At 33.8% G+C, this 61,244-nt stretch overlaps 4 protein-coding genes across 6 annotated transcripts; all 4 read right to left on the bottom strand.

Moving 5' to 3' along the window:
• Window positions 1-11,607: 11,607 nt before the first annotated feature.
• LOC142627364 (pentatricopeptide repeat-containing protein At5g13770, chloroplastic) lies at window positions 11,608-13,581 on the bottom strand. Its single transcript, XM_075801207.1, has one exon. The coding sequence runs from the start codon at window positions 13,572-13,574 to the stop codon at window positions 11,718-11,720; it is 1,857 nt and encodes a 618-aa protein (XP_075657322.1). The 5' UTR covers window positions 13,575-13,581; the 3' UTR covers window positions 11,608-11,717.
• A 7,358-nt stretch (window positions 13,582-20,939) lies between these two features.
• LOC142627487 (F-box/LRR-repeat protein At5g63520-like) lies at window positions 20,940-30,531 on the bottom strand. Of its 3 annotated transcripts, XR_012842856.1 has the most exons (8): window positions 30,178-30,529; window positions 29,944-30,057; window positions 29,572-29,664; window positions 29,258-29,410; window positions 27,863-27,964; window positions 27,717-27,756; window positions 27,350-27,625; window positions 20,940-21,884 (listed from the first exon to the last, which is right to left on the bottom strand). XR_012842856.1 is itself a non-coding variant. In XM_075801363.1 (7 exons), the coding sequence occupies exons 1-7, from the start codon at window positions 30,457-30,459 to the stop codon at window positions 27,537-27,539; spliced, it is 873 nt and encodes a 290-aa protein (XP_075657478.1). In that variant the 5' UTR covers window positions 30,460-30,461; the 3' UTR covers window positions 27,084-27,536. The 3 variants fall into 3 exon arrangements, 2 of the variants coding, with proteins under 2 accessions (XP_075657478.1, XP_075657479.1); XM_075801363.1 differs by lacking the exon at window positions 20,940-21,884 and having other exon boundaries at window positions 27,084-27,625; window positions 30,178-30,461; XM_075801364.1 differs by lacking the exons at window positions 20,940-21,884; window positions 27,863-27,964 and having other exon boundaries at window positions 27,313-27,625; window positions 30,178-30,531.
• Window positions 30,532-35,573: 5,042 nt separating this feature from the next.
• Window positions 35,574-37,836, bottom strand: LOC142628771 (polygalacturonase-like). The gene is made up of 3 exons (XM_075802811.1): window positions 37,755-37,836; window positions 35,777-36,162; window positions 35,574-35,648 (listed from the first exon to the last, which is right to left on the bottom strand). Exons 1-3 carry the CDS (start codon window positions 37,834-37,836, stop codon window positions 35,574-35,576), a joined length of 543 nt encoding a protein of 180 aa, XP_075658926.1.
• Window positions 37,837-50,405: 12,569 nt separating this feature from the next.
• On the bottom strand, window positions 50,406-52,555 carry LOC142628773 (exopolygalacturonase-like). The gene is made up of 4 exons (XM_075802812.1): window positions 52,436-52,555; window positions 51,916-52,224; window positions 50,778-51,293; window positions 50,406-50,642 (listed from the first exon to the last, which is right to left on the bottom strand). The coding sequence occupies exons 1-4, from the start codon at window positions 52,553-52,555 to the stop codon at window positions 50,406-50,408; spliced, it is 1,182 nt and encodes a 393-aa protein (XP_075658927.1).
• Between the last annotated feature and the right edge of the window lie 8,689 nt (window positions 52,556-61,244).

The following is a 61,244-nucleotide window of genomic DNA, read 5'->3' on the forward strand; positions in this document are numbered from 1 at the left end:
AATTGTAACAAAAAATGATAGAGGGATTTAAATCCTTGTTCTACTAATAAAGAAGATTTATCAATGCCATCAAGTTAGGAGACCTTTAAAAACATTCATTTACAAGGATATTTAAAAACATTCATTTTCAAGGTTATTGAAATCTGCCAAATCACTTTTAAAATTGTTTCTTTACAAAGATGAATATATAACATAACATTGTTGTAATACAGGTTCACACACACTAGGGCAAGCTCAATGTTCCTCATTTCGTGATCGGATATACAACGGGAGTGACATCGATGTTGGATTTGCTAGCACACGAAAGCGTCGTTGTCCGGCTACCAGCGGGCAACCTGGGTATTTAAACTGGGCACCACTTGACTTGGTGACACCAAATTCTTTTAACAACAATTACTTCTAGAATTTACTGCAAAAGAAGGGTCTCCTTCAATCAGATCAAGTCCTTTCAGTGGAGGGGGCACAGACAGTATTGTCTCAGGATATAGTAGAAGCTCTACCACTTTTAAGTCTGATTTTGCATCTGCCATGATTTAAATGGGACATATTGGCCCTCTCAGTGGTTGCTCTGGGCAAATAAGAAGGATCCGCAGTGCTGTTAACTGATTTAGGCGTTTGTCCCATTCCTCTAGATTGTCATTTTTTGGTATTATTCCTTATTCTAGTGAATAAAATCCTTTGGATTACAGCAATTGTAAAAAATATTTTACTGTATGTTAATTGTAATGTGATTCATTGTGTAATTCCAGCTTTAAATATAGAAAGAGCATGTTACATCAAATTCTGAGAGATAAAAAAAAAAAAAAGCATTTGATGTAACTAAAACAGAAAGTCAAATAAATTTACCCGCCATAAACAGATACAAGCAAATTTTTTTACACGTGGAATTGATCAAACATTTGATGTAATACCCTTTCTTAAATGTGCTTGGCATTAGCTTTAAACAGAATAAAAATTTCCTAGTAAATTTCTATTGGCTAAATGGGGCTAGACCACCTGCTATAACTAAAACCTGTAGAAGATTGAGTCTGAGAGGGAACAACAAATAATTGTATGTTGTTGGAGTTCAAAAATGTGATGATTTTCAGTAGAAACCATGAAACAGGTGGTTGGTTGATATAATACGAAAGGATAAGATTTGAGTGGTATTGTACTCCAAAAAAGGAAGGGGTATTGTAGAATGACCTTTTAAACTTTTATATCTCACAATTACATTATAATTGCACCATATAATTGTTTTCATGGATCTATGATTCATAATTTTAAAAAATAAAATAAAAATCAATAATATTCCTGATCCTGAATTAATTGAAGAAGATAACCAACAAAAGAAAAGGTTGAAGTAGAAAGAGAGCAAAACAAAGAGTTTGCAAACTGAGCAATTTCTTTTTATATTGAAGTTTTAGCCACCACATAAAAATATGGTTTATATGATTTTTCACGTATAAACCATATAAATAAATAAATAAAAACACGAAAAAAACATATGGGTTTCAATCCTGCATTCCCTAGGCCTATTAACCAATTATAAAGGGTCCCAACACTTAATGATAACTAATTGGTCTTAAAAAACACACAACCTGGGTTGTATATTCTTTTTCATATATACCTCTAAAAGGTTCCAATATATTTGGCCCTAACTCAATTGAAACTCAAAACTGTTCCAAGTTCCAATAGAAACATAATCCATCTAATATTAATTAACCATCTAATATTCTACATGACCACACACCAAACAATTTCTCTCTCAATAGCAACACAAAAATCAAAATTGAAAAATTAGAAGTAAACTTTACTTAACCATGGTTATGTGTGTTCCAGCTAACTAAACTAGTAAAGTAATAAATTCAGCAAAAAGAATTGAAAGTAATGATGCAATTTCCATGAACATTTAGGAGTGCAATGGTCATTTTGTAAAGGTTTAAGGGTGGAATACTAATTTTGGTAAGTTTGAGGGTGAAATGGTAATGACGTTTAGGGGTAAATGATAATTTTTGAAGCTTAAGGGTCGAATGGTAATTTTGTGCAATGTTCAAGATAAAATGGTAATTTAGAAAGTACTAGAGGAGGGGTAAAATGATAATTTTTTTGAGTTTAGTTGTAAAAGTCTATTTGTTTTGGATGGATAGGGGAGAAATTTTACAAAATTTGGGGGTGCTACGAGAATTTCATGAAATTTTGGGGGTGAATGATGAATTTGTCAAATTTAGTTGTAAGAAGTTGATTTGATAATGTTCGGGGGTATGACACTAATTTTATGAAGTTTTGGGGAAAAGCATAAATTTAACACAAATGGTAATTGACTGAAGATCATAAGATGATTTTACCTAAAATTAATCTACGGTTTCTTTTCTTTCTTTCTTTTTTCCTAGTAAAAGTTAGTGTCATAATTTTCCTTTAAAAAAAAAAAACTTTTGGATAAGTTTGTTTTGAAGAGATGGATTAGTAGGAAAATGTCTTAGTTTATAAGCATTTTAAGTGAAGTTGGGATATATTTTTATCAAGTTGTCCTCAAATTTTTTTCTTGTTAAACGTGAGATTTAGGGGTAATTCTGAATCACATAAAAGTTCAGTTTAAAGAATGAAATCCTCTTATAAATAGTATAGATAAAGGAAAAATACCAAATTCAAGGTTACGAATCCTTAGTAGTCATAGACTAAAGTTTAACTTTGTTCAGAAAGGGAGAAAAATAAAAAGACTAAACCTTAGAAGCTATAAAGGCTTGGTCAGTTTTAGGGCCACAAGTTTCTAGACTTTTTTTTTCTCACGAGATTCTTCATTCTCTTGCTTCTTGCAGGGCTTTTCCATAAAAAAACCAAGTTGTTACATTTTTTAGTTTCTGAAACAGAGCCTTTCTTCTTTTGCTTTTTGTAGGGGTTTTCACTTTTTCTGGCAAAAACAAATCCTTGATTCTTCCAGTCGTAAGAACAGACAAATCAAGAAAGGATCTCAATTGACCCGCACAATATTTTGAAAGAACCCTCCTACTGATTTGGGAAAAATAAAAATTGATCAAAGTTTTTTTATAATTTAATCTTATCAAAGACTGTCTACATTATGAACTCTTTTACACACAGTGCGTTTGTCCCTAGAGAGAAAATATTGGTTAATATGTTATATTTTAGTAAGGTGTCGTTTTGCCTTTCTTGTGTAGGCTGTTGGGTTTGTGTTAATGCTACGTTTGGTTGAACAAAGGAAAAGGAAAGGAAGATTTATTTATTTTGGGTTAAAAAATTTAAATAAAAGAGAAGAGAGAATGAAAATATAAAAAGAAAGGATTTTGTGGGTATCAATAGTTTTTCACTTATTTTCCCTCTAATTTTAACTAACCCACAACATTTTTTTTTAGAAGAACTAATCCACAACATTACTACTATATCCTTGGAAAGGTTTCATTTTTCCAGTGAAATTACTTTTATGTACTCATATTAATTATTAATTTATAATTTTCAAGGATTAAAGAGTAAAAGAATTTAATTTTTTTTCCTATTTCTCTTCACCTTTACACCTATATACATATGTGAAATTCGATAAAAATAAATAAATAAAACTCAGGTGTAAAAGGCCATAAGTCTTATAGCATAGGGGCATTTATTGTTCTCATTTGTAAAGAGAACCAAATTTTGAATCTCCTCTTTTCCACTTGTTGTAATAATTTATCCAAAAAAAAAAAAAAACATGTGAAAAATATTTTCTTTTTCCTAACCTGTGACTTTTTTTCCCCTCTTCTTGCTTTGCTTTTGTGGAATTAAACAATGGACAAAGGTTAGCTACAAAATTGGTTGTAACCTAAGGTTACAATTTTACTCAATATCTTTTTATTAGACACTATAAGAAAAACCATTGTTATTAATACCGTTTCGGACCCTGTTTCGGTTTGTCCAGTGGAATGGAATATTTCGGTACCGGCCGATTTCGGCGTACCGTTTTAAGGTGTTTCGGGTTCCTAAAAATTAAATTATATATATTCTTGTAAAACATAAAATTGTCAATTCTAATAAATAAATAACTAAATTTCAAATAATACAAATCATTTAGTCTTAACTCTTAAGTCTTAAACATCAATATAACATCTATTTAACATCACACAATAAGAAGATTTACAAGATAATAACTAAACATCAAATAATACAAAATATTTAGTCTTAACTCTTATGTCTTAAACCTCAATACAACATCAAACAATAAGAAGATTTATAACAAGTCATTACTCATTACATAAGCCTATAATAATTAATAACTAATAAGCCAACAAAATTTATAACATAATATTAGCCATCAAATTTTTTTTTTTTTTTTTTTTTCCATAGGCCAAATCATGTACCGGCCGGAATTCACATCTCGGCCGAAATTGGCCGAAATTTTCCGGAATGGACCGAAATTTGGCCCGAGGTGGAACATTAGGTATCGTGGTACCGGTTTGCATATCGGAACGAAAAATTCCGGCCGGAACGGAACAGAATCAATAACAATGAGAAAAACGACCTATTGCGGCGGGTGTGAAAACTGCCGCTTTATGTCGCCCATTGCAGTCCGTTTTTGGCCCGCTACTGTACATGGGATCTATTGCGGCATTCCACTAGCCCGTTGCTAAAGGTACCCACATATAGCGGCGTTTCCACTCGCCGCTAAAAGTGCAATTAGTTTGTTTTAATTGATTGCATATAGCTGCGCCTTGTGCCCGCTGCTAAAGGTGGACAACAATCGCGGCATACATAACCCGCAACTAAAAATCAATTGACACGAATTCGAACTTCGTATGGCGGTGGTTTTATGCCTGCCGCAATAAACCAAAACTGCTGTTAAAAGGTGTATCTACAGCGTCACTTTTTGTTACTGCTGCAATAGATCTATAATGGCACTGCAACGGTGGCAGGAATAACCACTGCAATAGCACTTGCCACTAAAGATCAAATATACCTTTAGCGGCGGTTTTTGGGCCTTCGGCGGCGTTTTTGGCCCACTGCAATTGGTCTTTTTTTTGGTAGTGAGATGTGAATTTTGACAAATTCACTATTGGATTTCATTCTCTTCTTATATTTTCTATACTTGCAAAATTTATAGAAAATTAAAGATCAATGGGTATATCATTAATACATTGTTTAAATTGCAAGTTTTTGTAGATTACAATTGTGCATAAAATATAAACTTATAGATCATCTAGTAAATAATATTGATTGGCAAAAAATTTGACTTGTACTAAGAATGTAAAGAACATGCAATTTAACGGTTAGATGTTTGAAATAAGTAGTAATTTTAATGATATTGAGTAAGGTTGTAGCCTTAGACTACAACGATATTTGTGGCTAAACTTTTTCTAAAATGTAATGTAAAAAGAATAATTATATATCAATCAAATGCCAAATATGATTGATTCAGATTTAAATCTCAAGATGTATTGTATTTATCTTCTTCATGAATAAAAGTTACAATCTTCTCATAATAAAAAAAATTATAGAAAATTTTCTTCTTATATTCTCTATGTTTGCAAAATTTATAGAAAATTAAAGATTAATATCTATATCATTAATAAATTTTTTAAATTGCAAGTTTTTGTAAATTAAAATTATGCATAAAATATAAACTTATAGATCATATAGTAAATAATATTCGATTGGTACAAAATTGGACTTGCATTAAGAGTGTAAATAATATTAAATCCAACGGTTAGATTTTTGAAATAAGTAGTAATGTTAATGATATTGAGTAAGGTTGTAGCCTTAGACTACAACAAAATTTGTGGCTAAACTTTGTTTTAAATGTAATGTAAAAAGAATAATCATATATCAATCAAATGCCAACTATGATTGAGTCAAATTTAAATCTCAAGATGTATTGTATTTATCTTCTTCATGAATAAAAGTTACAATCTTCTCATAATAATAATAAAAAATGACAGTACAGGACACTTATGAACTAACTAGCGAGGATATTGTTCAATTAGGGATTCCTCAATAGCCATGTCTTCTTCTCCCTAACCATTTTTGTTTGTCTTTCTTTTTTATGTTACTAAAACCACATTACAGAGGTAATTGTTAAGTTAAAATGAATTGACCCATGCAAATTAATGAACTACCCAAGTTAATTAATTAGATCAAATTACATGCAATAATGTGGCAGTAGAAACAAATTACCAATTATACTAAATGCAGCAGAAAATAAATTTGACATGGGTAATTTGTTTACGAATGGGGAAAACTACCGAGGCAAAACTCCACCGAATAATTTTAAGGTCACCACTCTCAAGAATCCACTATTATCGTACAGAGTTGTTTGTAAGACAAAAACAGTCCTACTAGAGGAGGCAATATGAGAAGAGTTAGAGAGTTCATAGCCCAAGCTGGTTCTGTCAGAAGTTGATTTCTAGAGGTTCAGCATTTCATCTAGTTTTGTACTAGAAGTCCTCTCCAATTGAGCTCGAACTTGGAACAATTCTGCTTCAAGCTTCTTGGTTCTTTCAGCTAAAAAGTTGTTCTCAAACTTTAGTGCTCCAATGGTTTGACAAACTTTATGGATAGCTCCTCTCATTCCAACTCCACTTCACTAAGCTTCTTAGTAGACAGTGTATACAACTTCTCATGCTTTTCAGATACCTTATATAAATTTGCATAGGCTATATGGATGTCGTCCTATTCATCCATCTTTTCAAACTATGATTCTACCAAGTCCTCTTTTTCATCCACCGCTTCTACGATCCCCTCAGTAGGATCCACTGTGGCAATGAAAGCACTCAGGATTCCCTCATTATCACTGTCATCTGACTTAGTCTCAGTCTCGATATTACTCAAGGTAGCAACAAGAGCCTTGCTTTTCCCAATCTACTTGTCCTTGTCAAAACCTTTCACATTGACATTCTTCATGAACTTCTTGAACTGCCTAGTGATGTAGGACTTCATCTTGGAATCTTCATCATCTGAAGACTCATTAGTCTCATTACTTTTGGCCTTCGAAGAATTGGATTACTTATGGTCCTTGTCAAAACCTTTCACATTTGCATTCTTCATGAACTTCTTGAACTGACTAGTGATGTAGGACTTCATCTTGGAATCTTCATCATCTGAAGACTAATTAGTCTCATTACTTTTGGCCTTCAGTGCCATATTCTTACTTTTGGTTCCTTTCCCAAGTCTAGTCAAACCCAATTCATAAGTTTGCAAGTTGCCAATTAGCTCCGTCAAAGGAATGATGTCAATGTCTTTGATTCTTCAATCGCCGTTATCTTGGAATAAAATCTCTTAAGGAGAGATCTAAGCATCTTTCTCACAATCTTGGGCTCGGGAATATGATCCCCAAGATTGAATGCTGAGTTCACTATATCCTTCAGCTTGGCATAGAACTCATCGAATGTCTCATCCTCTTCCATCTTTATCTCCTCCTTTGGAGCTTTGAATCCTTGACAGCCTTAGTCCCTTCATATGTTGTCTGGAGGATGGTCCATGTGTCCTTTGCAGTTTCAATTGAGGATATTTTTTTGAACTCCTCATTGGTCACCGCACTGAATAGAGCATTCAATGCTCTGCTGTTGAAGTTTGCCGCTTTAATCTTGGCCTCATCCCAATCAGCCAATACTTTCTTTGGCTTCACCCAGCCAATTTCCACAGCTTGCCAGACCTTCTCATCAAAAGACTGCAAGAAAGCTCTCATGCGTACTTTCTAGTATGCATAGTTACTGCCATCAAATGAAGGAGGTATAATAAGAGACTATCCTCTATTCATAACAAACAAGGGTCAATAGATCACACAGTAAAGATTAAAACCTAATCAGAGTGTGCCTATTCTGATATCACTTGTTGGGTTAAAATGAATTGACCTCTTGCAAATTAATTAATTACCCAAGTTAATTAATTAGATCAAATTACATGCAATAGTGTGACAACACAAACAAATCAACAATTATACTAAATGCAGCAAAAAATAAATTTGACACAAGTGATTTGTTTACGAATGTGGTAAACCACCGAGGCAAAACTCCACTAGGTGATTTTAAGGTCATCACTCTCAGGAATCTATTATTATCAATCACAAACGGTTACAAGTATAAGAAATCTTACCAAACCCTTTAGTCTATCTCGAAATACCAACCTACAGTTGTACATTTACCACAATACCCAATTGGACTTGTGTTGTAACGACAATCTTTCCATTCAATGCACGAATCCTAGTACAATGATGCACGGATCCCAGTACGTGACTAACTCTAGCAACTTCAAGAAGTTGTTGGCTGCAAAGTTTTTCAGCTCATCAACAGTGAAGATCAGAAAGCTCCTTGGTCACAAAACCCTTAGCATAAAGACGCAATAGCTTCTTCAGAGAGAATGATGAACTAGGGCACTACCTGCATGCACGACAGCCTTTAAAATAATCCTTATATATTTCTAGGGTTGTGAGAAAAAAAAACTTATACAAATATACAAACATGGGCAGAAAATTAGATCTGGAATTTCTAATTTCATAAGTCTTGACAGAAACAGCTTGTATCGAGCTTCGACTTTAAATTTCGATAGAAGTCTTTTTGTCAAGATTGTTGTCGAACTTTAATGAACAACTCTTGTTTACTTGTTTCTTAGTTAGATCTTCATGGTTTGAACACTTGACTTGAACAACATATTTCTTGAAGTCCTAAACCCATCCTAAATCTACCCAATTACAAGTAAAGTGCATTTTGTCAACAGATTAGTTAATTACATAAAATATGTCCCTAACAGTAATATACACATATATAGTGGAAGATCAAGTGAGATTCATTGATATATGGACTTTACAAAAATAAAATTCCTAAGACGTTTCATCACTCTTTGAAGATTGGTAAAAGACAGAGAACATTTTCATGATTTTGTATGACATGCAAGTGTGAGATTCTTTTGTCAGCCATATCCATTTTTTGCCTTACATGATTTACTTAGTAGGGTTGCCCTGTTAGACAAGCTGACTTAACCACATTAGATAATCAACCGTGACCTTGTAAATATTTGGGGATTTCCAAAGGTGGTGTTTGAGTGTTCTTTTGACACTAAATAGTATATATAATTAAAGCAAAATTTCAATTTGAGGTGATGCTTCCATCTCATCACTTTCCTGTAAGATTTATAAATAAATCCAATAAGAGTCCAGAATTAAAAATGATAATCGACAAAAGAAAAAATAGGTAGAAAAAGGACCAAAACAAAGATTTTGAACAAAAAATAACACAAAAGCTACATATTGGTTTCAATTTTGCCTCTTTCCAAGTGCTAGGACTCATTTCAAAAGGCCTAAAAATTTAATATTTTATGATTTAAATCGGTAAGAAGAAAAAGGCTAAAATTATATTTTGATCTCTATATTTTAGAGTCATTATCAGTTCAATCCTACATTTAAGTAGCATTTGATCATGTAAAGTTGTGATTTACAACTATGTTTTATGTTGACTTTATTCCATGATAAAAAGTATTGTAATTGCATAAATTTGTTTTCTTGTATTTTTGTGAGATTTTATTGTATTGGGTTTAGTATTAAGTTGGTAAAGAATTGAGCATAAAATGAAGAATTAGTAGATTTCGTGATTGTCTCACTAGTAGCCAACCCATGAAAGAGCCACGTGAAAAGCACATGCTGGAAGCTGAAGAGTTGTGCCAACCTGGAGGATTTCACGAGTGTCTCACGGGTAAGACCTTCTTGCGAGATAACCGCGAAACTCTCTGCTTGGAGAATTTTTAAGTGTGAGTTTCTTACCCTTCACCCACACTATATATACCCTCATTACCCATAAAAGTATGAGAGGCCATTCAGAGAAAAAAAAACCTAGATAGGTTTTCTACAATACACACACCCATCTTTTAGAGAGAGAGCTACCCATCCTTAGTGAGAAATCATTGTAGCCTCTTCTCCTTCCCTCTCCCATTGTCATACCTTAAGAGGAGATTTGTACCCAAACACAACCCACACCCTTTCAGAGTGTAGAGAGTATTTTGGAGTTTGGGAAACTTTGGGGATTTGCCAAAAGAAGCCGGTGAGGCTTGGCGGATGCAATCGGGCGTATTGCGAGATCCGGAAAGGTAGAGAAGATATGACTCCGAGAAGTCCGTTGGTAGCAGGAGCTTGTAGGGCTCAAGTACATTGGGTAGACTAGGCTTGGAGGGTCTTTTGTTATTCATGTACTCCAACTTTATTCTCTAGTGGATCGATTTACCGCTTGGAGGGCGGCGGAGAGGTTTTTCGTCGAAATATTCGGTTTCCTCTTCGATAACACATCGTCGTGTTATCTTGTGTTTGCATCTCTCTTCCCTTACTCTTGTGCTTTATTTTTATTGTTTGTTGTTCATATTTATACATTAGAGTAGTATCGGTTGATTAAACTTCATTTACTTTTGTTTCCACACTTAGATAAGTTAGATTAAAATCAACCGAGCCATAGTTTTTTTTTAATTTGGGGTCTAAATAATTTTTGTGTTTTTAACACAAATCTGAGTTTTCAGATCTATATTACTTTTAATTTGCAGTCAATTAGCAGTTAATTAGTTGAAATTAAGGATCAAATTAACTACAAGTTGAATAAAATTATCTAAATTAACTGCTATCAAGATTTATGAACCAAATTAATAATGACCCCAAATTTGTTGGACTAGTATAAGCTGTATTGTTGTACCTACATTGCTACATTCAACTCAGTCTCTCTGCCAAAAGCATAAAAGCCTCTTATTTTATTTGCTTTTCCCAAAGCGACATGACTCTCTTTGGTTCTTATCTCTTGCATATTTTGCTCTTTTAATTACTATTTATTTTTTATTTAGTCAATTGCTTGGATGGGCAAGTGTCAACTTTTAGTGGCATGGAGTTTAATTTACTCTATTTAACTGGTTACATGGGTCATAAATAGAAATTTAGCTATTCTTTAAATGCATTAACAAATTCTTTAAGTCCTAAAGAACATAGAAGGCATAGGCTCTAAGAGAATTATTATTATTATTATTATTATTATTATTATTATTAAATAGAGGTAATCTCGAAACGGTACACCGGTACAAACTGGTATCGAAATATTTCGTTCCCATAATCAAACCGAAATAGCCTTCAGTACGAAATTGCCTCCCTTGATTAGAACTCAAAATTATTTCATTAAAAAAATGTTGTAAATGTGGTAAATCATTGTTGACAATTAATTTCTCATAATAGCTTGAAATTTTCATTTTTGTAAACCAATCTTCTATCTGATAAATATTGACCACCTACTCTTTATATGACCACACACCAAAACCCCAATTTCATCGTTATATTTGAAGATCCTAATGTTTTTCTGCCGTAAGTCGGGTTTTTGCTTATCGTTTGATCTCCAAATGCAAAACCTGAGTTGTTATTATTACCATTCAAGGAAAGGGTAAAAAATCATATTTCAGCTATTTTTTACATTATCTCTTTAATACGTGTATATCAACCTTTTGAGAAATATGTGGGTATTAAGATTTTATAAAATCTTTGCTATAAACTGATGTATCACCTTATGTGCTCTCACGTGCTTTTCAGTTTTTCCACATGCCAATTGCCAAATACAAAGAAATTGGGGCAGTATGATCGTATTGTAGAACAAATCATCAATTACCGCAAAACTAAGAAAAATAATGTTTTGTAGCAATTCATCTGGTTCCAATGGTAAAAATTGCAATATCATATACCAAAAATTTTAATATACACTATCTATATATAAGAGAAGCATTCAATATTTTAAAAAAAGAAATGTGCTTCAATCTAAGTACATTTTGGCAAAATACTCTTGCAACCATTTGGCTTCGACTTGCATCCCAGAATCCCTCAATGCATTCATCGATGATCGATAAAGCCTCCCATCTAACCGTGTTCCTTCAGATTTCATATCCCGTAAAAGCTTCACCAACTCATCGATCCGACTACTCCTTGAAAAAACTCCAACCATAATTCCAGCCATGACCTTGTCAATCTCACCCCCATTGATCCTAAACTCATTGTAATATCTCAGGCACGTCTCAAACTCCTTGGCTTTACTATAAGCACTAATAACACTAGTGTAACTAACCTTATCTGGTGCAACCTTTCTTCGCTTCATCTCCTTCCATAGCTTCTCAACCTGCCTTAAATTATTGGCCTTTCCATGCATTTCCATCAAAGAATTGTAAATCCAAACATTTGGTCCACACCCTCTTTCTTTCATCTTGGCCAAAAGCCTCATTGCATCTTTAGGCCTCCCCGTTTTGCCATACATTACAATCATGCTAGAATAAGCCACAACACACTTATCAAACCCCTTTTGTTCCATCTCTGAAAATAACATTTCTGCTTTCGAATAAAGCCCAAGATGACAATATACATTTATAACCGAGGAGTATGTAACTTGTCCTGGTTCACATCCCTGAGAAATTAGATCTTCGTATACCTTAACTGCAGCTAGAAATCCTCTTTTCTTTGAGAAGCCATTGACAATTGCACAGAATATACAATCAGAAATTCTTAACTTTGAACTTTTCATTGCTTTAACAATTTCAAGTGTCTTCTCCATTAGTCCTTCTTCCACATACATCAACACTAGTTTTAAGTACAGCCCCGGATCTCTTAACATTTGTTTGCTTTTCCCTTCTTCAAAAAGATCTTCGGCCGCCTTTACTTCTCGCAAGCTTGCCAAAGAACAAATCAAAGAAGAGTAAACCGAAGAATTCTTGGAAATTCCTTTCCTTGTCATTTCTTTGAAGTATTCAAGAGCTTCAAAAGCTCTTCCTGATTTGCCTAGGGACTCAATTAGAGTCCCATATATACGAGTGCAAAATGGCGATGAATAAAAATCTAGTCGACTACTTTCTAATTCACAAAACAATTCAACCACTTTCTCAGAATCACCAAGCCTCATATAAGCTTCCATGATATGGCAAGAACATTCAGAATCTGGAACAACTCCTTCAGATCTCATTTTCCCAAATGCTACAATGGTGCTTCTATACATATGAAGCTTGTTATAGCCTTTTATTGCAGAACCAAAGGCCAATACACTGACTTTAACATTAGATTTGAAAACTTCAAGCAAAGTCTCAACAATTTTGAATTTTCTTTCTCTAATGCAACTACTAACCAATTTTGAACAAGTGGAACTATCAGGCAACACATTGTAGTTCTTGAAATCATCACAAACTACTAAAATCATACGCCATTTCTTTGAACGTAACAAATACCTGATTACATGCTTTAAAGTTGATTTCTCCGGTTTAAATTCTGGGCTTCCTTTGATTTTTTCATAGTACTCGAAAGCAAGATCCTCGGTTTGAGGACTTCTAAATAACCCACGTAAGAAATCATTTAATTTTTCAGAATCTGGTACTGGGTTTTGCTTAGAATCTTGAAACGGTACATTCAACTCGATCACTGGCAAGTTGCTAGAGGCCTCTTGGCCCTCTTCTAATATTGGAGAAGAGCAACCTGTGGTGTTGACCTGAAAATTTTGGACTTTTGAGCATGAAATTGCAGGGAAAAAGGGAAGGGTTTTGCATGTTGGGATCAAAGTTAATATGTGGGAATTTCTGTGACTGCGAGAGTGAATGCAAGCTAAAGACCAGTCTGAATATGAGGAAATGGCCATCTTGCAGATAAGGTTTCAAGCTGTGGGGGAGAGATTGTGAGGTTATATATATACCTTATCCTTACAAGATTTTTGCTATGAATGTGAATTTTATGAGCCACTAAACAAGCGACACGTGGAAAAAATTATGGACCAAAGCATTCCACGTCCTCCAAAGTAATGTATGGAGAGAAGGAATCTTCCATTTCCAATAATTATTTTATGGGCATCACATTCTTATGTAACCTCTCTTTCTCTCCCAATATGTAGCCCCCACTATTACTTGAGGATAACATGTTGTGCAATAGAGAATACATATGCATATATGTACGTATGACGTAAAAGATATGTTTTCATTTATTTCCATTGAAATAAAATCCTATTCCAACGTACCATATGCAAACTAGTTAGCAAAAATCAATATGTGAACCATCTCAGCTACAGCTATCCTCTCTATATGCCTTCAAATGGCGATTCATAAAATTTAAATCAGGGTTCATATTTAAATTTTTATGAATCTTAGGTTACATAGGATGCCATATTATAAAATATAAATTCTATCTGAAAGTGAATTTGAACCCCAATTGATTGGTCTTAATTGAATTAGTTAATTTGATTATTTAATTACCAATTATGCTAGTAGAGTTCCAATTAATATAGTTAAACATGCATACAACCATATTGCAAAGATTCTAAGCAGTGAAAAATTAAAGGACGCATGTAATATGTTTACGAAGGAAAAACCGTGATAGGAAAAATCCTCCTTCAATAATAACCCAATGAAAGAATTCGCTATAGTAAAATGGTAGTACACAATACAAGAATATACCTAATTATAATATTACTACCTGCAATAGAACTTATTAACGTCACCATACACATCTTCATCAGAAAAAAAAAAAAAATGTCACCATACATATCTTCAACTCCAGTTAAACTCTTCTACTATCGTGGATCAATTCAACCCATGAATATATGATCCATGACAAACAGCACCCAACAACTTGAATCACTTGATTGTTGTAGTCTTATATAGTAGCTTCCACTTGGAACACCACAAGATCTTCAATAACGGTGTTGGACAGTTCGCTTGGTACCTATTGAAAACAGAAAAGGAAATCCAAGATTGAATAATGCTTCGGTGAATATTATCGATTGGGGATAATCGTATTTATACATAATTGAGATTAGGGAAAGAAGAAAAAGCTACCTAACAGAATAACTGACTCTATTAACTGCATAACTAACTCTACTAAGCACCACTAACAGACTCACATGTGGAGCACGTGTAAACTTAAACACTTATTACATATTGCTAAGCTGCAGGTAGTTTAGACTGCTTTAATGCTAAGCTACTTGTCGTTTTCATTCAGCTTGCACTCTTCAATCTTTGCAACACTCCCCCTCAAGATGGAGCATATATAAATGTTGTTTATGCCCATCTTGAGAAGAAGGTTATTGAACTATTGATGTTCAGGTGGCTTTGTGAGTAGATCTGCCAGCTAATGTTTGGTTGAAACATGGAAAGTCCTCACTACCTTATCTTGTTTCTTCTCACTTACAAAGTAGCAATCCAATTCAATGTGTTTTGTCCTCTCGTGATAGACAGGATTGGCTGCTATGTGGATTACAGCTTGGCTGTCACAATAAAGGAGGACAGGCTGAGTACGATCAACTCCTAGATCCTTAAACAAGGCAATCATCCACACAAATTCACTCACAAGAGCTGCCATTGCTCTATACTCTGATTCTGCAGAAGACCTTGACATTATGTGCTGCTTTTTGGACTTCTAAGATGTGAGAGAATCACCCAAGAATACACGAAAACCAGTGATCAATCTTTTGGTATCAGGACAGCTGGCCCAATTAGAATCACAATATCCTTTAAGGTGTAGCTTAGAAGTAGCAGAGAAGAACAATCCCTGGCCAGTACACCCTTTAAGTATTTAAGCATACTAGTAGCTACTTGAAGATGTGGCTGCCTTGACTATGAAAAGAATTGACTAACTTGATGTACACTAAAGGTTATGTCAAGTCTGGTCAAAGTCAGATACAACAGCTTTCCAAGTAGTTTCCTATAATGTGAAGGATCTGTCAATAACTATCCATGATAGTTTGACAGTTTCTGGTTTTGTTCCATTGGTTTGACTGCAAGTTGACCAATTTCTACAAGCAAATCTAGTACATACCTCCTCTGGCATAAGCTAATGCCTTTGGAAGTTCTTACCACCTCCAATCCCAAGAAATACTTTAAAGTACCAACATCTTTCAGCTTGAATTGATCATGAAGAAACTCTTTAAAATCTATAATAGCTTGTAAACTGTTGCTAGCCACCAGAATATCATCTACATGCACTAGAATGACAATGATAACATCACCTTGTACTCTGGTAAACATGGAATAATCATACTTAGACTGAATGAAACCATGACTAATGATAGTAGTAGACAGTTTAAAGAACCATTGCCTACTAGCTTACTTGAGACCATACAAGGATTTTGTGAGATTGCAAACCAAGTTGCTGTTCTCCCTCTTGCTACCAAACCCATGGAAGGAGCATGTATTTTAAAATATTATAAGAATTGAAATAATAAAAATATGGATGATTTTGTTGTTTTGTTGCTAAGGAAATAAAAAGGAAGATTAGGGTGTGCATGGGTTGAGTTGACTCGTGTTGAGAAGTTTTTTAAACCCAACCCATCATGGTAGGTTAAAAATATCCAACCCATCACAGGGGTCCAACCCAACTCACGTGGATTGAATTGGACCCATGGGTTGGATAACTTTTTTTAATACTATTATTATTATTGAGTATTATAATATCACCACAAATAAGAGAAAATTTATAACCAAATAATCATGAGCATAGCACCAAACCAATACCAGTTGGTGGCATAGTGGGTGGCCGGCATGGCGAGGTGGCAGCATGGTGAGGTGGAGGTGTGAGCGAGAGAGGAGGGAGTGATAGAGGAAGAGAGTAAGAGACTGAGACCCATGGGACTGAGATGAAAAGATATGTATGAGGAGAGAGAAAAAGATTAATTTTTTAGCATTTGTGTCCATATCGTTCCAAATTTGGAACGGTATCATTCACCTATGCTAAATCTTTTAGCATTTTGAACATTTGATGTGAGTTTTTTTTGGTGTTTGGTGTGCCAAATGCCATATTTTGTCATTTGGCACACCTAATGCTAGTGCTCTTAATGTCACTATGTGACGTGAAAAAAGTCAGTGAGGGTAGTATGTTTTCATTAGTCACAAGCAATGGTAACAATGGAAGAGTTTAAATTCGATAAGGACCTGGCATAAAAGTAAAATAACACCTTTTTTTTAGAAACAAACACATGAACAAAAGGTAAATGAATGAGGTTCTAACATACATGTACACCAAAAAAAGTTACATGAGACTTGTGTGACTTTTTTTTAATCCAAATTTACTGCCAAATAGAAGGTAGGGTGCAAAGTATTACACATACATTAGTTTAAGGGGGCATTTGGTTCGCATGATGCTACATTATAGTAATATAACATTATTGTAATGTTAGATTCATGTATTCTCATTACAATGATATAACTTTACTGTACTTGATTGGCTCCTAACATTCACAGGATCAATACAATTTTTACTTTTGAATTTCCAAAAATATCCATTTTACAAAACTAAACAAAATTTTAATTTTTAATTAAAAACCAGAAAATAACAAAAAAAATCTTTATCACACTTTCTCACTAACCAAATAATTCAAATCCATAAAAATTAAAACATTTTTCTTTCCGTTTCCCACACTTTCTCTCCAACCAAACAACTTAGATCCACAAAAATAAACAAAATTTATTCATTTTCTTCACTTTCTCACCAAACAAACAAACAAAGAACAAACCAATATTCAAGAATATACTCCAATCTCCACCATTCCTTAGTGGGGGGGGGGAGCGAGAGAGAGATAGAGAGAGAGAGAGAGAGACCACCGGTGAAATGTAGATGGAGGAGACAAAATTGAAACTCTAGGGCTTAATATAGATAATCAAAAATTGAAATTGAAATTTTCCCAATGAAACTGAATCTGAAACCATAGGAAACAAAGACTATGGTGGTGTATACTGTGGGAGAGGAAAAATAGACATTGATGAAGAAGAGCACTAGAGATGATGTCGATGGTGGTGTTTGTCATCGGTGCTAGAGTCTTGAGAGAGAGAGAGAGAGAGGAGGATGAGATTTATTTTTTTTTGAGAATAAAAAGTATTTTAACATACACACACACGGGGAGAGAGGAGAATGTCTTAAAGAAACTGGAGGCTGGGATTTGATTTTGATGAGAAAGTGGCTAGGGTTTAATAAAAATTTGGATAATTTTGAAAATAAAATTCATTAGTATGGACAATTTTGTCCATTCAATAAATTATTATATCTTACCCATCATTAATGTAAGATCACCCTTGTTTAAGAAGGTAATGTGATGAAGATGATATGATATATAGCTTTTTTTAAAGGAATTTTTTTTGTCTATTTTTAAATGTGTTTGGTACCAACTTTTAAAGCCAACTTTTTGCTTTTTAACTTTTATATACACCTTTTTTAAACCTTATTTTTTTTAAGTACAAGTATACTTTAATACACTTTTAGCAACAAAAAAAAAAAATAGCAAAAAAGCTAAATAAGTTGTTCTCAAACTGACACTAATTTCTTTGTTATATTCTCTCTAAAAAAAAAAGCCTTAATATTTATTTAGCTAACTATTATTTAATACTTCTTTTTAATAACAAATACTTTAAAGAATTTATAAATAAATAAATATATATATATATATATATATATATATATATATATATATATATATATATATATATATAAACCGAAGTCTTTGACTTTTTATTGACCTCTCTAGAGTTTACCACATCATTATCATTTTTTTTAAATAAAATTATTTTTGTTTAGTTCAAACTTAATAAGGAATGAAACTTTATCTTTCTAACAAGTCCAACTTAAACTCAAACTCATCATTATAATTTTTTAAAATTAAAAAAAAAATTTGTAAGGTTGAATTTATTCAATCATGTGTTGGCTTTATACTGTGCCAAATTTGCTTGTAATTCAGCAATTAGATACCCTGTATTTAGGTGAGAATTATGTAAGGGTTGTGCGTTAGAAAGTGTGAGGAAACTCAAGTGTGTGTGCATTGGAGGATTCTCGCAACTGGATCTCGCGAGTGACTCGCAACTGGCAACTCTTCAAAATGCCACACATGTGAAGCATGCAGAGCTGAAGGGTCACAACAGCTGGAGCACTACAGGACAAAAAGTACAGTTTAGCCTGACAGTTATCTTGCGACTCAAACTCGCAACTTGTCCCACTCTCGAGACTGAGTCGCCAGAATGCTCTGTTATGCAGAAAAATGACTTTTCACATTCCTCACGTACACTACTATGAATACTCTTATACCCACAAAATGTAGAGAGATTCTTGAAAGAATTTTGAGAGAAAAACCCTAGAGAAAACCAAGATTGACTCATCCATAATCTTATACATTTGATTCTCCAAATTCCTCTACTCTCATCCTCTTCATTGACATATCTTTGAGAGGTACATTTGCAAATCTTTATCTACTATACTCACATCAATGAGGAGGTATTTTGGTGTTTGGGAAGCAGTTCGGAGATGATCAATTCATTTGGTTGATGCAATGGGCTTATAGCGAGATCCGGGAAGCTAAAGAAGATATGGTTAGGGTTAACCCTGTTGGAGCAAGAAGCTTGGAAGGCTTAGGTGCATTGGGTAGATTACGCTTGGAGGGTCTATTGCTATTCGTGTATCCCAACTTAATTTTTTAGTGGATTATTTTACCGCTTGGAAGGTGGCGGAAAGGTTTTTCGCCGAGATCTTTGGTTTTCTCTTCAATAACACGTGCCGGTATTATCCTTGTGCTTGCATCTCTCTAACCCTTTCTCTCTACCTTTAATTGCTGCTGAGTTGTGATTAATTATGGTGTAGAGTTGTTTATTTGTTTGAGTTTTTGCTTATACCTATTTTTTCGCAATCTATTGTTTGGGTATAAGCTTGTGTTGGATATTTGAAATTGAGGGTCTAAACGTTCATTAGTGTTTTTCACACTAATTGAACTTTTAATTTTTGTTTAGTCCAAATTTAACAAAAAATGAAATTTTATCTCTCTAACAAGTTCAACTTAAATTCAAACTCAAACGTTGATAATTTATTTCCAAATTTACGAGGTTAATCAAGAACACTATAAAAGCAATACAAGCCCCAATATATATATATATATATATATATATATATATTAAAGCCGAGTAGAGGTATGAGCTCTTTTTCTTTTATTTTCTTCTCCTCTACTTTGTTGAAAAAAAAGTATATATTTTATGGTTTTTCATGTATTTTTAAAAAAAATAATTTTCGTACATGAACCACTAAACTCTCATTAGCCGTTTTTTACAAGATAAAAAACCTTGCAATAATTGAAATTTAAGGTTGCTGCTACTTCATATGTCTTTGTATCACCTCACGATATGAAAGTATGTTAATTTCTTGGGTAGAAAGCTTATATACGATATATTAAGAGGAGGTATGAGTTTCATTATTTCAACTTGGGCTCCTGTTTAACATTTGTTAGCGTGGGCCATATGTTGATAAGGTTCATTTAAAGTTTAGACCCGTTAAAATTTAAAACTTTTTGCTTTATGGGTTCGTGTACTTTTTTCTTTTTCTTATATTTCTCTTTTGAGTAGTTATATATTTTTTGAATTGTTTCAATAACTTATTATTTAATTATATATATTTTTTGGTATTTTGGAAGTTTCAACATCTGAATTTGTGTAGTCACACACACACACACACATATATATTGTCTGTAATTTGTAGGCTTTGAATCTTTTGATTTCTTTCAATAGTTATAGTCATGGATTATTATTTTGAATGTAACCCATCTTTCTCTTATATTTCTCTATTGTTTAATCATATATATTTTGTTTTGTTTCAATAATTTCTAAGCAATGAATTATCTGATTCTTTAATATTTTTTGGGCTTTCATAAGTTTTAATATCTAAATTTTGAGTTATTTTTTTGCAGTATCTGAAACTGTCTGACAATTTTTTTGTAAATTATTGCACATTCAAGTAATGACTTCTTTATCAAATTGTAACTCAAATTTGAAGTCACATAAGAGCAAATCATGCAATAGTGTAATTTCTTAATCAATTTAAAATTTTATAAAATTATTTTAGTATATTTCACAAATAGGTAGATTTTCGTGCATAACAAGGGTTAGTATTTATAAATAAGAAAGCAAATGATTCTTTCATAAAATATTAAAATTCAAATCGTACGAGGGACTGGTCAACAGCTTGTATAACGTAAAACACAAGACCAAGGTTGCTCCATTAGCTCTTTTATTTCCTCCAACAAACAGCCCTAGGTTGCAAAGGAAGACACATCCACAACAGGCATGGATTTGCTATCATCCTATTCAATTTCTACATCAAAGATACCAATCTCCACATAAAACCAGATAGTTTCCAACGCACCAATGCACAAAAGAATCCAGGCGTGAGGCAAGTAGTGGCGACCTTGAACTTTTAGCACCTTTCACCCTACCCTGGGAATCTTCCAAAAACCTCTCATTTCTAGCTGGATGTGCCACATGTTTTTTATTTAATTTTTAAATACCACATATCTTTAGTCTAAATAAAAATTGGGGGGAATCGAAAGATTCAATGGGAGGGAATCTTATCTCATAAAAATAGAAAGACCCATTAAATCCAAAACCTTATAATGTAGAGCCCAATTTGGTTTATATCTGCCTAAAGTTAGAGGTATCCATCTGATCTGGTCTGCAATCAAATCAGCCATTAGGCCCATTACTGAGGGAGCCCAAGAAGTTTGACTAGCAGCTAAGTCCTGCAACAGCTTCATACTATCTTGAACCATCATTGAAGGATCTCCAAATCGTTCACCAAGAAAATAGCTATTGCGATTGAATCAAAATATGCCAAGCTGCTATTGCGAACAGGTCAAAATCTTCCTTGGTTAATTTTTGGATCAGATCATCAAATAATTGTCGCACATCACCATAATCACGATCGCATATATGAAATTTTATTGTAGAGACAACAAAATCTGCCACTGCACAGAACCTCAGTGTATGAACTAGAGATTCATCCTCCTGATGACAAATAAGATCCAACATTCCACCATCGCACATCCCTATCAATGAGATTCAAAACTTTAGCATTGTGATCCTTCCATATCCCTATTGAATTGCCATTACCAGCTCTCCAACACAATCCTCTCTCTAATAAAGGCCTCCTAGCTAACACGCTGCACCCAGCAAAAGGAGCACATCCAAGCTTTGATCAAAGACAAATTTTCTCCAAATCTCTATAGAATCAGTTGAAGAAATTTTTTATAGGCAATAAGCATATAAAAATTGACATCTTTCTTAGTAAAATATTAGTAGTCAATACTCTTATATCAAGGAGCATAATAAGAGAGCAATGGAAAATTGGAAACATAAAGGGTGCGTTTGTTTCGACGGTAAACAATTTCAGGAAATGATTTTACGCGTTTTCGGATGTTTGGCAGGGCTGAAAATTTGGTCAAATGGAAAATAACAATCAGTTGACCGTAAAATATTAAGGCCTGACCCGGAAATCCTTTTCCACTCTTATTTTACCTTCAATTGAATTCAGCCCTCATTTTCCCCTCGCGTTCTCGCTGCACTCAAGTCAAGCTCCGAAACACGGCGGCTCCCGAGTCAAGCAACAAACGCAGCCTCGAAGCCGGTCCGATCTTCACCCCCGTCCGACGAGCACGCCACTCCCACGGTGAGTTTTCTCCTGCCGTTTCTCGCAGTCCCCTTCACACACCAAACGACCCCCACCTCCGGCCACACCCACACAACCTCACCCACCTCCTCCTCGATCCCCGCTCCCGGCCCTTTGGACAAACCCACGCCCACACTGCAGACGCACTTGAGACATCCACGATCCACCCGGCTTCGACCCACAACCTCAGACCACACCTCGGCCCACACCCACACAACCTCACCCACGCACCTCCGATCCCCACAAAGCTCCGGCCCACTTGGACAAACCCACACCCCCGACCCACCTACCTCCACCCACAAACCTCCGACCCACCCCTCTACAAAACCCGACCAAACCTCCGACCCACCCTCGCAAATGGTGCTGCGGGTTGACATCATTACGCTTATATATATATATATATATATATATATATATATATATATATATATATATATATATATATATATATATAATTATTTAATTAAATACCTATTTAATTATTGATTTACTTTTTTGTTTTTAATTATCTAGTTATTTACCATGATAATTATTGATATCGAAATTCAATTTTGCTACTCTTACAATTATACGAAATATCAATTTTCTTGCTCTTACAATTATTTAATTAAATGCAATGTGATTTGTTGGGATTTTTCTCTTGGTGTTTTTGTTGATGGGTACCCTACATTTACGTAGAAAATGTTTAGATTATTATTTAGAGGGGAATTAAACATTTTATGGCTGCTCATAATGGTTTTGATCTCACTTGTTCAAAAAAAAAAAAAATACTATAGATTGCTTGAATTTGGATTGTTTTTCTTGTTGTGGTTGTTTCTATATATCTTGTGTACTCAATATCATGCTTGTTTGCATACTTCTTAGACCACAATGTTTGTGATGTTTTAGATGAAGAAAAAAACCAAAGCAGCCGGTTCTTGCCTCGTTGCATCTGTCCTCCTTGTGGGGGTTGCGTTGGTAAGGAAATTGCGACGTAGACGATTGCCTAGGGCGCCTTATGTTAATCATGCGGCCGAAAGAGAGCATTACATAAATAGTGTTTTGCATGGAAGTGAGAGACTTTGTGTTAGTCAAATTAGGATGAAACCTATAGCTTTTCACCACTTATGTCACATCCTCAACGGGGGAGCACATACGCCCTACTACGCACATGTCCGGGTTACGGAGCAAGTGCTAATTTTTACACATTCTTGGTCATAATGTGAGGTTTCGTGTAATTGGTAGTCGGTTCCATAGATCAGGCGAAACTGTCCATAGATACTTCAACGTCGTCCTTAGGGGGTCACTGAAATTATATAGAGCTCTAATAAGACGCCTAGCGAAGATACACCCCCGAGAGATAAGGGATAGCGAAGGTTCTACCCCTATTTCAAGGTAAATATTAAGACTTGTGTATATGTGTAAATTGTGAAAGTTTGTGTAATTCTAAATCATTATGTTTGTCGAAAATTAGGATTGTGTTGGAGCGATAGATGGTACACATGTTCGTGCATCTACTTGCCACCTGCGATACAAGGAAGGTTTCGTGGTCGCAAAGGTGGAACCACACAAAATGTGTTAGGCCATTAGTTTTGACTTGAAGTTCACTTATGTATTGGCTGGATGGGAAAGGCGTGCACATGATTCACGTGTGTTAAATGATGCATTTGCTAGGCCACGGGGATTTTCAATTCCCTCGGGTATTATAGGATGACTTCACCTTTTGAGTTTATTAGTTTAATAAATTTTGTGCATTTTTCGAAGCATAGTAGTGATTTGGTTTTATTTTTGAACATATGTAGGTAAGTATTATCTTGGTGATCTTTGGGTATGGTAATAAAAATGGAATTCTGTCACCCTATCGGAGTGTGCGATATCACTTGAAAGAGTTTAGTGATCGTCCTCACGAGAATGAACAAGAATTGTTCAACCTCAAACACTCTTCCTTGAGAACTACCATTGAGCGAGGATTTGGAGTGTTGAAGAAACGTTTTCGAGTGTTGGATGCGAGAACCATTTTGGTCTTTTGAAACACAAGTGAAAGTAGTGTTAGCATGTTGTGTGATTCATAATCACATTATGGGAGTTGATCCTGTTGACTATATTATGGAAGTTTGCTAAATGAACCAAGTAGAGGGTAGTGGCTTCCAACAAGAAACACGGTCATGGAGGAGAGTCCCAGAAAGCGGTAGTGTGGAATGCTAAGAGAGATGAGATATGCAAAGCTATGTGGTCGATTATACCGGGAGTGGAGAGTAGAACTTTATTTAGATTTATGTGATTGTCATATGTACTATATTCTTGTTTTATATATGTTTAATCTATTTACTGTAGACTTTTGGTGGTGTAAGGATATATATTTTCAACAATACATTGTTATTTCCAGTATTTGTTTCGTTCTGTTTGTTCACATTTATAATCGTGGTTGTATGTGTGTTTGATTTGTTGTTCATATGCACAGTAATTTGTGAATGCTAATTGGATTGTTTAAATGCTAGTCTCACTATGCAATTATTTTTTTTGATAAGTAAAGGTGTGAGGTAAACTAACAAAACGGCCTTCTCACTATGCAATTATCATATGTAGTAATGTCGAAAGGGAAAGAAAAGGTGGGTAGTAAGCAATTTCGATGGTTGCCACCAATGCACACGACGATGCTAACTGTACTTGCCGAAGAGGCCACGAAGGGCAACAAGCCCTCGAACACTTTTAAGCCCGGTTCCTTCGCTCTTGTCGCCAAGGCGATAGCTGAGCAAGTTTGGGGTCGAGTGCCATCTTTGGGTATGTTGAGAATCGAATGCGTACTTTTTGAGGACAATGTGGACTACCATTCAAACTCTTCAAAGAAGAGTGTGTTCGGTTGTGTTGATAGCTTAAAAATGATAACTTTCGATGCGTAGAATTACAAAGATGAAGTTTTGGTATGGCTTTCAAATATATTTGTTCATTATTTTTTCTATTGTTCTTATCCCATAAATCATGGATTATGTACGTTGTGGTAATAGAAAAAAAATTTAGAAGTAAGAAATGTTTTTGCAAACATGAATTAATGCGGTTTAAGTTATATTATTAGCAAAATATTTGACGTGTGATGCCATTGAATTTTACTCTTTTTTTTTTTTTCTAATTATCTTATATTGGGTGATGATTGTTTGGTTTTAGGTCCGTTTTAGAATGATCATACATGTACCTTAGCGCATGGATTATCAATTCCAACTTTAGAAATGAAAATATATAAGATACTAAAAATGTGAATGCCATGAAACTTAATTGCTATGTTTCACTCATTTGTGTGTAAATCACCTTTCAAAGGTGACTACATGTAAATTCAATTCAAACCATCAAATATTAAAACCCCACATTGTTGTGTTTTAGTAAGTAAATCACTTTCTAGAAAAAGTCAATAGCTTATACTTGTTTATCATTTCACATAAATCATCTAATGACATCAATATTGAATTGAATATTGAATTTATGAGTGAAGTGATCATTGCATTGTTATTGTATGTTCTACATCTCGTTACAGGGCGCATCGGAAGCATGCTGATTTTTTGAACAAGAAGATAAAGTTGTATGATGAGTTGGCCATTGTAGTGGGTAAGGATTTGGCCACGGGAAGCTTTGCTAAGTCATATCTTCGATATTGACACGGAAGCATGAGAATGCAGAGAAACCTTTGAGATGGTGGGCGATAATGGGGAGGAGGGTGTGGTGGATAAGGGGAAGAATGTGGTAGAATCGTCCACCACTTGGGTCTACACTTTCAAAGTCCCGCAAAGAAGCCGTGCACCTCCCTCGATGATAGCGCTCGGCGGATTTGTACGATCGGCTTAAGGAAATTGCGTGGCCTTGAAAGAAATCGGTCGGGGGCTTTGTTGATTTTAATAGTCTTTACTACGAGGTGATGGCTTTGGCGGCGGATGGGTATAGTGAAGATATGCTCGCAAGCTGCCTTTGACCATCGTGTGAAAATAAGAAGGTCGCTAGGGGATTTCGGCCAAGGCTAAGTTGAGGAAGCTTTGGATGGATAGTTATTTGTTCACTCGACTCGACTTGTTTGTTTAGTGATTGTGATGGTAGGGATTGTGTGTGATGTAGTACTAGTATGGTCCTAACATTGTATGATATATGTGACAATTGTATTATCGGTAAGCGGCCTATGTATGTATTTGTAACTGTAGGATGTGAACTCTTTTGTATTATTGGGACGATACAATTGCCCAAGTTATGTGTGGTGACTTTAAGCATGTAGGGCACATGTGTGCTGTTCGAATACCACGTGTAGGTATCAATTTTGCATACCATGGACTTGTAATGGTGAAAGTACATTATGTGCGTTTTGATATAAATATTACGACGTGATATTCGGATGCTCTTTGTTGATGTTGAAGTCGATGATTATTTTTGTGATGCTTTTTGTAACTGTTGAAGTGGATGATTATTTTTGTGCTATTACAGGTTCATCTAGGCAATGCAGGTTTTTATTTGTAAATGCATTTCATATTTTCCGTAAAATGTGTGAACAAACCAAACATGGGAAAATGAATTCCGTAAAACGAATTTCAGAAAATGCCAAACAGTGGAATTTGTTTGCTACCCTTATTTTCCATGGTGCAACCAAACAGCATGAGTACATTTTCTTTACGGGAAAATATTTTTTCCGGAAATGATTTTCCGTCCGGAATTGGTTTACCGTCGAACCAAACGCACCCAAAAACAAAACCGAGGGCAGATATTAATAGGAAAAGGGTGAGCTTCACAAAGCACAGCACCCCTCTCCTCTTTTAATTGTACATATATTTTTATTTCTATTTCCCAAGATTACCCATAAATCTATTAATTCATAATAATATAAGAGGTATCAATGTTAGTAAACGTTGTACCAATTCATATCTGACACATAAAAAACAAAGAGTGTCCTATCAAAAAAAAAAAAGAAAAAAAAAAGAGTACTTTACAAATAAACACAAAAATAAATACCACTAGACTTGTCTCTATCCCTTGCGAATATTCCAGCTCCATCATCTGATAAGTATTTTGTACTCCCCCAGACATTGCTAGTTTCATTCCCACTTCTATATTGAATTTAGAAAGCGGTCTCTCTCATCACCCACAATGACAGCTTTCCTTGGCATGGCATAATTTGCAATACATTAGTTGTAATCAACTAAAGCACAAACTTGCTACTTATCACTCTACCCCAAGTCACTGGTAATAGTAAAAATCTTTTATCGACCAAAGGAAGCCATCCATTACCTAATACCAAACAAAGATTAATTTCTTTCTCTCAAAAAGAAAGTCTAATACAAGATAATATATGTATATATATAGGCAGATCAATACTCACCCAACAAATCAATAACAGGTTTCAAGTCCACAGGTCCTTCCTATCACATCATTCACATCACAGTTAGCAGCGCAAGGACAAACTTTTCTAAAGAAGTAAAATGATGATTTTTTTTTTTCAAAGTCAAAATGGAAGGATGAACTTACTCCAGACATTATGATCCCAGCTGGGGATATACAACGCGAAACAGAAGCTTTGAAATCCTTAATATCCTTCACAAACTGGTCAAATATTGCCACTTGAGGTTCCTAATATACAAATACTTCTAAATGTCAAAGCCCTCAAACTGCTCTAGAGCTCATAAAAAAATTAATACTTTCCTTAAGAATGACAAAAAGTTGTACAAGTCCACAAATCTTAATCTAATAAAATAAACTGACATAATTGCCCAATTGGCCAATTTTCTGTCAGAAAAGAAACTGGTATCCTCATTATTTTGTGCTCCCTGCCACATCATCTAAAATGGACATTTTGGGATACATTAATTAATATGTATATAGTTAAAGCCAAGGCATAGAAAAAATTTAATTAAATTTTAAATTAAAGTCTAATTTTGTACTGCATGTCTCATCTAATTTTTAAAATTTTATATCAAATAAATTATTATGTGCAAAAATTGAAGAATCTAAATCCAATCAGATTTTAAATTGGAGTTCAATTTTGCGCCATGTGTCCTATCTAATTTTTAAATTTTTGTGGTAAGTGAATTATTGGGTACAAAAGTTGAAGAATCCAAATCCAATAAGATTCTAAATTATATATATATAGTAACAAGATTCTCAGTTTGGGTTTCAACATTTTGCTTGCTAAAATATCCTCACACAAATTCTTAAACTCACTAAAATACCTCTATCTTTTAGTTAAATAATTTTAAATTAAAAACACAAATCGGTTAAAAGAGTAATATAATGTTTCTAAGTTTTAGGTTTTTTCCTTTATCTTCTCCATTTGGCCTAAAACTTAAGACACTATATTATCTCATTTTTAAACATTATTCGATGTTACCTTACCTCTTTCTTAAAAAAAAAAAAAAAAAATTACACAGTTTTTTTAGAAAGTTTCAACCTATGGCGTCTGTTTCTGATGAAAGCTTTTTATCATCAGACCAAGATATCAATCAGTTTTTAGTGTAGGCAGTGAACCTCAAATATTTAATTTAACCATGAAAGACTTTACCAGTTAATTATTTATGTATCACTTATAAACATTATAATACTAATCCAAAAAAATAAATAAATAAAAAAGAGAATTATTGCACGCACAAAACACTTGTAATGAGTCTAGTGTGTGTGTGTGTATATATATATATATATATATATATATATATATATATATGAGAAACCATTACATATTTTAGAAATTCATGACTCAAAAAATGTGTAAATTGTAATTCTAACACTATGTATAATTTGAATTCATATACATATATAATTATGATTGTTTTTAAATATACCTGTGCATTATAAATTATTTTAATATAATATCAATATTTCTACGGTAAAACCCCAATTAGAGAAAATTGGCATTGCCAAATTTGTCACCTTTACTATTCGTAGAGGTGGGGTAGCCTTAGGCATAGCCTCAACCTTTAATCCTGGTACATAACCTACTGTCAAAACAATCCCATCATTTATATCTTCTATATACTCACCAACTTCATCATCTGAATCACTAGTAAAATCTCCCCACATGACCTACATTAACATTTACGTAATAAATTACTAAAATTAAAAAACATTTAAGTAATAAAAAGAAAAATTCAACAAAAGTAAAACCATTACCTTTTGCTTCCCCCAAAAAGAAAAAAAATGACAATTTATTAATAAAAAAGTAGCAAATAAGAAGAGATGTAAACCTCTTTAAATTCATTGGTAAGAGCATCCCTTCCAATTATTCCACCAGCAACAGAAATAATAAACGGAGTATTTGATCCCAATCTTTTTGTTATCTGCATTATAATAAGCATTAGCAAACAATTACCTCACAATTTATAAAGACTAAAACACAATTAAATAAATTTCATGTCCCTCAAAAAAAAAAATTTATATGTGGCAAACGCAGAGTTGATCTGGCAAGTTAAAAAGTTGATGTGGCCTAAAATAAATTCAACAAAAATTAGATGGATTTGAAGGATAAAGTGTAAATTTGTTAAAACAAGAAATTTTTATTTCTGCTGCGTCCTTGAAATATAGAAACAGAAATAAAGAAGTAGAAAGTAGAAACATACAAGCCAAAAGCCAAAGGCCTCAAAGAGTCTGAATCTGCTGCCAATATTTGCTATAGCGAAATGCGGTCGAATCGGCTGAGACAGCACCTTATCAAAAACCTCTTCTACAGCAACCTATCAATAATTTTTAACACACAATAATCAGCCACAATTACCAAAACTAATAAAAAAATAAAAAAAATCCAATTATAATTAATTTCAAGTTGTGTGTGAAGGGTAGATTGGTAAAATTACATGAGGGGAGGGGTTGAGAGAGAGAGCAGAAGAGATCCTAGGGCGAGAGAGGATGCGATTGCAGAGTTGGTTCCAGGTTTTGCTAACGCACGCCGCCGATGGGAACGATAAAGCTGGTAGCTTCTCTAGAATCTTCTGCAATACGTCATCGTTTATCAGCTCAAACCACACTGTACATGTAGATGTAGATGTTGATGTTGATGTTGATGTAGTAGTACGGTGCGTTTTACTACTTTTGTTGGTCTCGCTCTTCGCCTTCGACGACGACGATGCCTTACCCATCGCTGCGAATAATTTTAAAAAAATTAAAATAAATAAATAAACAAATAAAAAGCTTTTTGATTTGAGTATGTAATAGCCGGAACGAAGACCTCTCTCTATGCTTGTCAAAGCCCTCGTATTTGACTTTCACACCTAATCCTAATCCTAATCCATACAAGTAACAACGTAACACACACTAAAGCAAAATAAACTATACGTATTCCCGCCACTTGTTTTCTTTTATCAATAACCCGCCGTTTGTTTTCCCAACATTTTTATCGGCAGAAATGTTATTTTCCAAACATTTTCCCAATAAAATTTTTAAGTAAATATGAAAAAAAAAAAAATTATTGGTAGATTCTAATTCTAAGTGTTGTGAAAGTATGGGAAATATAGTACTTTTCTTTTATTAACTATTGAATTGATAAGTTTTTATTAGTTTTGGTAGGTACATACTATTAACTTCACTTTTTATCCACTATTAACAATCTACAACATTATAGATTTCTTTTTTAATTGTCAAACTTATCAAAATATTTTTTTTATATAATTTATTTAAATATAAAACTAGCATATAATCCTTGAGTATACAAGTGTGGATGGCAAAGGGGTAGGTTACTTTCCTATTCTTTGCCCCCCTCCCAACTTGATTTTTGGGCGAGTCATCTAGGGCCTATTTGATTTAGAGAGTTTTCATCACTCATTACTCAATTTCTATAACTTATTACTCACTTTTCTTGAGTCCTACATCAAATTGTGTTGTTTGATTAAGTTTTCATTCTCAATTTACATCACTCATAACTCATAAAACTAAGTTAGAGTGTGGGTGTTAGGAATGCTATAAGCATATGGATAATAATTGTTGTATTAAGATTTATTTAGTTAGTTAGTTAGTTACAATTCTAAGCATGTCAATCACATTTAGTATATGTTGAAATTATTAATGCACATGGGGAATAATAGAATCAATAGGATGAGGCCATGCGGGTCATGAGATTAGAACTAATCTCATGTATTTGTTAGAAATACTATAAGCATATGGATAATAATTGTTATATTGAGATTTAGTTAGTTAGTTAGTTACAATGCCAAGCATGTTAATCACATTTAGCACATGTTGAAATTATTAATACACATGGGGAATAATAGAACCAATGTTAATCACATTTAACACATGTTGGAATTATTAATGCACATGGAGAATAATAGAACCAATAAGATGAGGCCATGTAGGCCAATGAGATTAGAACTAATCTCTTATAAATACATGATTGTAATCCAATATGAAATATCAATTGAAGAATAAATCAACTCCTTAGTGCATTAGTGCATCTTTCTCTCTCTCTTAATCTCTCTCTCTTTCTGTATGGAGGGTGACTACCTCGAATTAAGTCAATCTCCCTACAATTCCCATCAATCCCCCTACAATTCCCATCAATCCCCCTACAATTTACACTCATCTCCATTAGGAACCTCTAGGTTCCTAAGAGATGGAAAATGAAACCAAATGTTTGATGTTTTTGGATTACGAATTATGAGTTATGGTGGCATTTTTGTAAATTTAATCACATGTGTAGGACTCAGCTAGAGTCTTGTCTCATCAACTCAAACCACTTTAACTCGTGCTCTCTCTCTCTCTCTCTCTCTCTCTCTCTCTCTCTCTCATATTTTTCTCTTCTCTTCAAACCCACAGCTTTCTCTCATTGATCCTTCACAGCTTCTCCACAAACCACCACTCACCATTACCCAAGCTACCACAAGCCACCATTCCTCCCTTTTTCCCTTTTATTTTATTTTTATTTATTTATTAGATTTCCACCCTTAAAGTTCCTCCTTTGTAATTGTTCATGGATTTAGCTTTGAGGGTTTGAAAAATGGAATTTGATTTTGGGTTTGGTGTTTCAAAAGAAATGATTTTTGTTTTGTGTAATTGTTTTGGGTTTGGAGATTTGGTTGATTTAGATTGGAGGATTTGAAAATGGAATTTGATTTAGGTTTGATGTTTCAAAAGAAAAGATTTTTGTTTTGTGTAATTGTTGTGGGGTAATGAAAATGCACTTAAGGACCTCGTTCTTGATTACAATCATGTCCCTATAATTACCATATCAACTAGATTTCAAAATAATTACCATGGTCTTAAAAACTGAACCAATCAAAGAATCAAAAAAGAGGTTAGTTTTCTATTTAACCCAACTCTTGACCGTTTTTTTCCTGATTTTGCCAATTTTTTCAATTTTGACCTGACTAGTTCTAGGTCCAATTTTCGATTCAATTGGTTGAACATGCTGGTCTGATCCGGTTTTTAAAACAGTGATAATTACCATATCAACAATAATTCAATAGAATTTTCACACATAACAAACCATAAAGTATCAATATAAACCTAATATGATGTCATAATCATGGTTTTAAAAACTAAACCAGACCAGCCAGTCTGATTGGTTCAATAGGGAATCAGATAACGGTTTGGTCTGATAAAACCACCCAAAACTAGTAAAAAAAGGGTAAAAATCGGAATTAGGTGCAAAACCGGTTCATTGACCGGTTCAGGTTTTAAAACCATGGCCATAATCAATATAACATAATAATTTCCAAAAAAAATATTAATGTTTTCTCAAAGAAAGAGAAAACATTAATTTAAGTTTCTATGATCAAAACCATATCATTATCTTTGTATCTTTTTTTTTTTTTTTTCTTTTTTGTATCATTTGTCCTCAATATTCAATCAACTAATTCATCAAGCTATAGGTGAATCACTCTTTCAAAAACAAAAAAGCAATTTTGCAAAAATTACTTGATTTTTAAAAGAAAGTTGCAAAAGAGTAATATTAAATGATTCTTAAAATTTTATGAATTAATTGTAAAGCAACAATAGTTTATAGACAAAATTGAACTATCACCCCTAGTTTAGGATGAATTTCAAATTTTTAGATTTAAACTTAAAGTACTCAAGTCCAGCTCACCTCCCATTAAAGACTCTTACAATCTCTTTCATTATTTGTTCTCTTTCTTTCTCACTGCAAAATCTGCCCCTCCTGTTTGCCCTCTCTCTCCAACATCACCATTGTAGCATCAGAGATTTGACAATTAGAGCTTGCCCTAGATGTTCTTCGAAGGAAAAGATTTGACTCTAATCACCAATAGAAACATGACATGTGTAATGACAAAGAATACTACCATCTTCTTATTGATGGATAAGTTCGAATTTGGTAAGGGTGGGGGTGTAAAACTCATGTTTTACACCATACAATAAGAGATTATCACATCAGCTTTTTACTTAAAACTCAATTCATTCTACCACACATAACAACATCTCAATAAACTTACAATTAAGTTGGATTTTCAAATGGGTATTAGAATTGATTGAATGTGGTTGTGTTTATTTTTTAATATGTGATATGATGATATGACATGCTGGGATTGGTGAGGTAAAACTAATATTTTGTGATGGTTAATGCCCAAGACTCTAAATATGCTTGGAGTGGGAATGTACTATCCTGGGGATATACGATGCGAAACAGAAGCTCTGAAATCCTTAATATCCTTCACAAACTTGTTAAACATTGCAACTTGAGGTTCCTAATATACAAATACTTCTAACTTGTCAAAGCCCTTAAACTGCTCTACAACTCATAAAAAAATTAACACTTTCCTTAAGAATGACAAAAAGTTGTACAAGTCCAGAAATCTTAATCTAATAATCTAAAATGACATAATTGCCCAGTTTGCCAATTTTCAGTTAGATATTAATATGGTATCCTCATTATTTTGGGCACCCTGCCACATCATCTAAAATGGGCATTTTGAGATACATTCATTAATATATATATAAAGCCCAAACATAGAGAAAGTCCAATTAAATTCCAAATTTGAGGCCAATGAAAAGTAGTATAGATATGTGTTGAGTGTGTGAGTAACAAGCTAAATGGATAAATCTAGCAACGTCAAAATATTTTTTTATAGAAGGACTGGCATGTAGTTAGTGACTCTGTGAAAGAGAGACTATTGAATGGGCTTATGGTTTTGGTTGATGATGGTAATGCCCAAGGCTGTCCATGGGTTGAGTCGAGTTGGCAAAATCAACCCAAACCCCACCCATTTTCCCTCCCAAACCCACCAACTTAAATACGACCTAAACTCACCCAATTATTAATTGGGTTAAATGGGTAGTAACCAAAACTAGAACCAATTACAACTAATGTTAATTGGGTTTTAACAAGGTACCCAATTTGACCTAAGTATCATTTCTACAAATCACCAAACTCTAAAATACCCCAAAACCCCTAAAAAGACCAAAATACTCAGAAAACCTCCAAAATTACCAAAATACCTTCTAAACCTGAAAAGGATATCAATACCCTCTGAAACCTTAAAATGACCAAAATACCCCCTACACCTAAAAAATGACCAAAATACCCCTCATAAAATTAAAAAATGACTAAAATACTTTTGAAACCTTAAAATGCCCAAAATATCCCCTAAACCTAAAAAATGACCGAAATACCTCTAAAACCTAAAAATGACCAAAATACCACTGGAACCTAAAAAATGATTGAAATACCACTGAAACCAAAAATTTTGCTCATTTTTTTTTTTTGTTTACTTACTCGATTGTGTACTAAATTGGATTGGTAGTAGATGCTTAACAATATTGGTGGACGATATTGCTTAAGAATAAAAAGCATTTACTATGAGTTGAATAATTTTTTTTAAAATTTTTATTAAGAATGATCTCAATTGCAATAACAAAAAAAATAATATCTATAACAACACTACAGATCATAGCAGATTTTAACAAAAGGTTGAACTTAAACAACTCAAAAAATAACTAAGAAAAATTCCCCAATTTCATTTAAATAAAGAAAAAGAGAACATGTTAGATGGGATTTTATTTAGAATAGAACCTTGATAACCTATTTGCAAATTGTATTTATTCATTCTGCTTAGTTTTAACAACTTGGGAAGCATTTTTCATTAATGTATGTTGATACAAGCAGTAGGGTTCTGGTTGCCTGAAACTGCGGGCTGGATGTTAGTACAAGTGGAAGTAGTAGATCCTCCACCTACCTTGTATGCGAGATCAATGTTAGGAAGCACCACTTGTTGGCATGGAACACTTTTAGTGCAAATCAAATTCACAACTTCCTTTGTCGAAGACGTGCCTCTAATTTCTTAAAGCTATCATTGTTGATCTTAACTTTAGAGGGAGACTGAAAAAAAAAAAAAAAAAAACAAAAAAGCGCACCCAAGAATTTGATATTAGTATTTGTAATTGTTTTTACTTTCTTTAACCTTTAACATCAAAATTTGTGTATATATTTGTGATGTTTATAATAACCTGGTTTGAGCATTGATTGTTTCGGCAGTAGTTTTGATCAATGATGATAGGATTGACAACATTTTTCATGACAGCATCCTCGAAATGTATATTGGAAGCAACTCTAGAAAAGGAAGAAGGCCATGTTTTGATTCTATCACCATTATTTGTATTTCTAAGTGTGGCACCGATAACTCTGATTACTGAAACAGGTTGTTCATTTTGGTACTTTCCAAGACTTCCAATGTTGATACTATGGCTAGGTCCACAAGTTACTTGGTTAGCAGTAAAATCTTGGGTTCCATCACTAATGGAGATATAATCATCACCTGTTCCAATATTGGCATTGGTAATGGTGATCTGAGATGAACGTCCCACATGGATTCCATCAGCGTTGAGGCTGTTTGCTGGTGCAATTATGGTAGCATGTTGGAATTGCAACTTCTTGCTGTGTGGGGCAAAAAGATCCTGATGGGAACGTGGGCCTTTTGGGCCGTGTTAAGGAAGGCCGACCTGATCCTGAGTTTAGAAATTGTTAGTACTATGGGTCGGCCCATACGCCGAGGGTCCGAGGATCTAGCCGAGGGTGAACTTACCCTCGGATGGACACCGAAGAACTCGGGATTTCGTGATAAAGATTAGGGGATGACACGGTTAAGGCCAATGGTTAAAAGGGGTAAACCCTAGAATGCCCCAGAAGCACTGGTGCTGAAGAAATGTCAAAGATAAAGGCTGCCACCTCCACATTAAAGACCCTGCATCTACCACCCTAGCCGCATTTATGGGGAAGTGACACCTGAACAGTGGAAGAGAAACTTCTGGTTACTATTCAAAGGCACTGAGAAAAGAAATATCTAGGCTAAAGGGGAGGTAAAGCAATACGTGTACAAAGTATTCAAAGGAGTAGTATTTAAAGAGCAATCTAGGACAGAAAAAGGGATCCCCCCCCCCCTCTTTGTAACCTAAAGGAAAGAGAAAAAGAGAGAGAAATTATATAAGAACAGTTCTCGGCTTACGTCCGAGCAGATTGACTTATAGCATTCTTTGTTGTTTTGAAGGGTTTATAATCTTTGGCTTGCTATTTAGTCCTCAAACACTTCTAACCTGGGTTTCAAGCCCACACTCTACAAATCACATTGTTTAAGGCTCGTTGGGCCTGAGCCCGTAACTGTTCTTGGGGCCAGGTGCGATTGTGCACTTACACTTGCATTCCAAAATGTTGATGTGGAAATATTTGCTATCCTTCGACGTAATGACTTGGACTTTTTAATTTGTGAAGTTGTTGAACCTTATATTTTGTTCATGTTTACACGTTAGATAAACTAAAACACTAAATATGAGCGCTTGAGTTTCATTTAAAAAAATTTTAATTAGTAAAATGCTAATGATTCTTTGAATTATACAAAAATAAATAAAAATTTGTTTGGAAATAAACATGATCATTAAATCAATATATATATAAAAAAAATGGTAAAGCTATAGCAAATATTATTACATAAAAACTTACAAACTAATGTGTCTATGAACGTGGTTGGTACTACTTCAATAATATTATATTATATAAAAAATTCTTCATAGACCACAAGCTTTGTCAAAAGATTACATGTGCCATTGTGATTGGGGAATTATCACTTTTAGATTTAACCATTGATTTTTCTCTATCGCTTAAAGCCGCACATGTTAGTGTTGTGGCACAAAAAGTTGTGTCCATACTCCATAAACTTTCTCATAAATTAAATTTTAAAATTAATTCTTTTTTTTTTGAGTTGTGACAAATCACTTCACTATACAAAACTTGTCAAATTATTAGTAAAACATCATTTAACATATAAATGTTTGAATTATTATTTTTTAATGGGTAAAGTTTGTAGAGTTGTAGTGTCTATGTATTTCTACATAGAAAATGATGGAAATATAAATGCTAATTAATTAATATTGAAATCTTACAATAGGAAGTACGCTGCAGTTTTTGTCTCTGTTACACTCTTATTTTTTTTACCATGCTTATTGTCCTTTGCCATCAAAAACTCCACCACCTGACACAGTGAGACCGTCGATACATTCAAAAACAACCCAACCATCTTTACCATTGAAAGAGGCAATATCTGATGGGGCCTGTAGGGTTCCCTAAAGGCTAAACGCAATAACACCTTTGCATGGACCCAACAAAGTCACTAAACCTAGTTTATATACCCTCACTAAAATCACAACTTTACTTCCTGCTATTGTGCACGCAGCTTTCCAAGCTTTTGTTAAAGCCTAAACACATTATAAAAAAAATCAAGATCAGTATATAATAATCATTTTGAATGTTAATGTTTTATCATCTAGTCATGACATCGATCAATTTCTAATGTAAACAGAGTTTGAACCTGAGTTCTCTTATTCAAAGTTAAAAGTCTTTACTAGTTATGTTAACTGGAACACACTCTTCATGTCAATTAAGTATAGTTGATTACACTCACATATTTATACCTAGGTTATATCAACATTAGGCTGCGCTCCATATGATTTAACGTCAAAGACCTGCTGGGCTTTGGTGCATGCCAACACCAATAGCAAGGAAATTGTTGCAATGCTTAAATTCTTTCCCATCTTATTGATCTTTATTTCCTTTCTATTGCCAATTTTCTGTAGAAAATGATGGTAACCCCATTTGGTTTGAAGCTATTTATACTTCAATACCTAAGCTCCACACCATTGAAACTACCAACTAATATAAACTAATTTAATGCAAGGTTGCTAAGAACTTTCCTATATATACTTCAACTTCTATACTATTATTAGTTTTTGTGCCTTCTCCTCCACTAATTAATTATGTTTGTTATTGTATAAGATAAGATTATTTTACTTTCATATATCATCTTAACTTCTTTGCTTTAAAAGGCATGCTGTTAGCCACCTAAAATTTGTTCATTTTATCATGTAACCAAAGTGAATACTTCCATTAGTAAGGGGGAAAAAGTCTAGTAAAATCATCATCTACCAAAATTTCCCAAATTTAGTATAGCTCGCATGCTTGTCTATGGTTTACAATAACAAATAATGAAACCCACCAATATTTTGCTCTTTTTTTTATTTTTTTTATTTTTTAATGTTTCAAGGGTGTTTTGGTAAATTTATTTTGTTTTTGGGGCTTATTCCTATCATTATTTAGGTTTCGAGATGTATTTATATCATTTTTTAGGTTTAGGGGGGGATATTTTGGTCATTTTTTTAGGTTTCAGGAGTATTTTTGGTTATTTGTTTTCTGTTTAGGGGGTATTTTGGTCAATTTTTGGGTTTTAGGGGTATTTCAGTCATTTACTAAGTTTCGAGGGTATTTTGATAATTTTAAGTGGTTTTCTTTTTAGCATATTTGGTCTTTCTTTAGGTTTGCAGGGTATTTTGGAAATTTTAAAGGGTTTTAGGAGTACTTTAGTCATTTTCAAGTTTTAGAGGCATTTTGGTAATTTTGATTATTAGGTAATTGGGTGGGTTGGGGTTTACCCATAATAATTGGGTTGGGTTGAGTTTGGGTTAGAAGTAATTAGTTATATGGGTAATAAATGGATAAATGAGTTTTCCCAAACCAATTGCCCACCCCAAACCTACCAATTTGACACCCCTAGTATTGGGGTTAAACCACCATTTAACTTCATTAAATCGGGTGAATGAGTTACGAATTTGTTGCCAATTGAATGGTTAGTCAAATCTAGGTCTCTCAGTTTGTTGGTTGGGTGGGACAGAATGTCGAGTGACAAGGTTTGGGCTACAATTGATAATGATAGTATCAAAGCAAAAAAAAAATCCAACCATTCTTTAACCACTTGTAGCCAAGAACAGGTGAGGTAGTAACACAATAGTGAGTATTTTTGGGTTTATTTGATTTGAACCCATACAATTGACTCAATGAGAAAATGAGAAAAATAGAGATGAGAAACAAAGAAAATATACATAGATAAAAAATGATATTTTTGCAAACATATCTGTTATGTGACAAAACATGAAACATATTATATTAGTTATGTGACAATATTTGGAACTTGAGTTTCACTGGAAACATAAATAAATAAATAAAAATTTTACAAAACTTTTTTTTTTCCTGTGAATCTAATCTAACATAGATATACAAGAATGACTTCATATAACCTATATGTATGCTTTAAACACACACACACACAGACACACTTGCTTAAAAAAAAAAAAGGACTTACTCAAGGGCAGAAGAAGGGTCGTCATTCTGCTCATACACATTTGGGTTGATTTTGTCGACATCCTTAAAAGAGCTAGGGAATGTTTGTTTAAGCGGAAAAGAATGGCTAATGGAACAAAAGATGTGGGAGAATGAATTTTTTTTTTTCCTCTGCACAACAAGCAAGAAATAGGGAAGAGAGAAATCAGTGTTCTCCAAAATTAATTAGGTAAGTTGATGTTATTAACAATAATGATTAATTGGATTGTTAAGTGTTTAGGCCATTAGATCTCATTATAATCTACGATTTAAAAAAGATTGGGCTGTAAATCAATCAAACAGTTCGAGCTCAATTAGGAAAATAAGTCAAGCTCAGGCTCAAGATTAAGCTTAACTACTAAACAAGTCAAGCTCAAATATAATATTGTATTCATAAACATGATGATTCAATTTTGATAGGAACCCCTATATAGATAATAATTGTTGTAATGTTGCATTTAGATAGTTAGTTGGTTAGTTACAATTCCAAGCATGTTAATCACATTTAACACATGTTGAAATTATTAATGCACATGGGGAATAATAAGACCATTAGGATAAGGTCATGAGGGCCAATAGAAAAGTTTTATAGTTCTATAAATACGTACTTGTAATCACATTTTCATTATTGAAGAATAAAACCAACTCATTGCTTATTGCATTAATGCATCTTTCTCTCTTAATCTCTTTCTTTCTCTATGGAAGGTGACTACCTCGAAATAAGTCAATTTCCCTACAATTCCTATCCATCCCCATTAGGAACCACTAGGTTCCTAACAAGTAGTATTAGAGTTGTTGATCTTGAGACGAGCAATTGTGATTGAAGAAAACTTAAGAAAGAAATACAACAAATGGTGAACAAAGCTTCAGAGGATGTTAATGATATTTCAGAAAAAGGTCAAGGCCTTGGCTGAATCTAATGAAATAAGAGCTCTTAAGATTGCAAAAGGATCTTGAGAACATGATGGAAGAGGAGTCGCAACTTCTTGAAGGTACAAGCGACAAGTTTCAAGTTGTTGAATCAACAAAAATTTCCTTTGATATTGATGGTGAAGCGAAATTGAAATTGGTCACTTGTTAAGCCAAGAGCATGAGGTGGGGCTTTTGAACCAAAAGGCTTCTCCATCTCTTAATTTAGAGCAAACAAATCTCGAAGTCATGTCAGATGTATGCAATGGGCAATTCTTTATCTCTTCCAAAGAAGTGCTCTTAAGATTGCAAAAGGATCTTGAGAACATGATAGAAGAGGAATCGCAGCTTCTTGAAGGTACAAGCGACAAGTTTCAAGTTGTTGAATCAACAAAAACTGTCTCTGATATTGAAGGTGCAAGCGAAATTGAAATTGGTTGAGAACATAACGAAAGAGGAGTTTCAGCTTCTTGAAGGTACAAGTGACAAGTTTCAAGTTGTTGAATCAACAAAATTGCCTCCAATATTGAAGGTGCAAAAGAAATTGAAACTGGTCACTCATTAAGCCAAGAGCATGAGGTGGGGTTTTTGAACTAAAAGGCTTCTCCATCTCTTGATTTAGAGTAAACAAATCTCGAAGCCGAGTCAGATGTATGCAATGGGAAATTCTTTATCTCTTCCAAAGTATCTATCGAATTAGATTCTTGCTTTTCAACAAATAAAATTGATATGAGATCATCAAATAATGTGATGCCAAAACGTGAAGCGTGGGTTCCATCATCAATTCTTGGAAGTAATATGAGATCATCAAATTTCATTATTGTTCCAAAGCCAAACCTATAAAGCCTATCAAGATTTGTATATAATTCCATTCAACTATGATTTGGAGTGTAATAGAAATGAGGCTGTCCAACACAAATCAAGGAAGGAACACTCACTTGATCAAATTGTTTTAGGACCAATCTGGATTACAACAAGATTCATTATGATTGTTGCAATTGCGTCTTGTGATTCTTGGGCTAATGATCGAAGAGCAAAGGTTGAAAGAAGTTTTGCTGACAATATGATCAAATGCTTGGAAGTATTTGATGTGTTCAACGGTTGAGATACTTTGGCGTACTGGGTTAGTGGTCGATTTCCCCTCATGAAGGTGTCATTTCAAGGAATACCTTGTGGACAAGGTGTTTTGAAGGGGAGGGAAATGATAGTAACCCGTATATAGATAATAATTGTTGCAATATTGCATTTAGTTAGTTTGTTGGTTAGTTAGTTACAATTCTCAGCATGTTAATCCCATTTAATACATTGCTTATGGGAAAAACCAAGTAAGATTTTTATTTATATAAATTGAGTAAGAAAATTATGAACTCCCACCTTTGGGCGCAAAAGAGTAGAATTGTTTTGACTCGCAAGAATAATAGTAAGATTGAATTGTTTTGAACTTGAGTTTAAAAGGAAGTCCTTTGCACTTCAATTTTATATGAATTATTAATTGAAGGCCTGTGTTGTGCCTTGCATGGCGTTAGGGTCATAATTATTATTTGTTGGTATATCCTTAGACAAAATGCATTTTACTTGTAATTTGATAGATCTAAGATGTGCAGTGTGTTGAGAAATCAAAACAAGTGATATCATTGAAGTCATGAAGATTGAACGAAAAAATAGGAAAGGAAAAGTTGAAATAATGAACCTTGACATTAGTCACGACACAAGCTCGACACTAGCATCTATTGAGATTCAATGATGGAACTCGACACAAGCTTGACACCTCTCAATATATTGAGCTATGGAGATCTAGAATTCTCATATCAAAATTTTTTCCCATGATAACTTCGATTACTATGGTTTGGTTTACAAAACTCCTAGAGGGTATAGAAACTTTATTAAAAAAGTCATTAAAGAACTCATATACTTTTCGAGAAGCTACTGTGTTCTTATGCTCCTTAGGCTTTTGTAACTGAGTACTTCTAGGTCTTCAACGTGCTTTGAAGTGAAGAAAATTGCATTCAACAACAAACATCAATTGCTAGGAAGTTAGTCACATATTGTGATCCGTGCAAAAAGAAATAAGTCTCTACAAGATTAGGCCCAACTGCGTATTGGAGTAAAGGTCAACTGTAAGTTGGTATTTTGGGATAGGCCATGGTAGTGGTAAAATTCTTTATACTTTGTAATCAATTGATCATTGATTAGTGGATTCTTTAGAGTGGTGACTTGAAAATCACCCGGTTGAGTTTTTGCTTTGCGAGAGGTTTTTCCCATTAGTCAACAAATCACCGTGATGATTTAATTTCCATTGCACTTTAGTTTATTTGATGATTTATGTGTGCTTCCATGATTTTACATGTGATTTGACCTAATTAATCAACTTGGGTAATTGAATTAATTAATCAGGTTCAATCTATGACCGGACGCATGACTTTTAAAATATACAGTAATTGTTTGGAATTTTTTTTTTAAAATGTTACCTAAATTGAAAATGAGTGCATTAAAAAAATGAAGCATTGACAAAAAAAAAAAAAAAACAACTGTTGACAAAATCTATTTTATTTTCTATAGGTATAGGAATCCTATTCCTATTTCATTGGTAAACACAAAAGAAAATATTGTATTCTTTGGTAATACATACAAAGGATTCAGGGTCGGCCCTTCCACTAGGCCAATTAGGCAATTGCCTAAGGCCCCCAAGTGGAAGGGGGCCCCCAAAATTTTAGAATAGAAAGGATAGTAGGGAAAAAAAATAATTTTGGTTTCAAATTGATCTAAAAAATTCAGCATATCCTTCTGACCAAAAAAAAAAAATTTCTATTATACCTGGTTAAACATTGGTAGCACAAAATTTTTTTTGGTCTAAACACAATCAATTGTCCCAAAAATAACATCATTATCCTCTAGATAAACCAAAATTCAACAAGATAAACTACAAATCCGGTCTAAGAAATTAACTACAAAACAATCATTAATCAAAACAAATAAAAAACCTCAAATCCCTAAAATTTTTACTGTTTCCCTTTCTCATTCTTGCTCTACTTTTTTTCTCTCAACTCTTGCTCTCCACTTCTCTCATTCTTTCTCTCCACTATTGTTGGTTGCCTGGCTCAAGCTTCCTTCGATCTAAATCATCCAATCGCATCTAATCTGAAAACTCTGAGGAGTGAGGACAGTTGAGCCGACTGCCTTTTTATTTTTTCGTTGTTGCGTGCATTTTGATTATGCAGAATGGGTATTGACTTTTGAGGTATAACTTATAAGGCTTGGCTCTCTCTAGTTTAGATTTGTTAAGACTAGGCTGTATGTATTGAGTTATGGCTGGACGTTTCACGTTTGGGCCTTTAAGTTGTTGTTGTTTTTTTTTTTTTTGTTATAGGTGTAATAGAATTTGTTTTATGTTTTTTGTGGGTGGTTCTTATTAATAAGACTTGTGTGGCCATCTTGGCATCTTCTTGGCTGGGTTGGGTTGTGCTTAATTTGTTATTATTCAATGAAACTACAACAATACTTTTTATATAAATCAAGTTCTATGTCTCATTTGCTTTACACTTGGAAGTTATTTTTTATTTTAGTCTTTATAAATATATTGTTTGATTAGAAATGTATACTAGAAAATATGAATCTGGATATGAAAAATATAAAAAAAGAAAAAAAAGAAGAAAAATTAATTGAGTCTTACAAAGGATTAATGGATACATTTTTTGTTAGTAATAAATAAAATATAACACAAAATTTAGATAAAAATATCATAAATGAGCAAGAAATTCACCAAAAAGAGTTAAAAGATAATGAAATAACACAATTGCAAGATAACAATGATGTTCAATTTTGCAATACAACAAATATTGATAATGAACTTCAAAAGTATTTAGAAGAAAATGAAAATAATGATGAAAATGTCACAAATGAATAAGCTCACCATAATGATGTTTAACTAGAAGAAAATGAAAATAATAATGACATGTCGAATTATATTCCTTCAAATATTTATGATCTAGGTGATCCGAAAAATATTGACACAAAATTAAGAGATTTATTAGTAGAAAGAGGTCCAATTAGAGAGAATGATATAATGTTTCCTAAGGATGATGACACTAGACATTTTTCTACTATTCTTTACACTCGAATATTATCAAATGGGGGGAAGTATGATAGAAAATGGCTAGTGTATTCAAAAGATATGGACCAAGTATTTTGTTTTTGTTGCAAGTTATTTGAGTCTAAACGTATTGGCCAACTATGTAATGAAGTAACTTGAGATTGGAAAAATATTAATTCTAAAATTAGAAACTGTGAAACAGCTAGAGAGCATATTACTAACATGAACACTTGGCTAGATTTGAAAATGAGATTATCAGAAAATAAAACAATAAATTTTAAATGAAATATATTATAATATAAAAATATTAAATAAATATTACTTTAATTAATACATAAGTATAAAAACGGCCCATTTTAGTTCTCGCCTTAGGTCCCAAAATGTCTAGGGCTGGCCCTGGAAGCATTCCACGTTATGGATCACAAGAACAACATAGATGTGGACAGGGTGTTTGAATTACTAGACTATCTTCAACAACATATTCTGTCTTACCTTTCCATCAATGAAGTTTTTCAATATTCTATACTATTTAAGAGATGGAAACATGTGTGGACTGCAATCCCAGTTCTGAAAGTTCACACAACCTTGTTTGGCTCTTCCGAGGTGATGAAAAATATGGATATCCAGAGAAAGTTATGGGACTTTATATTTTGGGGGAAAAAACTTTAGGAAGGCATTGTAAGGAGCCTAAGTATAAAGGAATTTTCACTTATTCACCGCTAGGATAATCGCAAATCATTTTCTCTTGTTGATCATTGGATTAACTATTTAATTAAGAGTGATGTCAAAAAGCTGTCCCTAATCTTTGTTCCTGGATACTGTATCTTAGATCAAGATTACTATTATGAAAGGCATCAATTACCTCAAAGTGTTTTGGTTGCAGAATCCATAACTGTGTTGACTCTATGTTGGTGTAAGTTGGACACAAACTATGGTAATATAAACTTATCCTCTTTGAAAATACTGTCTTTAGCTTGCATGGATGCAGATGATAAACTATTCAAAAACTAGTTGCTGGGAGTCATGTGATAGAAGACATGAAATTTATGGAGTGCCATGAAATGGAAAGTATAAAGTTCTCCGGTCTTATTAAAGCCAAGTCAATTGAGGTGGAACTTAACGATGATCTTGAGAGAGTTGAGTTGAAAGCATCAAATCTTTTTCCGGTAATTACACATTAGCCTGAACAATGTGAAATCAATCTGCTCTCTTGTAATAATCTGAGAATGTTAAAATTTAGTGCACCAAACATAACAGAGAAGTGGTTCCATAATCATTTTTCTCAACTTCCACTAATCGAGTACTTGAGCAGAGACCATTGTCATACACTAGGACTGAAGGTTTCAAGTCCTCTTCTTTAGATTGAGAGAGGGTCTACCATCTTCATCATATAAGGTCTAGCAGTTGAAGGTGAGAAATGAGAATGTCACTGCCACGTACTGGAGATGAAATCACTAAACTTGTGGATAGCTTGCTCTGGATTTCTCCTCTTCCAAATATCATACTAATACCATATTCGGTTCACAAGGAACCCCGGAAGGAAACCGTATCTTTCAAGGTATAACAAAAATTCATCCTAAATTTAGAAGACTTTTGCACTTATGCAAAAATGAAAAAAGAAAAAAGAAGAAACCTATTGAATGTTATGACTCGTGTGGATGCTGGATAGTGCTTCAATTCTTAAAACAAATTTATTAATTCGTTTAAAATTGTTGCTTCTCATGCTAGGCAAGGTTATTTTGGTGTGATGGACCTCTAGATGTTAAAAATCTCTTAGTAAAGATGATGTTGTAATCAATTGTGATGCTCACGTGGTTTATATGAAAATTTTTGCCCTATGTACAGAAACTTTAAATTTGTTAATATTGAAAGAGAAATGGCAAAGTTTGGTTCAAGTTTTTGAGTATACAGTATAAGCAGAGATTCAAACATATGCATGTATATAGATTACCAATAAATAAATAAAAGTCAAACTCAAGAGTCAAGAATATGACAACAATACAGACACCATCACAATCTAGATATAGTTAAGCTGACAAACAAATTTCAGCACTTCTTTCAAGTTTTCATTGAAATAACATGTTGAATTTTTCTTAAATCAATCATTTAGTTTGAGTTTCACTTTAGTTGCAACCAAATATTTGTGGGCAGACTTTCGTGGCTTCATGCACATAATTTTTTTCTATTATGCTATAGATTTTGAAAGCTAGTTTATCAAACTACAAAAGCACTCTGTGACAACATATTGATTCATATTTGTTTGTACATTTAGGGTAAAAGCCACAAGTAGTGTCAATATAAATTAGCAATTATTTTTGGTAGGACATAATAGAAAAATGTAGTAGTAGTAGTAGTACTAAAAAAAGCTTGTTAGGCCAGCAAAACTTGATGCTAAGAAGGGTTTCAAATAATATGTAAATCTATCATCCCGCAAGTGTTTCTTCGTCCTTCCCCCCCTCCCCCCTTTTCTAGGGATAGGAAATTATGGCTTGTTGGAGCATAGGTGGGTAAATAAAAAGACATGTAAATGGCAATTTGAGTAAAGAATGACGGAAATAAAAAATTTTAAGTGTAAAGCTGATAATAGCATGTCATTAGGGAATGGTTCCTACACTCAACTATACTATCTGCTATTGGTCTTAAATTCTGTCATATCCTCAACAACCAACAGCTTAGCTTGGTAAGAGCTATAGCCCCTTCTATTGCCATGACTCTCTTAGAGGCATAGTTTTTCCGAGCAGATAGTCTACTTCTGAACCACCTTTAAGTTGGGTTTTGGCTTAGTATCACCACCTCTTCTGAACAACCTTATTTGTTAGGCTTAGAATGCACTGCTACTCCAAATCTTATCATTGAAATTACCATATATCTAGAGCGAAAGAAGGTTAGATGATGAGACTTCTATCATTTTCCTTACTATCTTGGAAGTTTGTATACGTCCTGTGTATCTCCTATTATACCTAATTTGCTAGTTTCTTGGAGTAGATGCTAAAAGTTATAATCATGGTTTTCTAAACGAGTGTATTTATAAAAATAAACATTTCCCAATAACCGTCACTGCTTCATAATTTGATAAATATGATTCATTTTGTCACAAAAGTAGACTAATTTAACTACATCCAATCTCTTAAACCTTTTTTTTTGCATTTTGATAGTGTTACCAATTCTTTACTTGATTTCAGTTCTCCTTTGAAAAGCCAATTCTTAGAGGGGAAAAGCCTATTCTTAGAGGGGAAAAGCCTAGCTGTTGCAAACTCCTTCCAGTTCCATGTTGGAGGCATTGCCTAAAGTCTGTGATAACTGAAAGCTCTAGGATTGCTGCAGATAAAGAAGCCTGAAAGGCAGAGGAAACAGGGCTAGAGAAATATTTTAACGAGAACACAAAAATCTTGGATAGCTTCCAATTCCTTTTTGCGTTGTTGCTTAAATATTGTCAAGATCAAGAGGTCTGAAGGATCTTCATACAAAAAGATTTTTTAAGAAATATTGTTCTTACAATGTAGAGAATTGTAAATCCTCTCATAATCTGTGACTTCTGGCTTGTCTAGTAGAACCTTGCTGCAAACTCGTGTTATTTTCCCAGTTTATATGAATATTCCAATTGTCTGAATATTTTGTAAGACTATTGTTGACACTTAGGAACCTGTTAAAGATGTTCTTAGGTTAGAAATTCTAGCACTATGCCTCTTAAGCATGGTGTCTTTGTGGCAGCAGTGCTAGTGATGCTGTTTCTATTCGAGTTATATCACCTGATGTTCTTATTACTTATGGCATATGAGAACACTAGCGTGCAATTTACTAAAATGGTAGGGCGCTTGGCCTGGCTTTTAGTCTTTACTCTTTAAGTTAGAAATGATTCTCATAAGCTTCATTAAAAGTAACTAGCCTCATCACATGTGCTTCGCACCTGCAATGATGCTTTTCATTTTATTTTTTATTTTTTTGGGTTTACACAATTTACTCATGGGAGTTTTATTTTATTTTTTATTTTAAGAATAAGTTGTATTAGTACTTGACTACTAATGCGAGAGAGAAATGTGGAGGTGGGATAAAACCAATTTAGTTACAAAAAAAAGGTACGTTTGTGGAAAAAGGAAAAAAGCTATTTTTTATTTTTTTTTATATTTTTTCTAAAAGAAGAAGTTGTGTTGGTACTTGACAACTAATGTGAGAGAATAATGTGGAGTTGGGAGAAAAAACCGTTTTATTTTTTTATTTTTTATAATTTAGCTAAAAATTTGGAGTTTTTAAAATACTGATTTTACATGTCTAGCCCTATGATTTAAGCCATAGAAACAGATGAATTTGAGGATATTTTGGGCATCTAAATAGATGATCCCAAACAGGGTAATACCCATAAATAGTACTATAGATACGTGTTGGGTGTGTGAGTACCAAGCTAAATGGATAAATCTAGCAGCCTCAAAATATTTTTTTACAGAAGGATTGGCATGTAATTTAGTGAGTCTATGAAAGAGATACAGTTGAATGGGCTTTTGGTTTTGGTTGATGATGGTAATGCCCAGGGTTGTCCATGGGTCGAGTCAAGTTGGCAAAATCAACCCATGCCCAATTTCCCACGCAAACCCACCAACTTAAATACGACCTAAACCCACCCAATTATTAATTAGGTTAAATGGGTAGAAACCAATTAGACCCAATTATAACTAATGTTAATTGGGTTTGAACTAGGTACCAAATTAAGCCCAAATACCATTTCTACAAATCCCCAAACTCCAAAGTATCCCAGAACCACTTAAAAGACAAAAATACCCATAAAACCTCCAAAATTACCAAAATACCTTCTAAACCTAAAAATGACATGAATACCCCCTGAAATCTTAAAATGACCAAAATACCTCTAAAACATTGAAATGACCAAAATACTCCCTAAACCCATCAAATGACCGAAACACCCTCAAAACCTAAAAAAAACCAAGGTACCCCCTTAAACCTAAAAAATGAACGAAATACCTCTAAAACCCAAAAATGACCAAAATACCCCTGAAGCCTAAAAAACGATAAAAATTCCATCGAAACCTAAAATTTTGCTCGTTTAGTTTTTGTTTACTTTTCCCATTGTGTACTAAATTGGATTGGTAGTAGATGCTTAACAATATTGGTGGACAATATTACTTAAGAATAAAAAGGATTTAGTAAGAGTTGAATAAATTTTTTTATTTTTATTAAGAATGATCTCAGTTGCAATAATAGAACAATTACTATCTACAACAACACGACAGATCATACCAGATTTCAACAAAAGACTGAACTTAAACAACTTTAAAAAATAACTAAAACAATTCCCCAATTTCATTTAAATAAAGAAAAAGGGAACATTTTAGATGGGATTTTATTTTGAATAGAACCCCGATAACCTATCTCCAAACTGTATTTGTTCATTCTACATTAGTTTTAATTGCTTGGGAAGCATTTCATTAATGTTTATTGGTACAAGCAGGAGGGTTTTGCTTGCCCAAAATTGCAGGTTGGACGTTAGCACAAGTGGAAGTAGCAGATCCTCCACCTCCCTTGTACGCGAGATCATTGTCAGAAAGCACCACTTGTTGGCATGGAACACTCTTACTGCAAAGAAGATTCATGGCTTCCTTTGTCGAAGAAGTACCTCTAATTTTCTTGAAGCTAACATTGCTGATCTTAACTTTAGAGGGAGACTGAAAAAAAAAAAAAAAAACAAAAACAAAAACAAAAAAACGCACCCAAGAATTCGATATTAGTATTTGTAATTGCTTTTACTTTTTTTTTTTAACATTAAAATTTGTGTATGTATTTGTGATGTTTATAATAACCTGGTTTGAGCATTGATTGTTTGGACAGTAGTTTTGATCAATGATGATAGGATTGGCAACATTGTTCATGACAACATCCTCAAAATGTATATCAGAAGCAACTCCAGAAGGGGAAGAAGGCCATGTTTTGATTCTAACACCATTATCTGTATTGCTAAGTGTGGCACCAGTAACTCTGATTCCTGAAACAGGTTCTTCGTTCTGGTACCTTCCAAGACTTCCAATGCTGATACCATGGCCAGGTCCACAAGTAACTTGGTTAACAGTAACATCTTGGGTTCCATCACCAATGGAGATGCAATCATCACCTGTTCCAATATCGGCATTGGTAATGGTGATCTGAGATGAACGTCCCACATGGATTCCATCAGTGTTGGGGCTATTTGCGGGTGCAGTTATGGTAACATGTTGGAATTGCAAGTTCTTACATTCCAAAAGGTTGATGTGGAAAAATTTGCTGTCCTTTGATGTAATGTCTTGGACTTTTGAATTTGTGACGTAGACGAACCTTATATTCTGTTCATGTTTACAAGTTAGATAAATTAAAACGATAAATATGAGCGCTCGAGTTTCATTTAAAAAAATTTTAATTTGTAAAATGGTAACGATTCTTTGAATTATACAAAAATAAATAAATAAAATTGTTGGAAACAAACGTGATCATTAAATCAATATAAAAAAAATGGTAAAGTTGTAGCAATTATTATTACATAAAAACTTACAAGCTAATGTTTCTATGAACGTGGTTGGTACTACTTCAATAATATTATATTATATAAACAATTCTTCATAGACCACAAGCTTTGTCAAAAGATTACATATGCGATTGTGATTGGTGAATTATCGCTTTTATATTTAACCATTGTTTTTTCTCTATCTCTTTTAGTCGCACATGTTAGTGTTGTGGCACAAAAAGTACTCCATAAACTCTCTCATATATAAATTTAAAAATTAATTCTTTTTTGATTTGTGACACATCACTATACAAAACTTGTCAAATTATTAGTAAGACATCATTTAACATATAAATGTTTGAATTTTTTTTAACGGGTAAATTTTGTAAAGTTGTAGTGTCTATGTATATCTACGTAGAAAATGATGGAATATAAATGCTAATTAATTAAGATTGAAATCTTACAATAGGAAGTACGTTGCAATTTTTGTCTTTGTTACACTCATTTTTTTGCCACGCTTGTTGTCCTTTGCCATAAAAAACTCCACCATCTGACACAGTGAGACCGTCGATACGTTCAAAAGCAACCCAACCATCTTTACCGTTGAAGGAGGCAACATCTGATGGGGCCTGTAGGGTTCCCTGAAGGTTAAACTCAATAGCACCTTTGCATGGACCCAACAAAGTCACTAAACCTAGTTTGTATACACTCGCTGAAATCACAACTTTACTTCCTGCTACTGCGCACGTCGCTTTCCAAGCTTTTGTCAAAGTCTAAACACATTATAAAAAAACAAAAAAAACAAAAAATCATGATTAGTTTACAATAATCATTTTGCATGTTAATGTTTTATCATTTGGTCATGACATCGATCAGTTTCTAGTGTAAAAGATGTTTGAACCTAGGTTCTCTTGTTCAAAGTTAAAAGGCTTTACTAGTTATGTTAACTAGAACACACTCTTCTTGTCAATTACGTATTTATACTTGTGTTATATCAGCATTAGGTTGTGGTCCATATGATTTAACATCAAAGACCTGCTGGGCTTTGGTGGATGCCAACACCAATAGCAAGGAAATTGTTGCAATGCTTAAATTCTTTCCCATTTATTGTTCTTTATTTTCTTTCTACTGCCAGTTTATTGTACAAAATGATGGTAACCCCATTTGGTTTGAAGCTATTTATACTTCAATACCTGAGTTCCACACCATTGAAACTACTCAACTAATATTAACTAATTTAATGCAAGGTTGCTAAGAACTCTCTTGTATATACTTCAACTTCTGTACTATTATTAGTTTTTGTGCTTTCTCCTCCACTAATTAATTATCGTTTGTTATGGTATAAGATAAGATTATTTTACTTTTGTATATCATCTTAACTTCTTTGCTTTAAATGGCACGTTGTTAGCCGCCTGAAATATGTTCATTTTATCATGTAACCAAAGTGAATACTTCCTTATGTGAGTGTATTCCCTTTTCTCATCTCCCTTACCCTATATATATGTGTGTGTGTGTATGTGTGTGTGTGTGTGTGTTTTTTTTTTTTTCTCAACAAAAAAAATGTGAATACTTCCTTTAGTAAGGGGGGAAACGTATAGTAAAATCTACCAAAATTAGCATAGGCAGCATGCTCGTCTACACTTTACAATAGCAAATAATGAAACCCACCGATATTTTGCTCATTTTTTAGGTTTCAGGGGTGTTTCGGTAAATTTATTTTGTTTTGGGGTGGGGGTGTATTTCTATCATTTTTTAGGTTTTGAGATGTATTTATGTCATTTGTTTTGGTTTAGGGGGGTGTTTTGTTCAATTTTTAGGGTTTTAGGAGTATTTTGGTTATTTTTTATGTTTTAAGGGTATTTTGGTAATTTTAAGTGGTGTTTTTTTTAGCATATTTGGTCTTTCTTTAGGTTTGGAGGGTATTTTGGAAATTTTAATGGATTTTAGGAGTACTTTAGTCATTTTCAAGTTTAAGGGGCATTTTGGTAATTATGATTACTGGGTAATTGGATGGGTTGGAGTTTATCCCTAATAATTGGGTTAGGTTGGGATAGGGTTGGAAGTAGTTAGTTATATGGGTACTAAATGAGTAAATGAGTTTTAACCAAACCAACAGCCCTCCCCAAACCCACCCATTTGATACCCCTAGTATTGGGGACGAACCACCGCTTAACTTGATTTGATCGAGTGAATGGGTTAGGGATCTGCTACCAATTGAATGGTCAGTCAAATCCAGGTCTCTCAGGTTGTTGGTTAGGTGGGGCGTAATGTCAGGTGACATGGTCTGGGCTGCAATTGATTATGATAGCATAAAAAAAAAAAAATCCAACCATTATTTAACCACTTGTAGGCTAGATCAGGTGAGGCAGTGACACAATAATGAGTATTTTTTGGTTTATTTCATTTGAACCTATACAATAGACTCAACGAGAAAATGAGAAAACAGGAGATGAGAAACAAAGAAAATATACATTGATCAAAAATGATATTTTGGCCAACATATCTATTATGTGACAAAACATGAAACACATTATATTGGTAATGTGACAATATTTGAAACTCGAGTTTCACTGGCGACTTAAATAAATAAATAAATAATCAAAAAACGTTTTCTTGCTGTGAATCTTATCTAACACAGATATACGAGAATGACTTCATACTATCAATTCATATGCGAATAACACACATTTGGGTTGGGTTTGTCGACGTCCTTAATAGAGCTAGGGAATGTTTGTTTGAACTGTAAAGAATGGGTAATGTAACAAAAAATGCAGGGGAATGGACTTCCCCCCCCCCCCCCCCTTTGCACAACAAGCAAGAAATGGGGAAGAGTGAAATCGGTGTTCTCCAAAATTAAATAGGTAAGTTGATGTTATTAACAATAATGGTTAATTGGATAGAAGAGTGTTTATGCTATTAGATCTCATAATAATCTACAATTTAAAAAAGATTGGGCTGTAAATCAATCAAACAGTTTGAGCTCGATTAGGAATTTTTTTATTATTCGTTGGTTTAGTTAATAAGTCGAAATCAGGCTCAAGTTAAGCTTAACTACTAAACAATTCAAGCTCAAACATAATAATGAATTCATAAACACGATGACTCAATTTTGATAGGAACCCCTATATAGATAATAGTTGTTGTAATGTAATATTTAGTTTGTTGGTTGGTTAGTTACAATTCCGAGCATGCCAATCACATTTAACAAATGTTGAAATTATTAATGCACGTGGGGAATAATACTACCATTAGGGTAAGGCTATGTGGGCCAATAGGATAGTTTTATGGTTCTATAAATACCTACTTGTAATCATATTACCATTACTGAAGAATAAAGCAAACTCGTTGCTTATTGCGTTAGTGCGTCTTTCTCTCTTAATCTCTTTCTTTCTCTATGGAGGGTGACTATCTCGAATTAAGTTAATTTCGCTACAATTCCTATCCATCCCCATTAGGAACCACTAGGTTCCCAACAAGTAGCATCAGAACCATCAATCTTGAGACGAGCAATTGTGACTGAAGAAAACTTAAGAAAGAAATACAACAAATTGTGAGCAAAGCTGCAGAGGATGTCAAGGATATTTTAGAAAAAGGTCAAGGCCTTGGCTGAATCTAAAAAGGCCATGAAAGAAGAGCTCTTAAGATTGCAAATGGATCTTAAGAACATGACTAAAAAGGAGTCGCAGCTTCTTGAAGGTATAAGCAACAAGTTTCAAGTTGTTGAATCAACAAAAACTGTCTCTGATAGTGAAGGTGCAAGCGAAATTGAAATTGGTTGAGAACATGATGGAAGAGGAGTCGCAGCTTCTAGAAGGTACAAGGGACAAGTTTCAAGTTGTGAATTAACAAAAAATGCCTCTGATGTTGAAGGTGTAAGTGAAATTGAAGTTGATCACTCATTTAGCCAAGAGCATGAGCCGGGGCTTTTGAACCAAAAGGCTTCGCCATCTCTTGATTTAGAGCAAACAAAGCTCGAAGTCGTGTCAGATGTATGCAATGGGCAATTCTTTATCTCTTCCAAAGTCTCCATCATATCAGATTCTTGCTTTTCAGCAAATAAAATTGATATGAAATCATCAAATAATTGATGCCAAAACACAAAGCGTGGGTTCCATCATCAATTCTTGGAAGAAATATGAGATCATCAAATTTTATTATTGTTCCAAAGCCAAACCTATGAAGCCTATCAAGTTCTGTAGCCCATCAAGATTTGTATATAATTCCATTCAACTATGATTTGGAGTGTAATGGAAATGAGGCTGTCCAACACAAATCAAAGAAGGAACACTCCCTTGATCAAATTGTTTCAGGACCAATCCGGAGTGCAACAAGATTCACTATGATTGATACAATTGCCTCTTGTGATTCTCAAGCTAATGTTCAAAGATCAAAGGTTGAAAGAAGTTTTGCCAACAATATGATCCAATGCTTGGAAGTATTTGACGTTTTCAACGGTCGAGATACTTTGGCGTATTGGGTTAGTGGTCGATTTCCCCTCATGAAGGTGTCATTTCAAGGAGCACCTTTTGGACAAGGTGTTTTGAAGTGGAAGGAAATGATAGTAACCCCTATATACGTAATAATTGTTGTAATGATGCATTTAGTTAGTTTGTTGGTTAGTTAGTTACAGTTCCCAACTTGTTAATCACATTTAACGCATGTTGGAATTATTAATGCACAAGGGGAATAATGGAACCATTAGGATAAGGCCATATGGGCCAATAGAAGAGTTTTATGGTTTTATAAATACGTACTTGTAATCACATTTCCATTATTGAAGAATAAAATCGACTCATTGCTTAATGCATTAGTGCATCTTTCTCTCTTATCTCTTTCTTTCTTTGCGGAGGGTGACTACTTCGAATTAAGTCAATTCCCCAACGATTTCCATCAATTCTCCTACAATTCCTATCCATCCCCATTAGGAACCACTTGGTTCCAAACAAATTTAAATACATATAATAATTATATTTTTAAATTAGTTTTACAATATCCCCTGTTTGGTTTCAAAATAGGGGATAGCATATAGGCATATACTAGGAACCAAGCTTATGGGAAAAACCAAGTATTTTTATAAATTGAGTAAGACAATTATGAACTCCCACCTTTGGGCCCAAAAGAGTAGAAGTGTTTTGACTTGCAAGAATAATAGTATGATAGAATTGTTTTGAACTTCAATTTGAAAGGAAGTCCTTTGCACTTCAATTTTATATGGATTATTAATTGAAGGACTGTGTTGTGCCATGCATGGTGTTAGCGTCATAGTTATTATTTGTTGGTATATTTTTAGACAAAATGCATTATACTTGTAATTTGGTAGATCTAAGATATGTAGTGTGTTAAGAAATCAAAATAAGTGATATCATTAAAGACATGAAGATTGAACCAAAAAACAAGTAAAGAAAATTTGAAATAGTGAACCCTGACATTAGTCACGACACATGCTCGAAACTAGCATCGATAAGAAGCTGGACACCTCTCAATATATTGAGCTATGCTGATCTAGAATTCTCATATCAAACTTTTCTCCCATGATAACTTGGATTACTATGGTTTGGTTTACTATTCCTATTTCATTGGTAAACACAAAAGAAAATCTTGTATTATCTGTTAATACATACGAAGGAAGCTTTCCACGTTATGGATCACAAGAACAACAGGGTTGTGGACAGGGTGTCAGAACTACTAGACTATCTTCAACGACATATTATGTCTTACCTTTCCATCAATGAAGTTTTTCAATCCTCTTTACTGTCTAAGAGATGGAAACATGTGTGGACTGCAGTCCCAATTTTGAAAGTTCACACAACCTTGTTTGGTTCTTCCGATGTGAAGAAAGTCTAGATATCCAGAGAAAGTTATAGGACTTTAATATTTTTGTGGAAAAAACTTTAGGAAGGCATTGTAAGCAGAGGCTAAGTATAAAGGACTTTTCACCTATTCATTGCTTGGGTAATCGCAAATCATTCTCTCTTGTTGATCGTTGGATTAACTATGTGGTTCAAAGTGATGTCAAAAAGCTGTCCCTGATCTTTGTTTCAGGATACTGTATCTGTGATCAATATTACTATCATGAAAGGTATCAATTACCTCAAAGTGTTTTGGTCGTAGAATCCCTAACAGTGTTGAATCTATGTTGGTGTAAGTTGGACACAAACTATCGTAATATAAACTTATCCTCTTTGAAAATACTGTCTTTAGCTTGCATTGATGCAGATGATAAACTATTCAAAAACTAGTTGTTGGGAGTCATGTGATAGAAGACATGAAATTTATGAAGTGCCATGAATTGGAATGTAAAAAGTTCTCCGGTCTCATTAAAGCCAAGTCGATTGAGGTGGAACTCAACGATGATCTTGATAGAGTTGAATTGAAAGCATCAAATCTTTGTCCTGTAATTACCTAGGTTGCACCGACACGGCATTTTTGCCAACGTACCGGTGTCCGACACGTGTCGGACACCGGTACCGATACGACTCGCCGGACTCCGGTGTCCGAGCGGTGTCGTGTTTTTTTTTTTTTTTTTTTTTTTTTTTTTTTTTTTTTTTTTTTTTTTTTTTTTTCGCTTCTCCGACACGGCGCCAACGCGGTAGACACGCCAGCAGTGGGAGAAAAAAAAAAAAAAACAGAAACCCACAGCCCAGAAACCCACCGGTGTCCAAGTTCCCTCTGCCCGCTGCCCTCTGTCCCTCGTCGGAGCTACATCAGACCGATCGGCGAGTCGGCGAGCTCCCTTTGTTCCTTCCGATCTCTCTCTCTCTCTCGGCGTGGACAGATCTGATCTTCTCTTCTTCTTCTCTCTGTTTCGTGATTTTGTTTTTCTTTCATCTACTGACCCTTCACTTGGTGTACTGGCGTGCTATGTTTTTAGTTATAACATCAAAACTTTTTTTTTTTTAAATCCCACTCACTGTTATACATATATATATATATGTATTTTTTTTTTCCTTCTCTACTCAACTTTGTCTTATAAATTATAATGTTTATTATGAATTTAGTGATATTTATTTTTGTGTGTCTTGCTTATTTCATTTTATGTTTTTAGTTTGATATTAAATGTAGTCTATTTAAACTTTTGGTTTGTACTCTAAACATTTTATGTGTATTATTGTACTATTTTGGGTGTTAGTTTACTTATCTGTAATTAGTACATAATTTAAATTCTAGATATAAACGTATTTTATGTCTAAAAATATTTAAAAATATGCCAAATATAAAATTTAATTAATTATTTAATTGCTGTGTCCACGCCGTGTCGTGTCCTTATTTTTCAAAAATTTCCGTATCGCCGTATCCGTGTCCGTGTCGTGTCCGTGTCCGTGTCCGTGTCCGTGCATCATAGGTAATTACACGTTAGCCTGAACAATGTGAGATCAGTCCACTCTCTTGTAATAATCTGAGAATGTTAAAATTTAGTGCACCAAACATAACCGAGAAGTGGTTCCATAATCATCTTTTTCAACTTCCACAATTCGAGTACTTGAGCTCAGACCATTGTCGTACACTAGAAGGACTGAAGATTTCAAGTCCTCGTCTTTGGACATTATACTTAATGCACTGGGGCAGTCTGATTGAAGTCTTCATTGACACTCCCAACTTATGTAAATTCACATAATTTGGGCATAGTGTACTACCATTCTCGTCAACTGCTTTGGCTCTGTCGGAAGTTACCTACCAGATGCAGGACATTGCTCCTAAGAATGTTGAAGAGATTGAATTTCTCGCAAAGCTGAGAAATTCCAAACTATTGACTTTGACAACGAACTCAGCCAAGGTATTTTTTGCTTTCTCTGATTTGATATCTTGCTCCTTATCTTCGTTATTTCTGTGCATCATTTATTCACAAATCTTTTAAAATTGTTTCTGGCATTTTTCATTGTAAAGGATATGGTTATACCAAAAAGATTGAGAGACGGTCTACCATCTTCATCATATAAGGTCTAGCAGTTGAAGGTGAGAATGTCACTGCCACGTACTGGAGATGAAATCACTGAACTTGTGGATAGCTTGCTCTAGATTTCTCCTCTTCCAAATATCCTACTAATAGCATATTTGGTTCACAAGGAACCCGGGAAGGAAACCATATATTTCAAGGTATAAGAAAAATTCATCCTAAATTTAGAAACCTTTTGCACTTTTGAAAAAAAAGAAAAAAAGAAAAGAAAAAAGAAGAAACCTATTGAATGTTATGACTCGTGTGGATGCTGGATAGTGCTTCAATTCTTAAAACAAATTTACTAATTAGTTTAAAATTTTTGCTTCTCATGCTAAGCAAGGTTATTTTGGTGTGATGGACCTCTAGATGTTAAAAATCTCTCAGTAAAGATGATGTTGTAATCAGTTGTGATGTTCATGTGGTTTATATGAAAATTTTTGCTCGATGTACAGAACCTTTAAATTTTTGATATTGAAAGAGAAATGGCAAAGTTTGGTTCAAGTTTTTGAGTATACAGTATAAGCAGAGATTCAAACATATGCATGTATATAGATTACCAATAAAAAAAAAAAAACTCAAAACTCAAACAGAGTCAAGAATATGACAACAATACAGACACCATCACAATCTAGATATAGTTAAGCTGATAAAAAAATTTCAGCACTTCTTCCAAGTTTTCATTGAAATAACATGTTGAATTGTTCTTAAATCAATCATTGAGTTTGAGTTTCACTTTAGTTGCAACCAAATATCTGTGGGTAGACTTTCGTGGCTTCATGCACATAATTTTTTTCTATTATGCTATAGATTTTGAAAGCCAGTTTATCAAACTACAAAAGCACTCTGTGACAACATATTAATTCATATTTGTTTGTACATTTAGGGTAAAAGCCACAAGTAGTGTCAAGATAAATTAGAAATTATTTTTGGTAGGACATAGTAGAAAAATGTAGTAGTAGTAGTAGTACTAAGAAAAGCTTGTAAGGCCAGCAAAACTTGATGCTAACAAAGGTTTCAAATAATATGTAAATCTATCATCGTGCAAGTGTTTCTTCTTCCTTCCCCCCCTCCTCCCTTTTCTAGGGATAGGAAATTATGGCTTGTTGGAGCATAGGTGGGTAAATAAAAAGACATGTAAATGGCAGTTTGAGTAAAGAACGACAGAAGTAAAAAATTTTAAGAGTAAAGCTGATAATAGCATGTCATTAGGGCATGGTTCCTACACTCAACTACACTATTTGCTATTGGTCTTAAATTCTGTCATATCCTCAACAACCAACTGCTTAGCTCGGTAAGAACTATAGCCCTTTCTATTGCCATGAATCTCTTAGAGGCATAGTTCTTCCAAGCATATTGTCTACTTTTGAACCTTTAAGTTAGGTTTTGGCTTAGTATCACCACCTCTTCTGAACCACCTTATTTGTTAGGCCTAGAATGCACTGCTACTCCAAATCCATATCATTGAAACGACCCTATATCTAGAGCGAAAGAAGGCTTATGTTGATGAGACTTCTATCATTTTCCTTACTATCTTGGAAGTTTGTATATGTCCTGTATATCTCCTATTATGCCTAGTTTGCTAGTTTCTTGGAGTAGATGCTAGAAGTTATAATCATGGTATTCTAAAAGAGTGTATTTATAAGAATAAATATTTCCCAATAACCGTCACTGCTTCATAATTTGATAAATATGATTCATTTTGTCACAAAAGTAGACTAATTTAACTACATCCAATCTCTTAAACCGTTTTTTTAGCATTTTGATAGTGTTACCAACTCTGTACTTGATTTCAGTTCTCCTACGAAAAGCCTATTCTTAGAGGGGAAAAGCCTAGCTGTTGCAAACTCCTTCCAGTTC

This window comes from Castanea sativa, chromosome 3 (genome assembly GCF_040712315.1).
Source record: "Castanea sativa cultivar Marrone di Chiusa Pesio chromosome 3, ASM4071231v1".
Classification (NCBI taxonomy): Eukaryota; Viridiplantae; Streptophyta; class Magnoliopsida; order Fagales; family Fagaceae; genus Castanea; species Castanea sativa.

What these genes read in the sequence shown, in the direction of transcription:
- LOC142628771 (XM_075802811.1), bottom strand. Translation starts at nt 37,836, where the DNA reads ATGGTTGGGTTGTTTTTGAATGTATCGACGGTCTCACTGTGTCAGGTG. An exon ending in GGCAAAGGACAATAAGCATG is followed by an intron (nt 36,163 to 37,754) that starts GTAAAAAAAATA and finishes TAATTGCACCAG; the next exon opens with CAAACAGCCTCAACGCTGAT. An exon ending in ACAATCAATGCTCAAACCAG is followed by an intron (nt 35,649 to 35,776) that starts GTTATTATAAAC and finishes TTTTTTTTTCAG; the next exon opens with TCTCCCTCTAAAGTTAAGAT.
- LOC142627487 (XM_075801363.1), bottom strand. Translation starts at nt 30,459, where the DNA reads ATGGGTAAGGCATCGTCGTCGTCGAAGGCGAAGAGCGAGACCAACAAA. An exon ending in AGGCCTTTGGCTTTTGGCTT is followed by an intron (nt 29,665 to 29,943) that starts GTATGTTTCTAC and finishes ATTATAATGCAG; the next exon opens with ATAACAAAAAGATTGGGATC. An exon ending in CACCTCTACGAATAGTAAAG is followed by an intron (nt 27,965 to 29,257) that starts GTGACAAATTTG and finishes TTTGTATATTAG; the next exon opens with GAACCTCAAGTGGCAATATT.
- LOC142628773 (XM_075802812.1), bottom strand. Translation starts at nt 52,555, where the DNA reads ATGGGAAAGAATTTAAGCATTGCAACAATTTCCTTGCTATTGGTGTTG. An exon ending in CTAATGCTGATATAACACAA is followed by an intron (nt 52,225 to 52,435) that starts GTATAAATACGT and finishes TAATGTGTTTAG; the next exon opens with ACTTTGACAAAAGCTTGGAA. An exon ending in ATTGCAACGTACTTCCTATT is followed by an intron (nt 51,294 to 51,915) that starts GTAAGATTTCAA and finishes AAACATGAACAG; the next exon opens with AATATAAGGTTCGTCTACGT.
- LOC142627364 (XM_075801207.1), bottom strand. Translation starts at nt 13,574, where the DNA reads ATGGCCATTTCCTCATATTCAGACTGGTCTTTAGCTTGCATTCACTCT.